Consider the following 72089-nt stretch of genomic DNA (forward strand, 5'->3'; position numbering starts at 1 on the left):
TCTAGGGTTAAGAAGGATCCGATGCATCCGATGAAGTGAGCTGTAGCTCACGAAAGCTTATGCTCTAATAAATTTGTTAGTTTCTAAGGTGCCACAAGTCCTCCTTTTCTTTTCACCATTCTCAAGCACTTTTTTGCAGTGTGACTTTGAGAAGTGGCACTACTGGAAACATCATATCCTCGATTTTCCCGGCCTGTTCAAAATTGTATGATCAATCATAGGCACCAACTTCATCTGTTCCCGGGGGTGCTTGACCTCTGCTCTGCCCCAGGTTCTGCCCCTACTCCACCCCTTCCTCCAAGCCTCCTGCCCCACACACCTCTTTCCAACCCTTCCCCCTGCCTCTTCCTGCTCCTCTTCTCCGCCCCCCAGCGCCTCCTGCATGCTGCGGAGCAGCTGATCACAGTGGGTGGGAGGCGCTGTGGAGCTGCCAGTGAGTTGGCACCCTATGTGATCAATATTGGCAGAATTTAGGATTGCTGGCCATAAAGCAGGATCTGATGTATCGATTTGTAGTGTGCAATTTTTCTCATTGCTGTTTCTGTCATCATGCAAGGCTGATTTTTCTTTATCATTTCTCTCCTTTGTATGTAAACCAGATTTTTCTTTGTCATTACTCTCCTTTCCATGTTAGCCACGTTCTTCTTTATCATCCCTCTCCTTTATGCCACCAGGAAAACTGGACGATTCTCCATTACTTTCCTCACATTATCTTCAGGTAAATCTGCTAATTCCTTAGTAATAGGACTTCCATCATTTCCACTTCACTCCTCAAATTCTTCTGCACTGGGACGATTGCTATTGCCTAAAGCCCAGTCTATGCTGTTCTGTTTCAGATATTTTCCTATCAAATTTGCCCCCTGCTGCAAACTAGATTGTAACTGAGCTTTTCGCTTCCTATACTGAGCTCCTGAAGGCTTCTTTAGGGGCATCTTTTATTGTCAACGGAGGAAAACAGACAGTATTAGGGAGAACAAAAGTCTATGTTCCGCAACCTTGGAACCTTCTGCCAGTTGGAGTTGGCAGCAACAAGAGCAGGGTTCAATACCTAGGGGTTCCTTTTCAACTAGACCATGCAGAATGAGCTCGAGCCCCCACCCAGTAACCTGGGAGAATTACACGCAAACCACTGGGTGCATCTAAGAGGCAATACTTCCCCTCTCGCAAGCACAGAGTCTGAGTGTAGAAAAGAAACTTTTAATAAAAAGGGGAGCAGGGTCGGGGCACAGGGGCACCCGTTTTTCTGGGGGCCCCCAGTTGCCCGGGGCCCCTGGCACAGGCCCCATTGGCCCAGTGGCTAATCTGCCACCACTGGCACAGGTAGTGTGGGCAGCGCAAAAGTGGTATACGGCCACCTTTACCTCATTTCCATAGTGCTGTGCCTTCGGTGCTGTCTCTCACGGGCCACACAGCACAGAAACTATCCCAGCAATTGCTTGAGAGCACCAATTCTCATGATGTGTGAAAGAATTGTTTAGCTCGTCTTCAGCGCTTTTAACAAAAGTCTCCTAGATTTCTTTATCCAATTGTATCCACCGCAGTGAACGATGGACGTGAGAGTGTATTGACAAGGGGGGCAACAGAGGAGTGCATAGCTTTCAAAATGCTAACTCACCTATGAGAGGAAGTGCCATCTGCTAGGGAAATGCGGGAAAAACCCCTCTCTTGCAAAATAGCCCGAACTGCGGGTAAAGACTTTCTTACAAGGGTTTGCAAGGCTCCTCCTTAGAAGAGGATATAAGGATGTTGAGACCTCCATAATCCTTGTGTGAGGTCTCGGTGTAAATTCTCACCCCTAAGCAAAGGAGATGTTTAACAGTAAAGGGGAAATATTTTGATTATGATACTGACATCATTCTAGCAGAACAAGAAAAGTAAAATATAGGTGCCAGTGTTATGTAAAGGAAGTTTTGATGGGACATTTGGTTTAAGAGTGGTGAATTCTGCTGACTATTTCTAAAGGCAGCCCTAGTGACCTAGGTAACTTGGGGTATGGCTACACAGCAATTGCAAGGTGTGAGTCCCACTCCCAGCCTGGGTAAACAGGCTCATGCTAGCTCAGCTCAAGCTAGGATGCTAAAAATGGTGGTGTGGGCACTGGATCACTTCAATGTTTAACAATGCACTACTGCCCTGCTGCAGTATAGACAAACCTTCAGGGGACTAGCATCAGCTCAAGCCTCTCTAAAAATGCCTACCTTCTCACTTCAGTGCAGTGACTCATTGCTACCAAAGGCCAGTTCATGTCCATATCATTAAAAAAACGAAACAAAAAAACCCACCACTACAATTGGAACCAGTGGCAGATTAGCCAATGGGGCCTGTGCCCAGGGGCCCCCCAATTGGGGCCCTCCACAAAAATAGGCACCCTGGCATCCTGACCAATCCACCCACTCAGCGCTCCTGACAGGGAGCAGGGTAGAGGTGTGGGGGCTTGCCCCACTCTGCCCACCCAGGACTCCTGCCAGGGAGCAAGGTCAGGGCGTGGAGGTTTGCCCCACTCCGCCTGCCCTGTGCACCTGGTGGGGAGTGGGGCAAGCCCCAACCCCGCTCCCCAGCAAGAGTGCTGGGTTGGGTGCTGGGCAAAGCAAGCCCCCATACCCCAACCTCATTTCCCCAGCAGGCGGACCGGGAAGGATGTGGGGGCCTGCAGGTGGAAGGGATGGGGCAGGGCCTCCACTTGCTCTGGCCCAGGACCCCACAGAATGGTAATCTGCCTCTGTATGGCACCATGCACCTTTATGGGCAGCCTCAGCATATAATTCAAAGAGTGATGCTCGGCTGTTGTACTGCTGAGACCCACCAGTGCGCTCATAGTGTTTTGTGGATACTGTTCTCTGTCCTATGATTAGCAGACAGAAAACAGATTCAGTCCCTAGCGCTGTCAGTTTGGCAACTTTCACCAAGGCTAAGCTCATGGAAAACTTAAAACATTTTTTTAAATTCTGTTCTTGTCAAATTACTTTATTTTTAATGTTCTGGGATCTTGCACGGTTGGACCTTTAGTGTACTCTGCAGTACTGCACTGGGGTTCAAGGGCACCGGAATGGGGAGACCGGGGGAGGGCGGGGGGGCCATTCCCCCCTCCTACTTTTTACCAGCTGTAAGCCTGGTTGCTGGAACAATTTGTATAGTGGGGGTGCTGAGAGCCATTGAACCAAACTAAACCCTGTAACTGATGGAACCCACTTCAGCCAGAGGGTGCAGCAGCACCCCTAGTTACAGCACCTATGGCTGTAAGCATGAGCAATGCGGGGGGAAAGGGTGGAGAGGAGTGAGCGGGGCGGAGGTTTCTGGGGGAAGGGGCAGTGTGCGGGCAGGCTCTTAGAGGGAAGGGAAGGTGTGTGAGTGGGATCTTGAGGGAAGGGGTAGTGTGGGCATGAGGACTTGGGTGGGGGGGCATGGCCCATGGTGCAGGCATCTCTGGCCTGCCCCACTTTTAGGGCACTGCTGCTGCTCCTGCTGAGGTTGGTCAGGGGACGGGGGCTGCAGCTTGAGAGTGACACCAGGTGTTTGGCATCAGGGCCAGCAGCAGAGCCAGCCTGGAAGGAAGGCCTGCATTGGAGTCAGTCGCCACATGAATGCAGCAGCTGGCCTGTGCTAAGCTCCCTGATTGGCTACACCTCCTGATTGATTGGAAAGGTCAGCAGACAGGTTCTTAAGCCCACCAGCAGGTAAGTGGCTGTGCAAAGCATTTACTCATGGCTGTGACAGTGCCTGCCTACTTCTGGTTTTGGTTCCAGTCTTGCCTCCCTCCAGTCTCCAGCTATCCCTATTTGGAGTAGGGTTGCTAACCCTCCCGGTTTTGCCAGGAGGCTACTGGACTCGAGTTCTAGCTCCCGGAGCTACTGAAGCCAAACTGGGAGATTTTAGACAGCTAAAAGTCTGGTCAGTGGTGCAGCGGGGGAAAGGCAGGCTCCCTGCCTGCCCTGGCCCTCCACCGCTGCCAGAAATGGCTAGCACATTCCTGTGGGCCCCCGGGGGAGGCAAGGGTCTCCGAGTGCTGCCCGTGCACTGAGCGCCGACTCTGGAGCTCCCATTGGCTGGGAACTGAAGCCAGTGGGAGCTGCGGGGGCCGTGCCTGCAGGCGCGAGCAGTGTGCAGAGCCCCCTTCCCTCCCCCCGGGCAGCAGGGATGTGGTGACTGCTTCCGGGAGCAGCACGTGGAGGGGGACAGCATGCGAAGACCTCTGGTCCTGCTTACATCCGGTGGCTCCTGGTCGGCAGCACAGCAGAGCTAAGGCAGGCTCCGTCCCTGCAGCTCCCATTGGCCGCAGTTCCTGGCCAATGGGAGCTGCGGAGTTGGTGCTCAGGGTGTGGGCAGCATATGGAGACTCCTGCCCCCACCAGGGGCTGTAGGGACATGCCAACCGCTTCTGGGAGCGGAGCAGAGCCAGGGCAGGCAAGGAGCCTGCCTTACCCCTGCTGAGCCACTGCCCAGGAGGTGCCAGAGGTAACCGTTGTCCAGCCAGAGCCCACACTCCAGCTCCCTGCCCCGAGCCCCCTCCTGGAGCCTCCATAACCCAAAATCCCTCCCAGAGCTTGCACCCTCTCCTGTCCCAGATCTCACACCCTGCCCCAACCCCCTCCCCCAGCCCAGAGCCTGCACCCCAACTCATACCAAGAGCTTGCACCCTCTCCTGTCCCAGATCTCATACCAAGCACCTCCTCCTGCACCCCAACCCCCTGGCCCAGGCTCAGCCCGGTGCCCCCTACCACACTCTAAACCCCTTGGCCCCAGCCCAGAGCCTGCACCCCAATCCTCTGCCGGAGCTGGGTGAAAGTGGGAGAAGGAGGGAAGATGGAATAAGTGGGGTGAGGCCTTGGAGAAGAGGCAGGGGCGGTGCAGGGGTGTTTGGGTTTGTGTGATTAGACAGTTGGCAACCCTAATTTGGCCCCTGGGTGCCGATTTCTACTCTGACCCTTGGCTCTGCCTGCTGGGGATGAGAGGTTTGGGGTGCAGGAGGGGGGCTCCAGGCTGGGGTAGAGAGTTGGAGTGCAGGAGGGGGTGCAGGGTGTGGGCTCCAGGAGGGAGTTTGGGTGCGGGAGGGGCTCAGGGCTGGGGTAGCAGTGTAGGAGGGGTTTCGGGGTTAGGGTTCCTGGAGGGGGTTCCAAACTGGGGCAGGGGGGGTCAGTGGCGCAATGGGGCTAATGCAGGCTCCCTGCCTGCCCTGGCACCGGGCAGCTCCCAGAAGCAGCCAGCATTTCCCTCTGGCTCCTAGGCAGAGGGGCCAGGGGGATCTGCATGCAACCCCACGCCCTCAAGGTACCACTCCCGCAGCTCCCATTGGCCACAGTTCCCAGCCAATGGGAGCTGCGGAGCCAATGGTCGGGGTGCGGACAGCGCCCTGAGCTTCCCTGTGCCTAGGGGCCGGACATGCTGGCCGCTTCCGGGGAGCTGCGTAGAGCCAGGGCAGGCAGGGAGCATGCCGTAGCCGTGCTGCACCACTGACCAGACTTTTAATGGCCTGGTGAGCGTTGCTGACGGGAACTGCCAGGGTCCTTTTTCGGCCAGGCATTCCGGTTGAAAACCGGACACCTGGCAACCCTATCCACAGTGTAGTTAGTGAGGGGCAGACAGTGTGCATGACTCCCCAGGGGTGATTGTTTTACATCCTGTAACATGGATTTTGATTGTTCGTAGACCTTTTTTAGCATAGCTAGAAATAGAGTTAGGACTGTAAATGGATGTAGTTACTTTTTAAAATGCTGCCAAATGTCTCTGCCTCAAGGCCCTCCTGGGACAGATAATTCCACAGGTGGTTTATAAATTGCATAAAGAAATAATTGCTTTTATTCTAAATGGTTAAAGGCCCATAGTTGTGAATGTTCTTATATTATGCAACAGGGTGAAAGAGGAGCATGGATGGATCTTATCGATTGAGTGGTTTTACTTTGCACTCATCTGTTAGAAGGCGGCACTGGCAATGACTCCCTCTTTTACTTTGGTTTTGTTTTTTAAAACCTTTGACCACTAGCTAGAAATTACTGCTCCTAGCCACCATGACATTGACATCAGACAGTGTGATGTTATAGATCAGAAGTTGGGTGTAGTTAACAGATATTGTAAGCGCCCATTCAAGCTGAAGTGGCCAGTTAACACCTCTGCAGTCATAGGACCCAAAAAAGGCCAGTGTGGGGGGTGTTGAGGGGTTTCAGATTATTGTAATAAGCCCCAGTGTCTTTATTGAGTGAATGATTTTTAGTGTCTAGCAAAGTTATGAATTTAATGCTTCCTGGCTTGTCTCTTGTAGGTGTTGTGCAGAATGAGGACTAAGAGGTCAGATATGGAATGATCACTTTGTGAAGTGCTCATGCACGGATGTTGTGGTGTTTTTGTCTTTTATCATTTTTCTGTGTGAGTTCACTCAAAGCGCAGTAAGTGTCTCATTTCACCCACATAATAGTTATTGGGGCATTTAGTGCACAGGATCATGTGACCGGCATGTGTAGGCCCTTTGGATCGTGAAAGCTTTGTTTACAGGAGCGGGTATTGATCCTCATCGCAGCGGAGATATGCCTACAGGTTTTGCATTTGTTGTGCTGGCAGGGTTGAGCCCAGCTTTGAGTTGGTGTGTTCTGGTCTGTGGGGAGCTTGCTTCTGATGATGACTTGGGTGGTTGTTTGAAGGCCAGAAGAAGGTGGCTGGGAAAGATTTCTATTATACTCAATGGAGACCACATTCTGGGTTGTAATTGGTCAATGATCCCCCCACTGGAACCTGTGCAGTAGGTGACAACATGGGATTTGCAGCCAGAAGGTTTTGGTTGGTTGTTTTTTGTTTAGTTTGTTTGCCTCTGCCGCCTCCCGCCTCCAAATATTGAAGCAGATTCTCTTGGCATGGAATGGGGCACCCAACTATCCCATCGAGTGGAGTGTCCTTGTTTGGTGAAGGCAATTAGGCTGCATAGCATGGACTTTCTTCTTGGAGTATATTCTGTGGTGTGTGAGTGACTGGCTGCAGCTAGCAGATTTCTTGGTGTGTTTGGGGTGAAGGTAAGTGTGGTGATCTGTGGGTTTCTAATTAACTGATACATTTCAAAGACCTAGTGTAGACAAGGTGAGTTGTATTTTAGCATATTAGCTAGTTGAGGGGAACCCTATGGGACAGCTTATGGCTCAGTGACCTGAGTCAGTTAGCACATGTAATATACAGCTTGCCTTGCATACACTAGCTCTTGAAAATGTTTGTTAGAATATGTTAAGTGTTATATTTTCAAATGAGTTAGCTTTTATCCTAGTGTAGACATACCATAAGTCATGTACATAGTCACAGTACATACAGAAGCACTTAGGGCTCCGGTTCTGCTAATGACAGGTTTCAGAGTAACAGCCGTGTTAGTCTGTATTCGCAAAAAAAGAACCGGAGTACTTGTGGCACCTTAGAGACTAACCAATTTATTTGAGCATAAGCTTTCGTGAGCTACAGCTCACTTCATCGGATGCTCACTGTGGAAAGTGTAGAAGATCTTTTTATACACACAAAGCATGAAAAAATACCTCCCCACACCCCACTCTCCTGCTGATAATAGCTTATCTAAAGTGGGGGGAGGTATTTTTTCATGCTTTGTGTGTATAAAAAGATCTTCTACACTTTCCACAGTGAGCATCCGATGAAGTGAGCTGTAGCTCACGAAAGCTTATGCTCAAATAAATTGGTTAGTCTCTAAGGTGCCACAAGTACTCCGGTTCTGCTAATGTTTATGTATGTGAGTAACTTTACTCATGGGAATGGTTTCAGTGATAGCCATGGGATTAATCACAGTGACTGTATTTGCAGGACTAGGGCCATGGAGTGGTCATCATTAAAAGTCAGCATTTGCCAATAGCTGCCACACAGGATGCATACACGTAGGAATTTTTAATCATGAGTTAACATTTGTTAATTAATATGATTGTACATTCTAGTGTAGATGTTACCTATGCCTTTTTCCAGGACACACATTTGTTGCTAGCTGTTTTTAACCTTAGGTTTCAGTTAAACATGACTTGTACCAAACCCTGGTGTCCTGACTTTGTAAACTGTAGCAATCAAATTAGTTAAAACAACTAATAGTTCAAGTGAAGATGTGCTCTGAAATTGCCACAGCTTTTTCCACGGCTTGGCACTGAAGAAGCTTCCTATGCAAACTGTGATAACCGTTGGCAAATGCTGACTTTTTAATAGTGTGTATGTTACATGCACCTCTTTAATCAAGATAGATGAAGACTGTGGCTTTCCACAGCCAACCCCTAGAGGCTATCAAAGAATAAATTCTGATAAAACCCTGTACATTTCTTCCCTGGAGTGCTTTCAAAGGGACTAGAGTAATCAGCAGTCCTGCTTTTTCCTGGTATTATTTCCATTTATGATGAATGCGCAACATCCCTAAAACCCAACATTTCCTAGAAAACTGATTAGCCAGCTGTTCCGCTGGCCTGAGTGGTAGTGAAAGCAGGTTATACTATCAGCTCTAAGAATAAGAAACTTTCCCTGCCTGAGGCTGAGGTATGAATATATCAGAGCCAGCTTTTTCTCCAAGGTGTTCTGCACTGACACGGTTCTGTCTAGCAGAACTAGAATGTGGCCTGAATGTTAAACAACCATTTCTCACAGAGTTGAGGAAAGATTCTCCCACCTTACTGACCATCATCTGCAGTTAAATCAAAGGGGAAAAAGAGAAATCAAAATAACCATTTTGTATTGACATTTCTTTTTAAACTGAAGTTATAATTATCCTGTTGCAAGCCTGGGCTACAGAGATGCCATCTTGGGGAGAACCAATTAAAGAATTATTCAGTGTTTAGCTTCTCACAGATAAAGAAATACACGCCTTGAAACAGAAATGTTTGCAGTAAGCTTTGACAACTCTCTACATACAGATAAACTCAAGTCCTTTAAGCCTTTTTCTTCACCTATGTTTTTTTTTAAAGCATAATAGAAACTACCAGTACCTCTTAAAAGTGAATATTTTACTTCTCACGTTGTATACCGTACATGCAGTGAACAATTAGAATGCACCTTATAGTTATAGTAACACTTGTCTTTAAGGTTCCACGAGCATCTCCATTCTAAAAGGGTCTTAAGACGGTCCATAATGAATTGGCCATGAGGGGCATTGTGTTCCATATCCTTTCACTGATACGAAGGTCAGCTCTATGTGCTTCAGAGGAAGTAACCCAATCCCTTTTTGGAATCTCGCTAAGATTTTTTGCCTCAGCGATGTCCTGTAGCAGTGAGGTAGGAGCCAGGACAGAACTTACAATGCTGAGCGTTGTGGCACAGAGAAAAAAAACGCTATGATCCACAAAGCCAAGTTAGGTGCATCAGGAAACATAAGCACCTTAGCCTGGGAGCCACAAAGCCAGCACACTAGATGGCCCCCAGCTGAAGCTAGCCCATGGGAACATTGGCAAGAGGAGTGTTCGCTAAGCCTCACTCCTCTCTTGATGAGCTTCTAAGTTCAGGCTGCTGGAAGACGCTAGTGAACCAAGATCCAGGCATTCAGCTGCTTAAATGATGGGCAGGGCCAGAAATAAAACAGTTGTGGGAGGGTTCTCCTCTCTGATCATTAGCCTAACTTACTCATGCAGGCTATGGGAACCCCCTGTTCAAAGCCTACTGCGGAGAAGAGATTAGACCAGGGATCTACTAGTTCTCAGATAACTGCTCTAACCGCTGAGCTAGAGTCATTCCAATGCTGCCTTTAGCCCACTTGATACTGAATGAGTCAATAGTTTAATAAAAGTGGAACTTCGAGAGGAGAGATTGAGGGAAACCTAAATCACACTATTCCACAGTCGTAGGGGGTGCAGGCACTCACCTGAGAGGTGCCAAATCCATGTTCAAAGCCCCTCTCCCCCACCCTCTCAGGAAGAGGTGGGAGGGACTTGAATTGGGGAAAGGGATGGTCCTCCACACCCTTAGTTTATCAGGGAGGGCCCCCTTCTTCCCCTGGCTCTTTTAGGTGAGCTCACCTGGAGGAGTCTTATCTTGTATGTGCTCAGAGGCCACGTACTGGATTGGGCAGTCGCATACCTACCTTTTCTGGTTTGTGACATCCTCAGGGAGGGGAGTGAGTTAGGTGAGCGATAGGTGGCTGGCCACCTAGCCTGGGGCAGCAGTGTTCATGTGCAGGCAGGACAGTGGGGGCATAAAATGAGGCTGTAGGGCACGTGCCCAGAGGACAAACTTAGGTGCTGAGTGAGTTTAGGCACCTACAAACAAGGTTAAGCAATAGCCATGGGGGAGTTTCATGGATTGCAGTGATGCCTGAAACGTAGGTCCCTAGGTGCATCAGTACCTTTGTGGATACCACCCTGAGATCTGCAGTTTAATTAGCTACTTCTTCATTTTATTGACTATCCCTTGTTATGAGCTAGCAAGACTAGAAGTTCCCAGCCCTTCCTGTCTTTTATTGTGCCCCCTCCTCTTCATTCCAGAATCAAGAGAGCACGGGGAACCATTAGCAAGCTTTGCAACTTTTTAATAGCTCCAGTGGCTGGTGGAAAAAATATTAAATTTGGTAGCATGGCAATGATTTTATACAAACTACAGCAGCTTCTATAGGAGATGGGGTGTGGTGCACTCTCAAATACACAGTAGCCTGATGGTTAAAGAGTGCTGCTGGGAGGAGAGACCTAGATTCAAGTCCTTGCTCCACATCAGGCAGAGAGGAGAGGTGAACCCTGCTCTCCCCCACCCCCTCTGAGTGCTCTAATCACTGGTGTAAAGGGAAGGGGGTGGGGGGGTGTGCCTTTTCTTCCAGCTGTGTTAGACCCAGTATGGTAGCCCTGTTCTTAGCCACCCTCTGAGCACGTGTACCAGCTCAGGCCCCACACGCAGGATAGGGGTGGCAATGCCTAGTTGGTCATTGCATATGGGACACAAGCAAGGAGCTGCTCATGGGTGTCAGGACTGAGGTGTGGACTTTACCAGCACAAACTTAGGCAAGTAAGGAATTTAGGCACCTACCAGGTTTAGGCAGCAGGGGAGGCTGTGAGGATCTAAATTTTGGACTTAGGCATCTAATGTGGCAGCTGAGAACCCCTTAAGAATCTAGCCCTAGAGGATTTTTGCACTCACTTTAGAAAAAGGAGCTCTTTGATATTATCAGCATTGCTTGCTGGAAACAGAAGATTGCAGCTTCCCAAAATTAATTCCCATTAGAAATCACCCTCTCTGGTACACAGTGAAACACACAGAAACCCTATGAGGCTGTCATATCCTCACACACCTTTAATCTTCTTGGTGCCTGGCACCTGTTCAAAGCAGCAGTGTCTCTATTACCGCATGGTAGAGATGTAGCAGATCTCTTGTAGAGGTATTAGAGGGAGTGAGAGAGAAATGTCCTCTTTCACACATTTTAATAGCTCACAGCTTAGAGATTGAGAGAGACAAATTGGGAGAACTGGAGGACTCTCAACAGCCTCCACACTGGCAAAAGTATACATATTTAACACTATGAAGTCTCTTCCTCTTCTTGGAAAGGCAGGCTCAGGGCCAGCACGTATTTGTTCTCACAAGACAGCTAGAGTTTTAGCTTGGAACTAGGCCTTAATTTACCCAGGAAGGCAAAAGATCCTATAAGGACACAGGAGGTTTGAGAAAGAGATATTAAGCTTTGCAGCGAAAAGATAATACCTAGCTCTTATATAGAAATTTTCTACCATATAGAGCTTAGGGAGGAGGAGGGGCAGAAATAAATTGCCATTGTCCTCATTTCACAACTGGGAAGGTATTCTACTTCCAAGCTCTGCCTCCACCTGTCATGTAACCCTGAGCAAATCACATCACCTTTCTGTGCCTTAACTCCACTGTTTAGGCAGCTACTACACAGTAAAAATAACTGTCTCAGAGAGTTTTTGCTTAAATACATTTTCAGAGCATTGACTCTGTTAGAAAGGTGGCAACCCTACTCTAAATGCTGGTAACTGAGGCTCCACCCTCTGCCCCACCTCTTCCCCCCCCCAAAAGGCCCTTTCCCCATTGCTCATGCCTCTTCCCCCCCCCCCCCCCCAAGATCCTTTCAAGAATCCTGCCTGCAGGTATGAGTCAGCCCTGGCTGAGTAGGGTTAGTGACCCAATGCCTCCCGCAAACCTGCAGTAATCAGACTTTTGGTTCAGGTGCTATTTAGGGTTGCCAGGTCCCAAAAACCAGACACCTGGCAGCCCTGAACAGCACCAAGACACAGATGCCACCCTTACCCTATCCCCTTCTCTTCCCCATGCCCCATCTCCCTGGCAACTTCCTTTCCCTGCCCCATCCCCTTTCCTCTTCCCAAGTCCCCTGTTCCTATCCCAATCCCTTTCTCTTCCCCTACCTTATCCCATCCCCATTCCTTTTCCCACTGCCTCTTCCCCCACTCCACCTTCCTTACCCTGCCCCCCCATGGGGGGCTCATCATTGTACAGAAACAGGACCCAGCAGACATGGAACAGGATGATGACAGGCACTAGGACCCAGGAGGCAGCATCCCAGAGCTGCCACCTCAGTCCCAAAAGGCGGAGGAGAGCAAGCCTTACTTGGCACTCACAGAAATTGGGGGTGGGGAGGCAATTCTCCCCTCAACTATGCCCGTGGCTGGCATGAGTTGATAATCGGGCACCTCCCCCAACCACTGGTGACTGCACATTGCCAGGTTCCTTTTTTGACCGGACTGTCTGGTTGAATATCACACACCTGGCAACCCAATGTTTGAGGGATTCCAAAATACACTCAAATGTAAAGATTAAGTCTGATTCTGCTCTTTCTAGATGTCTTACCATGAGACACTCAGTAGTGAGGAACTAAAGAAGTTTCAGAGCTAAGGAAACCAAGAACAGCAATATGCAGCTACAGTGATAGTCAACTGCTCCTTAGCTTGGAGTAATCTACTCCACAGGTTACTTCTCTCCATGCTTAATCATAATCTACACATATATTATACTCTCAGATCCATCCAGATGCTACACATTACCGAAGTGCTTCTCTCTTCTCACTCCCCTCTAGAGAAAGACTCCAGGGTGTAAAGAAGCCTAGGCTAGGATCAGGGACCAAAAATCTATAATCTCTTTCTTGCTCCAGGAAGATTTACCTCTGTGGGTGTCCAGCTAAGGAACAGAACAACATTTTGGCATTAACTAGGGTTATCAGCATGTGAGACTTACTAACAAGAGCTTTAGTTCAGCTGCTAGTTTTAGTCGCTATTGCTGTTTTTTTAGATCTCATTCCACCTTTCCAGTGGATAGATAAGAATGTGTGCTTTTAACCATGATTGGTGAAGGGTGTTATCTAAATGGGAATGTTCCCATATGAAACTGTGGGAAAAGGGGCTCATTTTTACTAACCCCTCTGCTTTTTAATTTGGACTTCAACCTCTCATATTTGTAACAGTTTTAGTAGTCATGGGAATTCTCAGTGCAATATATTTAGCCCTAATCCTTTGGGGCGGGTGGGGGTGGGGAAGAGACCACTAAATAACCACAAGATAAATTTACTGTGAATGTGTTTGTTTGGGAAACTTTGGCCAGAGAAAAAAACTGAAGGAGAACTCTGTGTAAGCTCAAAAGCTTGTCTCTTTCACCAACAGAAATTGGTCCAATAGAAGATATTACCTCACCTATCTTGTCCCTCTGATATGGTGGGAAGAGCATAACTACAACACTGCAAACAACTAAATGTTAGGCATTTAGATGGACAATGGCCAATTTCACTTGAGCCGTAATTCTACACCGCTTGTTCACAGTAAAGAGCATACATTCACAGGAATGGCCTCACTGACTTCAATGGATCCTCTCCCATCTGTACAGTGAGGAATCCTCAATGTCACAGAATCAGACCATTAACCTGGGCTATGCAGAACACTTCAAGTGAGAGGGGGGAATTCTGTAGCGTTCCCCCTTAAAAAAGTACGCCAAGCCCTCCAGCACAGGCAGGTTTTGCTTAGGAACAAAATTCCCACAATAAAAATACTGCCAAAAAAAGAAGAAAAAAAAAAAAGAAAAAAGTCAAGTGGAGTTCACAGCACTGCATAGCGAACATGTCCTGGTTGTTCAATTTACAAAATGATAGTGCAAGCTTAGAGCAGTCTCCCATACTTGTGGAAGAGAAAACTGCGACTCAGTTGGAAAAAGAAGCAGAGAAAGGATGTGAACTTTGTTAAAAAATAAAACATATCAGCTGACAATGTTATCTGGCCCAACAGGAGTGTGAAAACAAATAGGCACTTCAAGAAGAGTGTAGTTAGCTAGGTGACTAACCTCAAAATAGCAGGAAGTGACCAAGGAAACAGGCCAAGCTGCTGGAAACAAAACTGATTTCTTCACTGACAGCTTTCCAGAAATGTGCAGTACCCCAAAGGACTACTGCCACCATCTATGAAAAAGTGCTGATTATTGATTATATGTTCGATGCCATCACGTTTCTCAACTCTATAGATTCAGCTATGTAACATCTCATACCTCCTGAATAAGAAACAAGACTGAAGAGACTTGCTCAGCACAGAATTTAACATGACCCAGTGTTTATTGACTCCTGCAACACTTTATTTGTTTCATTCCACATTTTTTTAATTAACATGAACACAAAATGTGCTGGATTGTAAAATACCACCACATGAATCAGTATCTATTGACTCCAAAGTGCCAGGATTGTTGACCAGCATACAACCTGACAAGAGAAGGTTTACCCATAACTCACTCTCAAAGAGCTGGTAGTACATCACAGTTGAAGTAAAAATAATTAATTTGCCTGCAGATAGATACATTTTCCTTTAGATGCGAGTGGTGTTCGAGCCAGCTATTTGCAAAAAACATTCAAACATTTTAAATTCAACAGAAATGGAGTAAAATACTTTACAGAAAAAAGGGTTTTAAAAAAAAATGAAAAGATCACGATCTTTTCAAACTCTACTTCTGCAGAAGTCATTTACTCACAGGAGCAAGGGTAAACTAGAGGGGGAAAAAAGATTAATGAGAGGCCACTTTGCTCAAGAGGCCAACAAGTCAGGTACAGGCTTAAGAATACAAATAGCCTCTCTCTATTTATCAATGCCTTCTGTTTTTGTTTTTAAGGTTGTTTGTCCTCTCCCAGCTTTCTTTCACAACCAGTAGGCCCTGTTGGGAATGATAGCTTAGTGGAGCTTGCAGATCTTCCAACATCACCTAATGTGAAATGAAGTCACATTGGGAAGGGCAACTAATTATTTTTTTTTAAAAAGCCATGGATTCTCCATCACTGACAATTTTTAAATCCAGATTGAATTTTATTTTAATTTTTTCTAAAAGCTCTGCTCTAGGAAATATTTTGGGGAAGTTCTATGGCCTGTGTTCTACAGGAGGTCAGACTAGATGATCAGAACGGTCCCTTCTGTCCTTGGAATCTATGGAAGAAAAACAAAACAAACAACAAACCTCCACCTTTCACATTGCTTGCATTTGGTGTACAGCAGTTCTGCAGATGTGAATGATGAAGGCACACATTTACCTAAATGTGTAAACAAGCTGTTGGTGGCTTTGGGAAGACTGAAAATTAAATACACTGGAGAAATAAGTCCATTTTCATAGCCAGATGGCACACGCTGCTTAGCTATATACTGTATATTTTAAACACTTTGCCATGAAACCCAAAGCTGGAAAGAAACTCCTTAAGTCCATATCTAGAGAAGCAATTCATGCATTTTATTATTGGTACAGCTGCTAAAAGAAAACTTTGTTCTTGTGTAGCAGTTTGCAAGCATTCCCCTCAAGAAAAAGTGGGAAGAATGTGGGAGAGACTTCAAGAATAAGGCTTCATTAATGACTTGTTAAAATTAATGTGTGAAACATCCACAGAGATCCTTCAACTGATCTCAGATCTGTGGTGAGGGAAAGGGGGAATATTTTATAATCCTGTATACTCAGTTTCTTGATGTTTAAATTTTACATATTGAGAGATGAAAGGTCTGTCTCTTCCAGGTAAAAAAATCAATCAAACACTCTTACCTAGACCAAGAGAATATAGGCTGAAACTGAAAACATTTAGCAAACATTTTCTTTACAATAAACGCACCGATTTCTCCATACACCCCAAGCACACTGCTGGTGCCTTATGCTGGCAACAGAGATAACAAAAGTACCTTTAATATCCAGACCCTTTAAAAAAAAAAAAAATTGTACACACTACTTTGTTGTAGGCAGTTGATGTGATTTTCACTAACATTATTATCTAATAGGCAACACTGATTAAGTTTAGTGTTTCTGAAATCTATCAGAAGCAATGAGTTTTTATTAGGTTTGGCCCCTCAAATAATTAAAAAACTCCTTTAAAGAACTTTTTAAAATGTAGAAAATGTCAACTTTGCATAGAGACACTCAAACTATTACAACATATTCCCCTGCAGCCAGTCTTTTAGAGAGTTCAACATTTAACTATTTACATAAATTCGTCTTTCAAGGAGTCACCTATTGCTTTCAGTTAAGACTTTTGACTCCTTTGGAATTAGAATTTTAAGTTGATTAAGTTTCCTTCAAGCCCATTCTGTGCTATGTAGATGCATCTGTAGTGGAAGAATTTTACTTTACAGAAGAAATGTATCAAATTACATGCCTTATTTGAGAGAACCTAGTAGGATTTACAGGGATCAGGGATGGTTGTGTCATCTCCCCTCCTCAAATGCATCTCTCTCATTCAGCAGGATGTGTGCCCTGAAGACACAGACACGCAGACCAAGTGGAGTTAAAACCACATGATCACACCTGGATCCCCAGCGGAAGTCTGAGAGGAAGAGCGGTTCGCCAATACTAGTTCACTTAAATTCAGACTTCAAAAAATGGGCACAAGGATGACCCTCTTTTTTCTTAAAAAACACAATTGGCTCAAAATACTCAATTTATTTTGCCATTTCTCATGCCAGAAAAGCTGCTGCTTTTACATCTTGTGTTGCTGTTGTACTTTTTCCCCTATCTAGGAAGCCTGAATAATGTCAAAAGGTCCTAATTTGGCAGTGCCTAGCACTCACATCATCACTCATTCTCTGGGTCAAGTTCTGTGGAAGCCATGTGCTTGCCCATGAAGGCTGTCCTGCCAATTGCTCCCCTTCTGGTCAGGCATGCGACAAGCTGAGTCAAGGGTGGGTTGGTTAAAATGGGGAAGAAAAATCATAATTGGCAGGGCCCCTCAAAACCATTCGGGTCCCCTGACACATGGGAGTATGGGCCAGAGGGGAAAGCATATACTTGGAAGATGTTAGTAGATACTGACATACATTGACAAGCCTGGTATAACTATATGAATGATGAGGGAAAGTTTACACACTAGGTGTACAATTGTTAAAACAAGAACGATTTATTTATGTGCTCAATGTGACCATGACAATTTTCTCAACATCAGTGAGATCTACACTGAGCAGCTAAGTCCTGGTTTTGGAAGTTTAAGCTGCTTGGGGACACCTTGGAAGTTATTCATCTAGCTTTTAAATTAAAAAACAAAAACAAAAAAAAACCCCACACACTTGAAGAAAATGTGTCCCTGCTCATCTGAGCCTAATCCTCTTTTTGTATATCTTGTGGCTCAAATGCAGGAGGGAAAATAATTTGAAATAATTGGGACAGCATCACTTTTTCATTCAAAGTGCACATACATACAAATTAACCAAATGTCTGAGCTCAGGATGGACAGCAGAGAGAGAAAGCAAAGCTCTAAATTAGACATAGTTATTCATCGTACATTTGTCAGGCTGCCAAACTATCTTTACCTTCCAAATTCACACTTCTATCGTACACAAGTTGGTATACGGAGACTCAATTAAAAATTCCTGGCTCTAAGGGCTAAAGCATTTTGTGTGCCATCAACTTCCCCAGCTTACCAATCTTTCGGAGAAACCAGCTGCTTTAAAAAACAAACTGAAAATGGGAAGTGAACATTGATCCAGCTCAAATCAAAAAGAAAAAAAAAAATAGTTCACAAAATTGTGAACAGATGCATAACTGCCTCCCCACCCTCTGTCCGGGGGCTGTAAAAGGGCAAAGCAACTGAATTGCTACTGCGTGACTGTTGAAACGTGAACAAAATCCAGGCAGTTTGATGGCAACATGGAAGATTATCCTTTTAGAAAGTAAAAATACAGGAGAGTAAAGCCAATGCTCTGTGCAGCAAAAAAGTGATTAGCAGCCCATCAATAGCCCCACGTTAAGCATAACAGAAGATGACCCTCTACAAATACCTAGTTTAATTTCACATTTCCAATATCTTGCATTGCCCATCGGCATCTGCAACAGATTTTAATTTGTAAATCGCCTTTCCATTGAGCTAAGAAATTTACATAAAGTGCAAATAAGACTCAGGTTTTTTCCCCACTGGTTCCAATACTTGTTATCTTTATTACCACTATTACTAAAAGCCAGCTGGCTTAGCCACTTGCATTAGGCTTTGGTGACATTCTTCTTTTACTAAAATCCTGGTTACTTTCTTCAGTTAAAGGTAAATAGAAAACAAGGGTTCCTTCTGCCAAATGCAGGCATGATGGGAGGCTACTGTGAGTACCATCAATGTAATATGCAGGTGTTAGACAAATAAGTACATTCCTGTGGGTAGGAAGAATGTCCAATGTTTCACTGGAAATGGACAAGTCGTCTTTGGATCTCATCATTTGCAAAGAGTTCAGAAACGGTTGTGATAAAAGCACTATGCCAGCAGATAACTTTCAGTCTTCATGGAGAGCTGCTTCTGTCTTCCCTGCATCTACAATGAACAATTGAAAATGCAATTAAGTTATAGTAAGTAAGTGTTTTGAACATCTAATGTAATAGCAGTAATCAGAAGACTCAGTTGGCGAAAGGAATATATCTGTATAAGAACTGCCATACTGGGTCAGACCAATGGCCCATCTAGAGTAGTATCTTGTCTCCAGTATCTGAGGTTCAGGGAGAGTGTATGGAACAGGACAGTTGGAATGATCTATCCTTGACTTTTCATTTTGGCAGTCAGAGATTTAGACCTGTCTACACGATAGAGTTAGGTTGATGGAAGAGTTAGGCCAGCTGTGTGGTCCCATGTAGTTCTGTAGTGACTGTGACATCACAGCATGGTGCATGCTGGGTAGCCATAGTGAAACAGAAATGCCTTGAATTATTATTTTCAATAGATTTATGAAAAAAATCATACCAGTTAAATTCCTAAACTTTTTCTTGGCTTCTGCTCTTTCTTCAGCATCAAAATACCACACAGTCATGGCATACCTGTGAACAAAAGGAAAGGATTTATTTCTTAGACTCCCAAGAAGACACTAAAACACCTAAGGACACTGGGTTTTTTATTCTCATACAGAGAGCTCAAAACTCTCGTTTGTCTATTATAAAATTGGAAGCAGACGAATAAAGAACTAATTTGACTTCTGGGTGATAAAACAAACCAGGGAATCTCTGTAGACAAACTCTGTGTGTGTGAGCGTAAGTAAAATCCAGGGAAGAATTTGTGCTGTACCTCTGGGAGGCATAGCACAGATCTGACAGAGGGAGGGCAGAAATCACTTTAAGATCTTCCCATTCTAGGTGCTCCAGATGTTAAAACAATCCCTGGGGTGACTTAGCCAGCTTGGGGGTTGCTCTAACTTATGGTAGCCTGGCTTGCCTATAGTTGGCTGTAGCACCCCCAATCCCTGTAATGTTATATGATACAGGCCTGCTCCAAGGACCCCCACACTCATATTCACTATGGCTGGTTTGTGGAGAGCCTGCCACTGAGGAATTCTCTCCTCACCAGCTGAAGGACTTACAGCTCCAGTACGCTGCCACAGCAGCATACATGGGCCGCAGCAAATGGGGTAGAGGGGGTGGGGAACTTCACCATATATGTTATGCACGTATATGGCTTGATCCTGCTGCTCATTTTTGTGGGGAAATTTACATTGGCTTCAATGGTCCCAGATAAACTCCATTCACATTAGTATTTGTACTGTACATATGCATGTGTGCATATATACAGATACACCCCCCCACATAAAGGTTATATATTTTTAATATACTATGTGTGTGTTGGAAAAGAGCCAAGCTCTTTAATCTTTGGCCACATGTCAGTACTGAACATCGTATTTACCTGGTTGCATAGGAAGGTTGCACTTCATGTGGGTTCCTTCGGTCTGACCAGAAAAAAAGTAACCTGTCAAAAATGGGCTCAACATCTGCTACATAGGACTTTCCTTCCGGGAATATTCGAAGAATTCCACCATGCAGCTGAAAGTAGAGTGAAGGGTTATTTTCCCCCACATACATACACCCACATTTAAAATGACAATTGTTTCCTCTTTAACACACAACAAATGTGGAGTAAACGTTGAGGGCAACGCAACAGCAGCACATGGCAGTGCTGGAAAGCTGTGTGTTGCCTCACGTTAGTCACTTTGATTTTAGCAAACCATTCGGATTGACTGAGCATAATAAACGTCTGTTTAAAAAAACAGTCAGCCAAGATGAAACACCAACTGCTTTTTTGAGACAGGACTTCCCCCTTCACAGAGGCTCTGTCACAAACACATGGAAACCACTTGAGCTCACAGCCTCATTTCTAAAATTAGTTAAGACTCATAAGAAGATTGATTGTTCATTCTTTCTGGTTTGAGATCAGACTTCACTGCATGACTGTCAAATGGCATTTCAAAACCCTGGTATTGAGCCCACATAGGAGTTCTCTTTTGGGTCTGACAGTGGAATGTTGCACTGGACATGAATATGCGGGTGTATCCAGCCATCTAAAGTTGCATTTTATACATAAAATTGTGTCTACATCCTCCACTCTTCTCACTCCTTCTGGTCTGGCTTCTGTCACATCTCTCACTCTGGTTTCTGACAATCTTATGGGACAAAGTTTGCACCAATTTACGTGCATCAGCGGAAGCGCACAGGGTACAAGTCTGTGCTACCATCCTCCTAGAGGACTACGGGAAGTGCAACAGGTCAAGCAGATGGTTACATTTTTTTCCGTTTCAATATGTGGGGGTATTATTCAGAACATGGTGTAGGTCCAGGATTGTGTTTTTCTATAATATAGGATTTTTCAGTGGCAGCATCTCTCCAATATTAAATCACTTGTTGGGATTTAGTGGAGGAAGCGTGTTGGCACTTATAGGGATGGCGGATTTACATGACCAATGCATGTTAAGAAGAAGGTGACCTTAGTATTATCTGACCAGGAAATAACCTGGGAACAGGTTTGAAAGCATTCTAACAACAGAAATCTGAAGAAACAGTCTTTGATTTTACAAGCCCTTGTCTTGTTTATTATTTAAGGTCTGATAAATCCCCTGCTCAGGGCTGAATTAATTGCCCTGTAATGATACAACGCGCACAGAAACAGAAATGAGAGCCAGCTCACCCCATTTGGCAAAGAAACTCATGGGATGTGGCCAGAGAGTTAGGGAAACTCTACCCGATTCCCCTTATGAAGTGTGCTGCGACCCCTTGAATGGAAGGGATTTAAAGACATGGGGAGTATACAGGGGGCAAGGCCTCCCAATCCCATGAATCTAGGAAATCTGTGGGGAAATGATCTGCCTTGACAGCCCCTGCCTCAGTGTTGCCCCATTAGTCCTCACCCAGCCCTGCTGCCATTGGCTTAACAGTGGCTGTAGAGGGAAATGCATACTCAGATGTCCATGAGGTTAAGCAGGAGACAGTGTCAGAAAATACAGCCAAGCTCCCTGCCTTCTGGCTGCTAGCCCCACTGCAGACCACAGGAGCTCCTTCTGCAGAGGGGTTTTACACAGAACAGGAGTACAGAGAAGGTGGGACAGTGCTGCAGAGGAGCCTCAGTTTTGGCTCTGACCCTGGAGGTAGTGTCATAAAGAAACGAAGCTACTTCTCACACTCAGGAAGTGCTTCCTTTGCTGGGTCTGATCTTACTTTAAGCTGAAGTCAATGAAAGTTTTTCCATAAGATTCAGTGGGAGCAGGGTCAGACCACTTGAGCAAAAACTTGCAACTTTAATGTATTAAGGGGTCTAATGAGACAGTTGGAGCCAGAAAACATGACAAATGGCCCCAATCCACTGAGGAAACTCCTAGAGGCCACACAGAATGGAGTCTGAAGCTGCAGGCCCATAAGCCTGAACAGATCACCCCTAAAATACCAAACCATCATGGAAAGTTCATCTTTGACAGATTCTAATAGTGCCAAAGGCAGTCAGGAAAATAAAACAGACCAGGGATCTAGAGTAGAAGGAAGATGGGCTACCATGAGAATTCTAGTCTCCAAACGTTCTGTATGCCTGACTGATGGGAAGGAAGGCAGGTAGTCTTTCTGGACTCAAGGGACCCAATCTGTAGTTAATCCGTTCTTGTGCTTGGGGCCAAAAGATAGCTTTAAACCACCTTTGTGTTCTCAGTATTCTAGGACCATGCAAGGCGCTGACTGATTCCCAGCATAAGGCATAGCAGCATTGGGGCTTGGTGCTCAACATGCATTCATTGTGCCCCCTAAGCTAGACAAGGGCTCATGTAGAGAATTTACATCAGTTCTACTTTAGCTGGGGGGGGGGGGGAGGAATTCCTGAACAAGGATATTCCCATGGGGCTTTTACACCCACTTTGTAGCACTTTTTTGTTTCCATAGAGACATAAAACAGCCTTTATTTAACCAGGAAGCAGTCACAATACCCAAGTCTTTAAATTAAGGTGAGAGAGATCATAAACATTTCTAGCAAGAAATTTTCTAGCAAAGTCAGGAAAGATCAGACTTCACATTCCTAATATCCCTAATGTGAAAAAACAAGCATAAAATAAATAAATGTCTTTCATGCCCTCTTCATGAATCATAAGAAGCAAAAAAGGGCACAAACCCAATTTTTATAGATCCTTTGCAGGTCAACTTAAAGGGACAGACCCCAAAAGTGACCTACCATTTTTTTTGTTAAAACTGCTCCCAGATTCCACTTAGTCCTGAGTGGATGTGGTTTCTTTCTAGATGCTTCATTACTCTTTTCTCTAAACAAAACTAAAATGCCATCAGCCCAGCACATGAGCTGTTCTACGACAACAAACTGGAAGGGGCGGGGGGGGGGGGGGAGGAGAAGGGGAAATGGAAGAAAAAAAAAAAACTGGTAAGGAAACAATTTCAGTTTCAAGCTTCCAAAGGGGTTGCTAAAAACAGCAAAAAACCCCAAAATGTAACTGAAAAGTGCAGTTTTTAAACCAGCTGTTCAAGAGTTCATGAAAATATGAAATGCAAGTAAACAACTGATAGCAACAACAAGCTGTTTCTGGGCCAGCCTTCCCTTGCCTAGAAATATGGGGTTGGTTTTGGAACCCATGGCTCACATACCTTTGAGTCCCAATCCTTATTCAGGTAATAAATACAGGTGATACAGCGCCCATCGCCATTTGGATTGTCTACGTGACGAACATACCCAGTTCCGTTCCCAGGGTAGCAAGCTACCATTGCCTAAATGAAAGAAAAATATCCATCAACTAAATTCCCCAAGACTCTCGCTTTGTTTTTAAAACCTTCCTGAACAGTTGATTTGACTCTAAATTATTCAGAGCATCAATCCAAAGATTCCAGTGGATACTAACAAGAGGACCAGTCACAAATTTCTTCCCCCATATGATCCTGCCTACGGGCAATTCCATACATGTAACGTCTTTGGTGTATAAGAGCAAGTACACTGGAGGGGGGAAATAGTTTATTTTGAGTAATATGCTAAAACATAAAGGGACCAAGTTACTATTATTTAAAAGCAACATAACTTTCAACAGCAGCTTGTTGTTCAAGAGAGTATCTCAAAGGTTTACTAGGGTTTCTAAGGCTGCATGGTCACTATTAATCTGAAGTTCTTGGTCATAGTGAAAGCAGACAGCAATCTTACTATGCTGAAGTTTTGCTGTGTCCCCATCCTCCACTCCAAGTTTCCTGCACACATAGCTCATATCCAAAAACACCACAATGCAATTGCAAATTCAGGTTCCTCAGGAGTGAAGTGTGCAGAGATATGCAAATCTTTAGGCTGTGCTTGAACCAGGCTGTACATGTTTGCTGTCACGGGCTGAGCCACAGAAGTAACCAAAAGTTTTCATAATCACAATTCTTTCTTTGATCATCCTCAAACCTGCTGATGTGGCCATTTAAGTCAAGGTTTGGTTAATTTCACATTTAATGGTGAGAAGAATCAACAGAAACACAAACATGAATCATTTTGAACCACAGGAGAGAACTACAGATGACTAGGAGGAGTATGTACTGAGCACTTTAAAAAAAAAAAAAAAAAAGTGGTCTTTTGCAGCACGTACGCATTTAACATGAGTTCAACCCAGTAGAATGATATTAGCAGACAGGGCACTGGATGCTCAAGGGATTATCAATTGGTTACCATGCCTCACTTGTCTAAATTATTAGTCTGAATTGGTAGTGACAACCTAAGTGCACTAAACTCTAGTCCTAAAGATATGGCCATACTAGCTTTTTCCCCGCAAAACTTTTCTTCTATTATTAACACTGGAGGCATGGAATAGGTAGTAGCAATGGTGGCAGACAATCAGTCAGCCAGCACAATGGATCCCTCTGAACCTCTGTTAATTAAGCTTAGACTCTGTTCCCTCAAGGGTGTGCCAATTGCAGAAATGATTGTACACACAGTTGCACACATACAGTTCTCTATTTTTAATACTACAGTAATTTACTTTCCTTCGCGTTGCCTGTCCTTTCCTGTAAAGGTTGCCAGAATGACACTAACAAGTTGTTATAGGATGCAATTTATAATCTGCTCTGCTGTTCAAGCCCCTATGGACATAGTATTTTGAGGCCCAATCCTACACGGTAAGGTGAGAATCTCAAGGAGATGATGCATGCTCTTAATTCCGATCAATAGGCACTCTTAGGATGTGCTGGCACCTTGCAGGATAGGTCTCTAAGGCCCTATTCACTATAGTCATTTCAGGGAACCTGGCTGCAAGTTGGGTGTCAATTTGTAATGTAGACTGAACCTCAATGATATTTCATTACCAGACTGAGGAACCGTGCTAAGGTCCATTCTCCATGGCAGTACTGGAAATATAGCTAAATATAGCTCAGTAAAAAGGCTAAGGGACAAACCTGGTTGGAACCAGGTTCCCTGACAGTTGTATTTGCAATGTAGAGGGAGCCCATGACTGTGAGCTCTGGCAGTAGAGGAAGGACAATACTAATTCTTTGTATCACAGGAACAATACTCGTTGGCTGATTGAGATGCCCTGGCTTGAAAACAAGGTGTTTACACAATATTATGGTGATGCTGGACGGCTGAGGAAGGCTTTCTTCAATGGGCAAACATCATTTGAATAGCAATGAATTGTTCAAATAAAAATTCAGAGTGATTGCGGTTTGAAAAAAGTGAGCTCTTGTGGTGTAATAAGTCAGAGGTTGTCACTAAGGGTACATCTACACAGCAGCTGAGAGATGTAATCCCCAGCACTGGTAGACATATGTGCTAGCTCTGCTCAAACTAGTGCCCCAAAAGAGCAGTGTCCCCATCATGGCATGAACATACCAGGATCTCAGACAGAGTTGTATTTGGGTGGATAGCCAGAGCTGCCACCAAGGCTGACGGCAGCCACACCGCTATGTTTAGTGCGCTGACTCAATCAGAGCTAGCACGTGTGTACATCTTCCTCAACTGTGAGCTACACCTCCCAGCTGCTGTGTAGACACAGCCTAAGGCCCAGAGTCTTAAAGATACTTAGGGGCTGATTAGCTCAGTATTTCAATGCCAGCCCCGTAGGTGCCCTGCCACCTAGTGGAATCCTCAGCCCACAGCTAGGTACCCAGACTCCCTATACACGGGGTCTCAAACTCAATTTGCCTTAGGGCCAGTGCCAGTCCTCAAATCCTCCCAGCGGGCCAATAATGTCACTGAAGATGGTGTTCAGAAAAGAAAACGTTTATATTGTATTTTTTATTTTGAATTTCTTAGAAGTGATAAAACTGTCAAACAACTTTATACAATTCTTTGCCTGCCAGAGAGTTTTTAGTGTTGGCCAGACACCCAGCAACGCTTCAGTGCTGTCGGTTTGTTGATGTTTGGCCTCAGTGACTGAGCAGTTGAAACCTTCAGGATTGCAGCAAGGGGTGCATCAGGTAGTTGTGTTCAGTATTTTGACTTGTTTATATTCATCGTGGAAAAAAGTGATGCTGCCTCCATGGCTGACTGTGCCCGGCGACTAGCAACGGTATCTCTCCCCCAGCCAATGGAAAGCTGCGGCGGGCGGCACCTGCAGCAGACAGAGGCCACAGTGGGGAGGTTCTCGGGCTGCAGATGGCCCATGGGCCAGGACGTTGAGACCCCTGCCCTATACAGTGCATGGGGAGAGTTAGGTGCTTAAGACAGGGATCCTCAGAAGCCGGCAGGCTTAGTGAGGAGCTGCCTAAGCTAACCAGGAGTGAAATGCCTAGGAGCAGGGCTGGGAAAGAAGAAGGGCTTAGGCCCTTAACTGGCTGACATGGGGTATCTGGCTGAAGGGCTAGAGATAAGTTCCTTGTTCTGTTCAGGATCCTCAGCCGCAAACCCTCCCCTGAAGTTACACACCGAAGCCAGGTCAGCTGCTTAGGTAGCCCATGCTTTAGCAGCTGGAACCCTCTCTCTGGTCTTGTCAAATGCAGCGAGCGAGGGTTTAAATCTACAGCCCACTAGGACGCCATGCACTTGGGGCCAGTCACAAAAACTGCCTCACTGCCACGGTAGACACCTAAATTCCAGAATCAGGCCCTACGGGGATTCACAAAACCCTCGCTCAGCGGCCACTGAACCGTGTAGGTGCCTCAACGCTCTTGGTGCCTATGTTTCTACAGTAAAAGTTCCCCCAGCACCTATTTTCTGCCTCAGCGTGTGCGCTTTGCTGCCTCACTCTACATGTCCAGATGCCTAAGCCACACAGCGATGCAGGATTTGGGGGTTGGAGGGAGGGCGGGCAGACAGGCATTTCTCCACTTTGGGCCCCACAGGCGAGTTATTGGGAGGCATCTTCAGAGCTCTCCAACTGGAGAGCCTACACAAAAACAGGTGGGAGGAGGAGGCCTTCCCTCATAAGTTTCAGCTCAGTGGTTAGGGCAGTCATCTGGGATGTGGGAGACCCTGGTTGAAGCCCCTGATGTGAAATAAAGGATTTGCACAATGATCTGCCACCTTACAGGCTAGAAGCTCATTAGCTGTGGGGCAATGTCAGAACATAGGTGGCTTTCCAAGTGCCATCCGGTGGCAAGTTAGCGGAAGGAGTAGGGGTTAGGCAGCAACTGAGTGGTGGTTATGAAAGGGTCAGTGGTGCCTAAATATCTTTGAGGCTCTGGATCTAATGCCTTAACACTGAGGCCAGAATCTTCCCAGGCCTCCCCACACACTACATTCTAATAAGAAACATGTGCTTTTACTCAAAAGATGCCTTGAGGTATTTATTATTATTATTTTGTATTGTCTGCATCTGCAACTTATAGGAGTCCCTGGGGATGAATGAGTAGAACAATTACCGTAGCATCCAAAGCACTGAACGTGTTTATATAAAAGGTTAAATATGAGCTTTCCAGCAGCAGCAGACTCAGGGGCAGAAGAGCAGAAGTGAAATATCCTTTTTCCTGGCACTAGTAATATTTGAATGAAGCCTTAAACAATGAAGGGAAATCATTGTGGTCCTCCTAGAGCCTGTTGAAATGATATCAAGTTTTATCAGAGCACTGACTGGAGCAGCTCCAGTATAGATCAAGCTGGCCTCAGCAGGGCCTCCAGCTGTTACTACTGCTTTTGGATTCATTGGAAAGCGAACAAGAAACAGGAGATGAGCCGAGTGACCTAGACCTAATTTAGGTAATCGGTGAACATTGGTCTTTGCCAGTTTAGCACTTGGGCTTGATGCAAAAAATGGAGACTGGATCAGATCAACAAAATCACTATCCCCTATATAGGGGAGCACCTAGTGCAACAACAACAATTATTCCCTATGGATTTGTGTTGGTGTGTTAAGGAGAACACTTTCCTTTGGGGGAAAGTCTATCCCCAACAGCCAATTCTGATTTAATAGAAATCAATCAGGCAGTAGGAAGTATGAATGTGCCCTGTGCTGTTATTTTATAGCAGTGAAATCAGCTGCAAGGAGTGTGAATAGGCTTAACCTCCCACTGCAAATACTCAGGAGTAAATCTCAGAATCAGCAGGTGAATTTGCTTTCATTAGTCTGCAATTTGTTGATGCCAAAAAATACACTATGGTCTAATACTCCAGATTAAAAACCTCACACATCAGTGTACATACAAACTACTTAGCTGTTAAAGGCTGTCTAGCTGACAATCACAAATTAAAACCCTAAAATCCTGGAGTGTTATTTACTACCTGTCTGTAATTAGATCATAGAGGGGGCTTGTGACTGGTTTTCTGTCTGTCTCAAGTCTTCTTGTATGTAGCAAACCTAGGGAACTTGGATACCATGAAGGAATCAAGAATCCTACTGTTTCTGCACTGTCATTATCTGAGATGTTTGTTTACCCACTTGGGAAACCTAACCACCAGTTAAATGAGAAGTAATTATTATCTGTAGCAAGGAGCCAGGGATCGTCAGTGAATTACATGTTGCACAAAAAGGTTTACAAAAGGAAATAATGATAAAGTCAAATACCATATATTACAAATTGAATTACCAGGGGAAGAATTCTGCAAGTCATAGAAGATGGCACGGAAATACAAATGAAGACTGGAAGTATACAAAAAGCTACAGATGTATAAATGGTCCCCCTATCCCCCGCCCTTCACTTCATTCTCTCTCCCCTCCATGTTTCCACTAGGGAAAAGCCCTGGTTAATTTCTCTTACTACTGGCCTGCAGCCACCTCACAATACACTGTGGAATTGTCAGATGATTTCACAAGCTAAGTAGAGTTGGGTTAGTCACTATTTGAAAAAAAAGAGTTCTTCAGGGAATTCCTGGGTGGTGATGGTGGGTCAGAAGGTGGCATCTTCCCTTTATGTTAGCATTGAGCCAGTGTCATGCTAGTAGGGACTATAAAGGTGACATTTTAGGATAAGATGTAAATATAAGGTACTGACATTTGTGACCACTATAGGTCCCAAACCTTTCTCCAATCCCGGGGCTGTTATTTCCAGTGACCCAATAAAATTCTGCCTTGGATAATTACCATCTGCCTGCATAAATTACTTCTATAGGCATCAGCTGGTTCCGGTATTTTTTCCATTTCCTGCACCAAATTGTTGTGTAGTGTTGCTGTTTGTCATTAAACAGCTGCTATATTTGATCCCAGGAAAGGGCACAGTGATCCCTCTCAGCAGTTCTCAAACTGTGGGTTGGGACCCCAAAATGGGTTGCAACCCCATTTTAATGGGGTTGCCAGGGTTGGTATTAGACTTGCTGGGGCCCGGGGCTGAAGCTACAGCCCAAGCCACACCACCCGGGGCCGAAGCCACAGCCTGAGGGCTTCAGCCCTGGGTGGTGGGGCTCAGGTTACAGGCCCCCTGTCCAGGGCTGAAGCCTTTGGGCTCTGGCCCCCCTGCCTGGGGTGGTGGGGCTCAGGAGAGCTTAGGCTTCAGTACCCCCTCTTGGCATCGTGTAGTAATTTTTGTTGTCAAAAGGAGGTCGCGGTGCAATGAAATTTGAGACAGTTGAGCTCGTTAAGTTTAGAAAGAACTTTGAGGTTCTGTGAAATGAAAGGTGCTACGTAAACACAAAGGAATAATGGTTTATGTAATTGCATCCTCTCATTTATAAGTCATGAGATGGAAAGCCAAAATACTAATAATTAATTGCATTACTTCTGACACACAAGCTTTAGGATATATTTTTAAATGACTCCAAGTTGCCTAAAAGTGGAGTGTAATATGTGGTTTGCAATCCTGAACTAAAAAGATTAAACACACACATTTGAAGAAGGAGCACCAGGATTCACATCAGAGGCCCAGGTCTGAATGCACGTTAAAAAACAGGTTGAGTAGTTTGTAGACTGCAAATATTCTGTGCATCTTGGAGAAAAAAAAAGAAGGTACACAGCATGCACTACATTAAAACAGCATGAAGAGTCTGATATCTAATGCTCAAAGCAAAGAGATTCTCAATCAAGTCTCGTATGATACACGGGCACAATGGAACATTTCTCAAGTACTTTTTTTTTTGCACCCAATTGTGCCCAAATGTTTTCCATTGTGTAAATTATAGTGGTCAGGTATAAGGTTTACATGGCTAGTATTAAATATTAGTTTGTTTGAATTTATGAAAATCTAAACACCCAACCACCACACCAAGGAATAGACTAGCCATACTGGCCTAATGTAATGGTCTCTACAGGAGAATAAATGGGAGGGAACAGAAGGGAGAGAAGAATGATGTTAAAAACCTAAACAAACTGTCTCATGTCCATTCGAAAGGTAACCGCCAGTTCCAATAGGTTACATTCTGCTCACCTTACTCTCCCAAAAATTTCCATTCTCTTCAATGGCAGTGCTGAATGAGAAAGAGAAAACTACAAGGGTACCTACTGGGCTCAAAGGGAGACTTGCGACTACTTGCAAAATTAAGCGTAGGCTTGAGGAAGAAGGGAAGGCATATTCTAGACCAGGGGTTCTCAAACTGAGGGTCGGGACCCCACAGGGGTCACGAGGCTATTACATGAGGGGTCACGAGCTGTCAGCTTCCACCCTAAACCGTGCTTTGCCTCCAGCATTTATAATGGTGTTAAATATATAAAAACATATTGCATTCAGAGGCTTGCTGTATGAAAGGGGTCACCAGTAAAAAACTTTGAGAACCACTGTGCTAGACCATCCAGAGCAATGACCATGAATCTGTTCTCCAAGCTTAGGATTGCCAGTGTCAGTAGCAATATTTTACTACTTTCCTGTCAGGCAGGAACTATATCTCAATTAACTGTGGAAAAAAATCCATTGATTTAGCTCCCTTTCCTGTGTTCCCAGGACACATCAGCTTAGCCAGTTGGCCTGGTAGTTGGATACTTGTGGGACAGATCTGGATGTTCCAGGAACAGAAAAAAAATTCTTGCTTTGCCTGCCTCTACTTTTTGTTCTGCCTTGATGATTCAGCTGTACCTTTGTAGCTGCTTCCACATGTACAGAGATGCATTTATGAGAAATTTTCAGGATCTCCCCAACCCAATATACTACCATCTGTCATTATTCTGATTGCCACAGGGTTGGTTAAGGGTCTTTCCTTGAATAGAAGAAGAAGAGAAAGTCTCCAAAGAAGGATCAGCCGATGATCCAAAAACTATTCCAACTGCAAAGGATAGGTATCATTTGTCAACTCTGCATTTTCAGGAGAATGCTGAAAGCTAAAGAAATAAAACCAAAGTTATATGGAATATTATGACAATAGGATTGTAATTCTGCTTAGAGCAACATCCTTGTCTCTTCTAATCTTCAAAAGAATTAATCTTCACTTGTGTAAGAAGGGTGTTGTCATGCTCCTTAACCCACATATGTTTGTATTTGCTAGGATTAACATTTCTCTGATTTCCCACTGCTCATGGACTCCCCTGCTCATTATGTTCTACAATACTGAAAAAAGTGCTTTGTTTTTGTTTTTTTTTAAATTATGTTCTAATTTAAACTTCTCTTTATGCTGAAATTTTATTCAGCTGGTGTTCTTTTTATGTGCCCACAGGCAGTACAGTTTGAGAATGGATTCACTTACTGCATGTTGAGAGCAGCCATGCTATCACCATAAAACCTGAAATTTATGAGGCTATAAGCCAATTAATTACTTTCTGTCAGGATATTCAGATTTAGTCTCCAATTAGCAGATGTAAACAGGCTTGGTGCATCATTGTATCAATAAAAGCTGTTTCGGTTTAGGAAGCCCGCCCCTTAACTACTGAGTTCTGGCTCCTGGCCAGCTAGATGATGGCTTAATGACAGTGCTACGTGCAGAGCGTGAGGGTATCGGCAATCAAACACAAACTTTACTCCAGAGTACACCTCACAGAGAGACTGCCGAAGAAAGGAAACACACACTTACAGTACATACAGTCAATGTACTTCTCATTTCTGGTTCTTACTGAACGCCCTCCTTCCTTCCCGCACTTTCATTTCCTATATATATTCTTTTAATGCTAGATACCAAAGAGACACTACGGTCTAAATAGATTTTTAGAACATTTTTACTTGTGCTTTAAACCACTGTCTTCCTCCCTCCCCGCCTCATAATCCAAAAAAGACTCCACACTATTACATTTTTTATTGTCCAGAAACAAAGCGGGGATCAACTATTCTAACTAGAAAGCATCAGACATTCAATACAGAGAACTCTGTAATGAGCCACAAGAGAGAGACCGTGACCAAGAGCTCAACCTTGTAGAAAAACAAGTTCATAAACACAAGCTCATTAAGGAAATCTGTAAAGAGTCTCGCCTTAAGTTCAGTTGTCAATGGGGAATAAAGGCATGGTAAGCAGAAAATAAATATCCTTAAAGTTTTTAATCAAGTGGTTTTATATATCGTGGGGGATAATGTCATAGTTCCTTTAATACTTGATCCTTGTATTCCCTGTCACCACTTAGATCTTTACCATTCCGTTTTTAATCACCCAGAGAAATATTGACAGAGACTTTGATAGACTAAGTAATTCCTTCCCCAGAAACAATTAAAGTAATTGCATATATTTTAGTCTCTGTCCCAGAACATTAATATAGGGTGTCATCCTAGATTTAATGGAAGCAAAACTTAAATGGGAATTTTGCCTATGTTAGGGCTGCAAGATCAGGCCTATATCCCTTTTTGACTTATGGACGCTGTGGGAGATGGTAATACTGCCTGCAGGACTTTCAATGTGGTGTACTGTATGCATAAATAAGCCATCTTTGCACTACCCTGATTCAGTGCTGCTGAGGGGACACTGGGCTACTCCAACTCACAACAGCTGCCCCAGCGTCACATTGCAGACTAGAATCCCTCACAATACTGAGTCTATAGCTACTGACCTTTCTGCCCAGACACCCTGCCGTCTTGCCCACAGCATGCCTCCTACGAAAGGGGCTTCTGAGGGAAGGCAGCCTAGGGCTACTTGCACTGATCCTATGCTGCTTCCGCACCCGAGGAATTTTCCCTCTCTCTGGCAGCACAGTTACAATCCCTGTATACGGGGCCAGATCAGTTGTAGCAATTTAAAATCATATAATTGAATTTGGAGGGAACCCCAAATCTCATCTGTGTGTCATCCCAAAGTTCTCAAGGCCAGCTTGGCTTCTGAAGCTATGCAAACACTACTGAGCGGCATGAACACCGAGATGAATGGCACACAAATGTTGATCACAGCAGAACCACTAAATTAAGGCTAATTGATGAGACCAGTTATCCCTGCTGTAAATTTGGAATAAAGCTAATTCTACATTTTTGAAAGTCGACTAGCTAACAGTACATTCATGCCTGCACTGATCTGTGCATAAATGGATATTTATGGGTAAAACCCATTAAAGTTACCAGTGATAAATTACCCTCAGAAATAATTTATGTTGTTCTCTAAGGAATGGATGAATTTTAGTCTTTCAGCTCTAAGACCTTTTCTGAAGATACCACTAGAATTAAGCCAGTACAATCCCTCCTAGTGTAAACACAGTTATACCAGTATAAACGTTCTTGTACCAGTACAGCTTGTCCCCATATGGTATGGGGAATAAGCTATTTCAGTATAAGGGTATGTCTACACTGGAAACTTCCAACTGCTGCCATGGGAACGCTCCCGCGGCAGCGCTTTGAAGTGTGAGTGTGGTCGCGTTCTAGCACTGGGAGAGAGCTCTCCCAGCGGTCCTGGTAATCTACCTCCACGAGGGGATTAGCTCTGAGCGCTGGGGAGCCCAGCTCCCATTGCTTGGAGCCTGTCTACACTAGTGCTTTAGAGCGCTCAGACTTGCTGCGCTCAGGGGGGTGATTTTTCACCCCCCTGAGCCAGAAAGTTAGAGCGCTATAAAATGTAAGTGTAGACATACCTTAAAGCACTGTTATACAGTAGAATTCTGAGTTACCAACACCTCAGGAATGGAGTTTGTTCGTAACTCTGAACAAAACATTATGGTTGATCTTACAACTGAATATTGACTTAATATAGCTTTGAAACTTTACTATGCAGAAGAAAAATGCTGCTTTCCCTTAATGTGTTAGTACTTTACATTTAACTGCGTTAAGTACTGTACTGTATTTGCATTTTTTTGGTCTCTGCTGCTGCCTGATTGTATACTTCCGGTTCCAAATAAGGTGTGTGGTTGACTGGTCAGTTCGTAACTCTGAGGTTCTACTGTACTGGCATAACTGCATCCACACTAGGATTAGACTAGACAACAACAACAAAAAAACCCCACAGAATAAACCTCCACCACCCCGCAATGAACACTTCTCTACACATTTTTTATACCAGTACCAGGACTTAAAAAATAATCCAGTGCAAAACAAATAAACCCTCAGCATGCAGCACTATATTCATTATACTTTTGCATTTTGTATCTGGAGATCAACATGATTCATAAAGGCAGTTAACCCATTATCATTTTCATTTTACAGGTGCGGAAACCAGGGCCCAGAGAAGTTAAACAGCTGCCCAAATTCACACTGCAAGCCAGTTTCAGAGTCCAGAATTGAACATAAGTTGCCCAATTCCCATATGACAGCAAGGACTGCTACTCCATGAATTCTGGCTGCATATCTACACTAGAAAACAAAAGCCTTGATAAATTTACTAGGTGGGACAGCAGCAGGGTAAGTACCAATATGGCACGACACTCATGCTAGCCAACTGTTTCTGCTCCATCATACTACCTTCTGGATGCGTACACAGTGGTTCCAAATACACCTTGCTGTAACTATGGTTGTCGGAGATTTTCAGAGAGCAAATTTCAGTGGGGCTCTGTACAGGTTCAGGAATCTGCCAGGCAGAGTAACCTGCAGGATCAGGGCTTCAATGGGACTTAATTTTAAGTACACAAGCATGTTTGCAGGTTCAAAGCCTAAGGGTATGTCTAGCATTTTGGAGGCTGCGGGAGCAAGCCTCCCAGCCCAGGGCAAGAAATTCAAGCTAGTGGGGCTCATGCTAGCATTCTAAAAATAGCTGTAGTCAGCCCACCTCCCTCCCCGGGCTTCAGAGCCCAGGCTCTGTCTCAAGATACAACTTCAAAGCACAATCTACACTGCTCTTTTTAAGAGGGCTAGCATGAGCCCCACTAGCCCAAGTATTAGAATATAAATAATCATCATTTTTATATAGGGAAAGCAATGAAACAGATGAACAATCATAGGTCAGCAAATGCACAAAATAAACTGAGAAAGAGCAGAACAAATGTTTCTTTAATCCAGGGGTTCTCAAACTGGGGGTCGTGACCCCTCAGGGGATCACAAGGTGGTTACATGGGGGTTGAGAGCTGACAGCCCCATGAGGCTGACAGCCCCGAGCCCCCATTAAATTAATACCACCACCACCCCCGCTTCTTAAATTAAAAGGGAGGGGGAAGTCACACTCAGAGGCCTGCTGTGTGACAGGGATCACCAATACAAAAAGTTTGAAAACCACTGCTCTAATCATTTACAGTCATCCTAGTTATTGTGTTAAATTAGTAGATTTTTAAAAATCAGTAGTGTGACCTAAGTTGACACTGCCTGTTTAAATCAGGAGCCTAAATATGAATTTAGATTTTTAATGTTGAAATGTGCAACCTTGACATTCATATTCATGTTCATATTCATATACCTGGCCAGCACGACTGGCATTGCTAATTCTCTTCTTCCTCCTCCTGTGAAAATGCAGTCTGTAAAATATTTAACAATTCAGTGACCTTTCCTGTTGGCCTGGTTCAGCAGCCATGTACATGCTTCACAGGCAGGGGAAGACAGATGAAAAGCTAATCCATTAAGGAAAGGGAAATATTGGTGAATACTGGAAAGAACAGAGTTCAGTATAGCCTAGGGGAGCCTGTTCTATTTATATCCACCAGCTGGCAGAAAGTGAATTACATGCCTTAGCGCGAGGACACACTATAGCACTCCAACTGCAGCCACTGCCCCCTCTTCAAATCCCTTCTCAAAACTCACTTCTATTAGGATGCCTACAATAAATTAGACACCACCAGCCAGGTTGAGCAGCCCTTGAAATTTGTTTTATTAATGTAAATCAAAATGTGTGTGTACGTGTATATATATTTTCTGATTGTTCCCTCCCTCACCTGCCAGCCCCTCACCTCTATGAGCTGCTTGTTTTCTTGGCTCCAGTCCTGCAATGTGCTCTGCTTGGGCAGACCCCTGCTCCCACACGGAGCCCACGTGAAGTCAACGGGGCTGTATGTCGGTGCAAGGGTCCACCCGCATGGAGCTCCTTGGATGATCAGGGCCTTAGATTGTAAACTATTCAGATGAGGGACTGTCTTCCTCTATGTTTGGACAGCACCTAGCACACTGTGGGCACTACTGGAATAAATGCTATTACTAATTTTAAAGTGAGACGTGCTTGCTACAAGACACTGTCAAGTACACTTCCTGATGCAAAGACAGTGAGAATATTTTTTGGATTGCAGTAGCACCCAAAAGAAATTAGGGCCCACTGTACATACCAAAATCTATCCACGCACCCTCTCAAATGGTCCCTACTTAAAACTTAAGTAGGACAAGTGGTGGATACAAACACATTGGGGGGAGCGCAGGGGAAACAGTGCAAGATTTTCCTCATAACTTATTTAAGGCCCCCAATCCAGCAAACCATCCCTATTCAGCAAGGTACTTAAGCACATAGAATATTAGAGTTGGAAGAGACCTGAGGAGGTCATCTAGTCCAATCCCCTGCTCAAAGCAGGGCCAACACCAACTAAATCATCCCAGCCAGGGCTTTGTCAAGCCGAGCCTTAAAAACCTCTAAGGATGGAGATTCCACCATCTCCCTAGGTAACCCGTTCCAGTGCTTCACCACCCTCCAAGTGAAATAGTGTTTCCCAATATCCAACCTAGACCTCCCCCACTGCAACTTGAGACCATTGCTCCTTGTTCTGTCATCTACCATAACTGAGAACAGCTGAGTTCCATCCTTTTGGAACCCCCCTTCAGGTAGTTGAAAGCAGCTATCAAATCCCCCCTCACTCTTCTCTTCTGCAGACTAAATAACCCCACTTCCCTCAGCCTCTCCTCGTAAATCATGCGTCCCAGCCCTGTAATCATTTTCATTACCCTCCACTGGACACTCTCCAATTTGTCCACATCCCTTCAGTAGTGGAGGGACCAAAAATGGACGTAATACTCCAGGTGTGGCCTCACCAGTGCTGAATAGAGAGGAATAATCACTTCCCTCAATCTGCTGGCGGTGCTCCTACTACATAGCCCAATATGCTGTTGGCCTTCGTGGCAAGAAGGGCACACTGCTGACTCATATCCAGCTTCTCATCCGCTGTAATCCCCAGGTCCTTTTCTGCAGAACTGCTGCTTAGCCAGTCGGTCCCCAACCTGTAGTGGTGCATGGGATTCTTCCTTCCTAAGTCCACATGCTTCAGTCCCATTGATTTTAAAAAGAGAGAGTGACTCTTTGAGCATATGCTTAAGTGCTTTGCTGAATTAGGGCTGAACCTTTTAAAAATATTTCTTTTATTGATTTTTTTTTTCAGAAACATTCAAATCCAAACAAAACCAATCCAGTGCAATAAGCAAGATTTTTAAATTGATACAATAATCATTATTGACTCCAGGACAGAGGAATGAAAACACACACTGTTTTTAGACCAAAATACAGAAAAGGGCTAATACGTGACCCTCAAATCAGTATAAGTTACAAATGTAATTTAGGTATTAATCATTTTGGTACTAAGAAGCATGCAATACCTATTTCTTTGTGTTCACTGTAAGATTTAATTAAACTCCTAATTCAAGCATGCAGAGTTTTGTGTCAGAGCAGATCTTTATTTTCAGAACTGTGGCAAGGTCTTTGCATATATTACGTCAGTAATTTGTGCCAAGTAAAAGTTACGAAGGACAGCGTAGTTAGTTGCCGATTTGGTGACATCTCTAGCATTCACAATGCTTAACATTTACCTGCTTTATGGGGACATTTTGGTGTCCAGTATAATTTATTTCAGATTCTGGTTTTGAATCATCATAGTGACAAAACTGCTTGCATTAATTAGCTTCTAATAATTGTTTTGCCTGGTATCATTAAATTTCTTTGTTTAATAAACTTTAAGAATACAGTGAAAACTATTACAAAAAAAGCCCCTCTCTCACACACACAGAGTGCGGGGACGGAGGCAGGGAGGGAGGAGAAATGGGGCTTAGGGCTCTGCCAAATTGCTTGAGGGAACAGAGTCAGAGATGGTTTGGCGACAAAATGCCATGGCCGTGAATCATTTAGACAGAAGGATGTAGTCTGCTTTGCATGAGCTGCCTTCATCTTTTCCCTTCCTTCATTGTTTCTCTGTCTAACAGAAAGGATGAGCTACTTCTGGCCTACTCCCTTCCACATTTATCTAAAAGTCACATAGCAATGTTATGTGTAAACCAAAACCATTTCCAAGGTATCATACAACAACATATCCTGTAGTAACAGAGCAATTATTCACCCTCAGACCTGCTAAGGCATGCGTTTGCAATGAGCCATCCACCACCTAGAGCGCACGTACTGAAAGCAGTTTCAATACTTTTCTAAAAACAAGGCTCCTCTTTTAATCCATTAAAACCTTTTCACTGAAGCTTAGAGAGAGTCTTGTCTTGTTAATGACTTGCTAACATTGCTGTTTTAGTCTTACACTTGATCACAGAAGGATTATGGCCATGCTAAATACAAGCCAGGTCTGTGACACTCACTCTTGTTGGTATACATACCCCTCTCTCCAGGGATCTAAAGCTGGTAACTGTTACTTGCAGAGGTTCCCTTACTGAGTTCCCTTGCTACTTGGAAACCTTACTGAATTGCTTATTCTCACAGGTTGCCTATTGTAATGTTAAAAGGAAAGGAGGACTTGTGGCACCTTAGAGACTAACAAATTTATTTGAGCATAAGCTTTCGGGAGCTACAGCTCACTTCATCGAATGCATGAACTGTTAACACAACTGGAAAAGGGGGGGGGGGGAAGGGGGGAGGAAGGTGATCATTTTTGCCCATCAGGACTTCTCCATTGCTCTGCCAGAGCCCTGACCTGCAACACCCCTGCTCTGGCTGCTCAGCAGAGGGATGTCTACACTACAGACCCTATACTTGCATAGTCATGTTTGCCAGCATAGCCCCCCTCGAGCGCAGACGCAGCCTACATTGACAGGAGTTTTTTCTGTCAGTGTAGGAACACCAGCTTCCTGAAAAGGACATTAGCTGTGTTGACAGATTTCAGAGTAACAGCCGTGTTAGTCTGTATTCGTAAAAAGAAAAAAGAAAAGGAGTACTTGTGGCACCTTAGAGACTAACCAGTTATTGACAGAAGCACTCTTTCAGCAGTATAGTTGCGCCTACTCTGGGGGCTTTGTCAGAATAGCTGTCGGTCAGGGGGATTATTTTTCATACCCCTGACTGACACAGTTATACCAAGATATGTTTTAAGCGTAGACCAAGCCAGAAACTGGTAATCATGTCTGACTATACCAGGATAAGGGCTCAATCCTGCAACTGGATTCACGAGAGCGACCCTTAGCATCAATGGGGTTCTGAACAGGCACACAGGTCCACCCAGGAGGAACGGACTGCAAGATCAGGGCCTTAACCTCTGCCAGAATTTAGGACCAAATCCCCATCATTATTTTCACTTGTGGATGATGTAAAATTTGAACCCTTACGACCAGCTGTGATAACGTCATGGATAAACCCTCTACACCAGCAAACCACCACGTATATGAATTTGGAAGGGGTTGGGGAGGGGAAAAGGACATTTACTAAAGGAGTTGATTCCATAAGGTAATAAAGACACCGAAGTAAATTGTTAACTTAATTAGGTACAAGGAATTCCGTATGCCAGCAAACAGGTTTACCTTGCAGTATATGTGCTCTCCTACCTCAGTGTAATGAGCATCCAGGCATTTTCATTTCATTGCCGCTGAATGCTAAGGAGATTCATATGAGAGAGTTATTAAACATACTGCATACAAATGTTAACAGCTAAGGGAAAATTATCTCATTGCATGGAGAAGTGCATAGGTGTGGAATGGTGTGGGATCAGGAAAGTCCACAAGGTGAATCTTGCAGAGTTTCCAGAAAATTGTGGATGTATCTGGGGATGCAGAAGGGGTGGGACATTCTGCCATGCAATCCCACAGACCCTGTAAATCCACAGGAAAGATTACTCTCACTCCCGTAACAGTTCAGGCCCACAGCTCTGGTTCCACAGGAGCTATGCTGCCAGTTAGCAAGCTATATGCACCTTCACAAAAAGCAACTCTTTCATGGAGTTTCAGGCATGAATACTTTGGGCTTGTTTATGGTGGGGATTTTTCCCTGGTGTAGTTACATCTCAGCATAGCAATATCAGTGCAGGCCTCCACTGCACCACTATATAGGGTGGCTTGTACTGATGGGACTAATCCTAGTTTGAAACATGGCAATGGAAAAAATCAGAAAGTGGCCCAGTGGCCCATGACTGGATTTCAGAAGTCTCACCATCTGCTATCAATGAAGAGTGAGTAATAATACGGCTTTTCAAAAACTGTTGAATCCCAGGCTACAATGGGATAAAATAAACTAATCCTTAAATTGTATTTCCTCTGGCCCTGATTCTGCAAACTCGAATGCATGTGCAGTCCCACTGAGTTCCCTTCAGGATATATTGACAACTCTGTTCTTTACAGTATTCAAATGTTCCCCAATATTTCCCATTCCTGAATGGATTAGCTGGTCATCAGTCTTCCTGTCTGTACTAGGACAGTAAAGCATGTGGATGGGGTCTGACAAAGGCCACAGGAAAGGTCACTGAGTGGTGAAGTGTTTCACAAACTTCCTTTTCACAGGAAAAGATGAACTGGCAATAGCAATCCTGCTGACGAAGAGTCTGACTCAAAGCCATCTGAACACAACAGTGGAAAGACTCCTGACTTAGATCAGGCTGCAGGTACATTACATTTAGCATCTGATAGTGGTGATACGTATGCCAAATTTTCAGTCTGGGGCTTTTAGACACTGAGGGTATGTCTACACAGCAGATGCTAATGTCAGCTGTGTATAGGGTGACCAGACAGCAAGTGTGACAAAATAGGGTCGGGGGTAGGGAGGTAATAGGAGCCTATATAAGAAAAAGACCCCAAAATCAGGACTGTCCCTATAAAAATCGGGACATCTAGTCACCCTAGTTGTGTAGTCGCGGCTCCAGCACTGGGAGAGAGCTCTCCCAGCACTGTAAAAAACACCCCACCTCCGCAAGAGGAATAGCTATCAGTGCTGGAAGCATGGCTCCTAGTGCTCTAGCACTGTCTACACCCCCATTTTACAGCACTGAAACTTGCATTGCTCAGGGGGGTGTAGACAAGCCCAAAGATCCACTGTTTAGATGCCTAAATGCAGATTTAAAGGACATTCAAAGGGACTAGAAGTTGTAAAGTTACTCAAATGCATAACTGTCTGTAGGATCAGACCCTCTCTCTGTAACATCAAAGTCCTGCTAGGTGGAGCAGGAATTTGAGGGCTTGGCTACACTTACATTTTATAGCGCTCTAACTTGCTGGCTCAGGGGTGTGAAAAATCACCCCTCTCCCCACCCCGAGCACAGCAAGTCAGAGCACTTTAAAGAGGCAGTGTAAACAAGCTCCCAGCGCTCGGAGCTAATCCCCTCGTGGAGGTAGATTGCCAGGAGCGCTGGGGGAGCTCTCTCCCAGCGCTCACGCACGACCACACTCGCACTTCAAAGCGCTGCTGCGGGAGCGCTCCCACGACGGCGCTTTGAAGTTTCCAGTGTAACCATGCCCTGAGATTCTGTTTGCGTTCTCATTTCAATAAAGAAGTGTTTAAAAAAAAAAAGTCACTGAGCAGAATGAGTCAGAACAAAATTAAGAGTAGATATAAACTTTGGTATATTGTTTTAATGCTTGATTGTCAAGAAAAATATCCCTATTCCTGTGTATAATTAACCTGGCTAACTAATCTTGCTTGACAAACATAGATATAGAAATCAGTTCTGACAGTGATCCAAGGCAACTGCTCTAGGATCTCTGCCAAAGCTGAATTCCTCAGTCTGATATCATAAAATGACTTGTCTGTTGTATTTACAGTTCCAATGGCTCTGGACTCTGTTGAGCACTGGACATTCTGGCACTCATCCACAAGAACAGATTTGAACCTGACCATTATGCCAAAACATGTGCATTTGATTAGAAGAAAAATTATGCATAGTTCTTCTGGATGGCAGTATTCATCAGACTTTCCATTGTAAGCTAATTGCAAGGCATGCTGCTGTGCAAGTATCATAAAAATCCTTTGTAACATAACAAACGATTATATTTCTACATCCTGTGTTCCTCTGCAATTTGATCATCAACCTGTTACACTGCTCCTTAGGTTTGTACCCAGAACCAGAATCTAAGGGGTTTCACTTTGGATTTTAATGTTAAACAAGAAAATCGCTGGGAGGTTTGTTTTTTTTATATTAAAACACACACAAAAAATTACATTTCCTCCCCCCAGAATTACAAGACTATTGATGAAAATCCTCAACCTGAGCTTCTGAAGATTCATGCATTCCTTAAATCCCTGTGATGAGCAAGGGGCAGGGCGGGGGAGGGGAGTTGAGCAGGCATCTCAGCAAGGAATCATTACATTGGAAGCCATGTTTCAGAAGCCACCTAAGGACTCTCGGGCCTCTGCCAGGCGGGGAGCTCTGAATGTGATCCTCCCAGATTTGGGGCCAGCACCTGCTAGTTGTGGCCACACCACCCAATCTTGGAGAGTAAATAAATACTTTCCCATCTATAGGGCAAAGGCAGCATGGGCTCACGTAGGGTGGTGCTGGAGAGGATGAAGGTGCCTACTTGGACTGACTGAAGTTTTTTTAGTCATTACCTTGAATGATGACATGGATGGAGAGGGTTGGAAAGGGTGGGAGGAGAGACTACTCAGACACACAGACAAAAATGCTAGTGATTGTCTCCTCTCTGCTATACAGTTTCCAGTGACTGTCACCCTTTATAAAGAATATGACCCGATTCTTAGAAGAGCTCAGCCCTCATTAAGACACCTAAATGAACCATCCAGATTTTCAAAAGAGGTTTCCATGCACTTTCATTTATCCAGGGTCCTGTCTGGAGGTGGTTGGGTTCTGAGCTCTCTGTATAAAACAATGTCATTGCGTTTCTTAAATACAATTGAGTTCTTGTGATTATTACTGGTTGCAAAATTTCCTATACTCAGTGGAACTCACTTGCCTCTGTGAGTTCAGGCCTCCAGAGACAGTCACAGCCTCCAACGTTCACACCAAGTAGTGGCGGAGTCTCTGATAAAATGCTTCCCAGTGGGCTATGAAAACTTCCACCATAATTGCATGGGTGCTAGGTGCCCGCAACCCCTGCTCTGTTGGGGTGTATGCTATCTTCTGACAGAGTGCCAGAAACTGACCGAGGAGGGGTCCTGGCCAGATCAGCCAGGTGATGGTCTGATTCAGTGCCTTCCTTGGAGAGTCATGGATGGTGGGACTCTTATGGAGCCACAGCTGTACTTTAAAGCTGCCATTTCCTGGCAAAACCAGAGGGCAAGGGTGGAATCACCACATGCTCTTCACCAACAGATGAACCACCCCTCTCAAAGAGCATAGCTGCCTTTACAGCTCAGGGAATGCAGGTTGCATCTCTCTACACTAGCACTGGTTGGCGAATGGAGCTCGGGAGTACACACAAAGGAATGTTCGAACAGCACACCTGCTCATTGTGAAAGGATACGCCAAACAGATCTATTGATTTACAGTTTTAAAATGCTCCCTGTACAAAACAGAAACAAAAAAAGCAACGGCAGTAATACATCTTTCCATCCATAGATCTCAATGGCCTTTGCAAAGTAAAGTAAATCTCTCTATCCCCATTTTAAAGATGAGGAAATGGAGGCACAAGTGACACATCTAACGCTATGAAGACTACACTGGCATAGCAATGTCATTCTAGCTATGCTGGTGTAACCTCAGAAAAAAGATACAGTCTAGTCTACACCAATGGAAGAGGTTTTTCCCATCAGCGTAGGAGAACACACCTTCCTGAACTATGGTTGCTACGCTGACCAATACATTCTTCCATCAACAACCCCCAGTGTAGACGCAGTTATAAGTCAGTATAGCTATGTCGGTCAGGGTTGTAGATATTTCACACCCCTGCCTCACAGAGGTCTGTCGACCTAACTTTTAGGCATAGACCAGGCTTAAGGTAAGTGAATTTAGAGCCTGTAAAATGTGCAAGACTGACAGATTTATCCAGTGAACAAACAGCAAAGGGAGGAGCAATATACCTGGCTGAAATATTTTCCAGTGGAAAAAAGTTCTCTCTTGGAAATTGCCAATTCAATGGAATAGGAAGGGGTCACAGGAACGCGTTGAATCCATGAAAGCTTTTGATGGAAAGCAGGCAGGGATCAGCCTGGCCAGCCTACCTGCCTTCCCAGGCTCCCCAGCACTTGGTCGGTTGCCAGGGTGGTTGGGTTCCCAAGCTCCACCGCTCCCAGCTCCTCAGCAGCTCAGCTGGCAGGATGCTTGGCCTCTCAGGGCTTCTCAGGAGCCTGATGAGCTCAGGCTGGTAAATTTTCAGAAGTGTACATTTTGGTTCTTCCAAAAATGGGATTTTCTGAAAACATCCCTCTTGCAGAAAATTTTGCATCTCCAACTTCTCATTCCAATGGATTTTTTTTTTTCAGAAATGAGAATTTTTCCATGGGACAAAAATTCCAGTTCCTGCACAGTACTACATAGCAATATAATTTCCCCCAGGGCTTGAACTGTGGGGTGCATGGCAGGATAGTGCACCAACACCTCTTCTCACCAGCAATCTTGTGCTCCAGATTCTCAGCTTTATTTAGTTAGTTAAAACTACGGCCATGTCTGGACTACAGTGGGATAGCTTTGGGGCCATCGCTATACTGGCATAACCCCAAAGCGTAGATGCAGACTACAGCAATTGAATGGGTTTTTCCATTGCTGTAGGAACTCCACCTCCCTGAACAGCAGCTAGATCAATGGAAGTATCTTCCATTGAAATTGATGCGTCGACACCCAAGTGTCACAGCTATGTTGACCTAAGTTTTAGGTGTAGACCAGGCCCTACAGGTATGTCTACACTATGCAGACTACACCAGAACAGCTATATCGGCATAGCCCTCTAGTGTAGACACAGCCTACACTGAGGGCATGTATTCACTGGCAACGTTAAAGCACTGCCGCGGCTCTCCCAGCGCTCTAAAAAAACCCCACCTCCACGAGGGGCGTAGCTACCAGTGCTGGGGCACTGTCTACACTGGCACTTTACAGCGCTAAAACTTGCTGCGCTCAGGGGGGGTGTTTTTTCACCCCTGTAAATGGCTGTAAAGTGTCAGTGCAGACAAGCCTCAAAGAACGGGTTGTTCCAAGTGTAAACCAAGAGGGCTTCCACTGGCATAGCTAATTTCATTCAAAGAGGTGGCTGGCGTTCCTGCACTGATGGAAATTATATCAGCATAGCTGGTGTGAAAAATCTGCACCCCGAGAGACATAACTAAGCCAACCCAATGCCTGATGTAGACAATGCTAGGTGACCCACCTCTTGGGGAAATGGCCTACCTATGCTGATGGGAGGACCTACACTGAAGCACTACAGCATCTGTGCCGTTGAAGCAGTTTAAGTGTACACATACCCATAGCCTACGCAATTCCTTTCCATCAGTACTCAAGGTTCATGTTTAATTGAATATGCTATAACTTTATCAGATGTAAAGTTTGAGTAGATTTCTAAATAATTATCTGTCATTTCCACAATCAGAATACTTATCACATAGCTAAAGTTTTACATTGGGGGGGGGGGGGGAAAACACACACACAACACAAATTGTTCTGGATTGTTAAACACCTTCTGTGACCCTCCCTTCCTCCCCTCCCCTCCCCACCCCCATGATCTACCCCACTCCCACAAAATGCCAATTTTCCTAAAAGAGTAATTATAACAACGTGTCAAACTGAAAAATGCTGAGACTGTTGATTTAAAAAAAAAAAAAGAAAAGAAAAAGAAAACAAAAAAACCCCACCCATACACTCATGCCGAGGCTACTGAAGGTTTTTGAGTATCCAAAAACTCAAAGCATCTTTTAATAAAGGATGCAATATAGTATATAGCCAAAACATATCTAGATTTAAAATAATTGCAACTCTTGTCCAAGTTCACCAATCTCACAAGACAAAGCCAGACGGGCCTGATTTTGGATGGGAGGCTTCAAAGAAACAGGTATGTAGTGCAGGAAGCTGTGATAATTATTATGGTAATTCAAAAGAGGAAAAATCTTTCCCTCTGAATCAACAACTTTGTATAGTGCAAGCAGGCACTGTCTTACTGAAGCTGCCATCTTTCAGTGGAGATGTAGAACAATGGCTACCTGTGATCCTCAAAAATTCCACAGCACTTTTTTTGAGAATAGGGATGTTAGCCTGCGTGTTCTTGTTAATTTCCTATTGAAATTCTCCCTGCATTTAAAATCAGATACCACATTCCTCCCTTTCAGTCCTGAACTGTTATGTAGTTTTTCTATGCACAGTTTAAAGTCTGCCACCTTCTACCCAAAAAATGTTCACGGTTGAAGAGATCTATGTATACAAATATTTTGGCATCTGTTTGTAAAGTGGTTGAGTTCTCTGGAGGATACTATATGAAAGTCAGTTATTACTCCTTATCCATAAAGAGTAATAACTACTATGATTCACAAACATTGAGGGCTGGCGGAACACCACAGATTGGTTATAAAAAAAAATTCCACTACTCAAGGTGAGTCCCAGAAGAACTTGCCCCGACCCTACAAGTTACATCTAGTGAGGGTCTCTGCGTGCAATTCGGTAAAAATTATGGTGATCCCCCTTCGTGTTTGGCTCTAGCTTTAGCACAAACTCCCCTTTCTTCCCCCTAGTGGCCAAATAATGCAGTGCCTCACTTTCAGCATTAGTGAGGCGAGCAGCGTCCTAAATTGCAGGCAATAGGCACGGAAGTTTTCAACAATTAATAACTTTGTCCATTGTAATTCCATACAGGATCACTCTGCCATAGTGAAACAGACTGAAGAGAAACCAAGTTAGCCCACTCTAAATGAACTAATGTTCAAACTCTACTGGGAATGGGGACTTGAAATGGCAGTTGATGCCTTCCTTTTCACAGAACTATACCTCCTTGCTCTTAACACTAAAGCACTAGATCTCTCTTTTCAGGCTTCACACCTATAATGGCGATACTAATGGTTCAATCAATCACAATATCCCCTCTTTGGTTATGAAACAGTTGATACGTGACCACTGAATTGAAACTAGTTGGAGTGAAACATTTCATCCATCAGATAGTATTAAACAGCCAAATAAAATCAAACATATATTTGAACAGCCGACGTGCACAAGTAAATGTAGATCACCCTACCCGCCTTCAGATAGGGAAAGCTATCTACCTCAAAACCCCTCTGAAAGTTAGAGACAAAAAGGGATGGGATAAAAAGAGCCCATATTAGAGTACTCTAGTCTGTTGTGATCAATTAGTCGGTGCTTAGGTGCACTTCTGCCATCCCTTCCAGGTGTGTTTAGCACTATAAGAAAGGCAATGGTGGACAGGGTTGTAAGCAAACAAAGCTTCTCCTTTGGGTCAAATACCAGAAAACATTTTATGCTGAGACCCAGGCTCTGGTCTTCCCTCACTAGAAAATTAAATGATTGCTATGTAAGTTTGTTTATTTACTCAGCTGTGGCCTCTACTGGTACACATGTACATAAATTAAGGATTAAATGTATTACGTTTTATAATAAGGAGCCGCCAAGCGCCTGCCTAGCCATGAACATTAATACTACAGTGACCAAGCAGACTCTCTTAGGAGAAGTAAGAGGAGAGTAATCTGACAAGATAGTCAATGTATGTCGTGTACTTACAAACTTTCTTATTTAACATACATATTCATTCCTCCCCTTTACAATTGACAGGAACTGTTTATAAACAGTTTCCTGTACTTTCAGATCTGGCAGCTAATGCACACACTGTCCTCCACAGGAAAAATCTACAGTGTGGCTTAAATTGGGGAGGAGGATGAAAAATCTGGGAGCAGTAATATCTACAGTTCAGGAGTTTAGAAGTGTAAGGTGCTATTGCAGGGGGTTTATAACTCAGGGGTAAAACTAGAACACGGAAATACATTTAGGAACAACCACAAAGCCAGAGTCTGTTACAAATCCAAATAGCGATTGAACCACTCTCTTACCTTGGACCTTTCCTTGACATAGTACTTGCCCAGTCTACTTCCACAATACATCACCAGCCTGTCTATCAACGACAAGAGAAAGTTGATGGCCTCACAGCCTTCCTCAGTGCCTCCGATCCACTTTATCTGGTCTCCTCTCAAATGCCTTTTGGAGATGCCATTGTTGTGGCCGGCTAGTTGACCATCCTGCAGCTCCCCGTTATAGTGCATCTGTTTCACTCGCTCCAACAGACAGTCCCCTACCACCTCGCCCAGGAAATTGTCCAAATAGCAGAAGCCGATATCATGCAAACAGGGCACAATATAGTCGAGGGCTATTTTCTCTAGATCTAATCTCATTATAGGTCCCAGAGGCATCTTGATTAGGTCTTCCCCCCCCCGCCCCCCCAGAGTTAAGTCAAATATGCACCAAAACGGTGCTTAGTAGAGCTGGAGATGAACAATCGCTCTAGTAACTTGAGTCAACCAGCAGGTACAACTTTTTAATTTACGAAGCAAACGAGTGCAAGGTTAAGTAACGAAGACAGCGTGGGAAAGTTTAGCTGCAGCAATGTCTCTTCTCAGTGGAGATTTCCAGTTCCACCCAGCCTTTGGGTTACCAGACTAGATAATTAAATGCACGGTGAGTGCACTTACTACCCCGAACTGACTCCCCCATCTCCCGCCTACCAGCTGCACCCTTGCCGACAGATAAGTGCTTAATCAGAAGGCTGCTGATTCTGGAGTTCTTTTTTATCTGGTTGTATGTGATCCACGTGTGTGAACTCCCCCTTAGCGGCTGTAATCACTCCCCCTTTTTTGGAGCTGATGAGTCCTGCAAAGTGCAAACTCCTTTCGATTTATTTACCAAAGCAGCAGATGGCCCCTTTCTGATTAATACGTCTGCTACGTGCAGAATGTGTTCTTACTCAGCAGCGATCAGTACGTGGGTGGAGCCCCGTCCCCACTCCAACCCGATTCAGCACTTACCTAGCCAATCAGTGGGTCGAGTGGGCGTGGCCTCCGTCAGAACCCCCAACGAGTTACACCGAGTTCAGCCCTTCAAAGGCTTCACCGTTGGAATCGAATGAGGGGGGCGGGGGGATTGCCATGAGTCTAAAGGAGGTGTGTCTTGTGGTTTAGCAGGCTCCACCCACCCATCCCGGGGGCGTGGTCTCCGCCATTGAGGAATTCTCCCTCAACATGTACACAGCTACTACAGTCACATACTACAAGGCAATGTAAACAAATGGTGCTGACAGATTAAGTGCTAATCGAACTGCTCGTGGCAATTATCTTAACTCAATAATACGGGCTGGGGCAAGAGTTTGCCAGGGTCTATAATCTTTTTCCAGGAGCGGGGAGACGCCCCTCAACCCATACACCTTTACACACAAACTACCAGGAGGTGATTTAAAGTTAGTTTAAAAACAAACTTGCCCCAAGTCTTATTCATCTGGAGACAGAATCCCCCATTCCCGAATCAGTTTTTAAAAGTATCTCCTTCTTGTGATAAACGCTCTTATATGGTTCAATGAGACGTTTAAAACTAAAGATCTCATTCATTTTTTTGCTTTAAACTGTCCGTCATTTAAATTGTCCCCTGAAATAATAGCAATGCCAGTTTCAACATCAGGACAGCCTGGTACAATTTTGGGGTGGAAGTTTTAAAAAAGTTTGTTTAAGAGCCTCGTCTGTACTTTCCCCAATTATTTACTGAAAAGGCTTTAATGGTTTGTTTTGTGTTGTGGCATGAAGTGCATGGGATTCTGTCAGTTTCTGGAAGTAACATTGCATGTGATAAATTCAATCTGATACGTAGAGCTTCAATTTTCACTTCTAAGAAGCAACCCAGCAATCTTGCAGCTACTGTAACCACTGCATTGTAAGATTTTCACATTCCCCTCCAGTTATCAAATATGATACCATGTTACTTGTAAAGTATTTAATCTCTACTCGTTTATAAAATGTATTATAATGAAAAGTAATTAGTTTATGAGACGGTACAAATAAAGCCTCGTTTAACAAAGTCCACTAACAGCGTGCCTAGGATTTGCTAAAAATCTTAATGTAAGATGTTGTGTGCATTTAACGCAGACTAGAAACTAGGGTGGGGGGCGTAGGGGTACCTTAAAACAAGTAATTGTCACTGCAGTTACTAACCTTATGTCTTCCTCTAATTTTGTAATTCCCAAGTTTCCCATCAGCGTACATGATGAGTTTATCCATTCTGGATAGAAGGTAGCCTATATTTTCACATCCTTGCTCATTGCCCTCCACCCACAATATCTTGTCCCCGCGAATAGCCTTAGTGCTGCCTGATTTCTGACTTGCCAGCTCTCCATCCTGGAATTTGTCACTCAGGTGCAGAGCTTTGACTTCTTGCAAGACTTTGTCTCCAGTTTTGTGTCCCAGGAAATTGTCTACTATGCACAAGCCGTAGGAGTTCATGCAGGGCACGAGGTACTGTACCACCAGTCTCTGGCCACTTCTGGGTTCTTTAGCAGGAGCCCTCTTGCGAGGGGTCAGATTCAGAGCGCGCGCTCTGGCGCTGGACTCCCCTGCTTTCACTGGGCACGTGCCTCCTCCTGTGCATCTCGACGGGTCAGCTCGCTGCGCCTCACTCCTGCCCTGGGCTTTCTCGCTGCTCTCGGGGTTATCCGCATGGCTCAAACCCCTTTTCATGCTGCCTACCGATTCGCAACTGCTCTTGCCTGTTGGCGGCTCGGCTCCCCAGCTCGTTGCCATTTGCAGTGCGGTCCCCCGTCCCCATGCATTGCTCACATGCTGCTGCCAGCCCTTGAGCCGTGCGAGGGAATGGGAAGTGCCATGTTCCACCAACAGGATGCTACAGAGGACAAGCCGCCGGGCGGGAGCGTGCACACGTACCGGCGGGAGCGCGCAGGCTCACCCGCCTCCTCCTCCTCCTCTCTGCCGTACCGCCGCCTCCATCCCTGGGGGACAGCGGCTGGGAGCATGCCAGTTCCAGCGAAGCGCACGAAGGCTGAACGTGCAGAACGCGGCAGCCCCCTCCTGCAAGGTGCGTTTCCTCCCAGCTGAAAGACACCAGTGATTGCCCAGGGGACAAGCTGGGTGCGGTTCATTTTTGGCCCTAAGCTCCCAAATTAGACCATCAAAAACACTGGGGGGCGGGGAACAATCCAGAGACCTCAGTGCAGCTGTAAGTGGGAGGGCTGCACAAACCGGGATCCAGTTACGGGAGCTTGCTGGGTCCCAGCAAAATATTGGCCATAAAGCCCCAAAGTTGAGTACCTGAGAAAAGTCTAGCCTCTCCTGCACCAAAAAATGCTAGAGTCTGGTACAGGACTGCTGCAAACCCCCCAAATCCACACCTAGCTCCAGAGGGATCCTGCCAATTGTTGGCACCACTGCCCAAATAGATAATAACTGTAGCTGCCTCAGGCGCCACCGAGAATATCCTGCTCTCATGCATGCTGGAACATGGCAGGTGCAAAACCCCAGATTCAACACCTAGATCCAGTCAGATCCTGGTAATTTTTGCCTCCGAATCCCTAAATTCCTCTTTCACTTAAAAGAATCTGATGGGGGCTGGTCCAACAGGAGTGGAAGAACCTAGATCATCCCAGTTTATAATCTACATAGAGAAAAAAATGCAGCAGCTCCTATACATCAAAAATCCTAGACCTTGTTGCAAAATGGTGCAGCTGCACAACAAAAATCTGTCTCCAACATCTGGATTCTGCTAGGTCCAATTAGTTTTTATCTGAAACCCAAAGAATTCTATCAGCTGTACAGAAGAGTGACCTGCTAAAATTCCACTGCAAAAATCCAGACCCCAAAGCATGCTGCATTCTGTCTTATTTATTTTACAGGTAGCATTTGCAACAACAAATGCCATAGTTTAGGTTGTACACACATTTCCATTACAGCTAAGCTATAGGACCAAATGGTCCCTGATAGTAGCACATGTGTGCAGGGAGGATGTAAATTTTCACCTGCCATTCAGGCCCTGTGCAAGGAATAATCCTAGCACCCCAAGGGATGCAAATTGCCCCAAAAGGGAATGGAGAGAAACTGGGACCATGGCCCTGTTACCCATCTGCACCAGCCCACACAACAAGCCCAGCCCATTGAGGAGCAAGTTGTACCAACCCAAGGAATAATGTAGCATGTGTTTATTGCCCTGCAGAATGGGGAGCACCCAATGAAATTTTGCTTCCTGAAGCACCTTGCCTCACCAAGCACCTGCTGGAGATGCTTCACACAATCCCCTACCATGGCAAAATGCCACAGTATAGGCAATAATTATGTTACAAATTTAACAAAGTAAAGGTGTGTGAAGCTAGGCTTATTTATAAATGTCATCTCAACATCTGGATGTACAAAAAGCCTTATTCATAATTGTTGTGTTTCCTATGTTTGACAGATGACACCTTGTAAATAGAAAACTTGTTTTTCAATGATATATGAACTGCCCCTCTGCCATCCTACATCTTCATTTTTGAAAGATTCTATTTAATTCTCAGTTAGAAGCCCTGAGGATATTATAAGCTTATTGCTTACATTTACATTTGCAGTAGTTTCTCTGTAATACATGCACTAAAGTGTGTGTTGATAGCATGGTATTAATGGCTCTTGTTTGGCATGACTTGCATAACTCATTAGTACCGGTAAAGCCTTTATACTACATTATACATACCATCGTGTAGTTTTTAATGCCACATGTTTTACAGATGCACTATCTTAAAATAGGTTTCAGAGTAACAGCCGTGTTAGTCTGTATTCGCAAAAAGAAAAGGAGTACTTGTGGCACCTTAGAGACTAACCAATTTATTTGAGCATAAGCTTTCGTGAGCTACAGCTCACTTCATCGGATGCATACTGTGGAAAGTGTAGAAGATCTTTTTATACACACAAAGCATGAAAAAATACCTCCCCCCACCCCACTCTCCTGCTGGTAATAGCTTATCTAAAGTGATCACTCTCCTTACAAAGTGTATGATAATCAAGTTGGGCCATTTCCAGCACAAATCCAGGTTTTCTCACCTCCCCCCCCCCCCCCCCCACCAGCAGGAGAGTGGGTTTGTTGGCAATGGGCTTTGTTGCAAGGCTAGGTTCCTGGGTTACCGTTTTTGTTGTGTGGTTGCTGGTGAGTATTTGCTTCAGTTTGTCGCCTAGAGAATACATTGAAATACTGACCTTTTTTTTTTTTCTGGTCCTAACAGGATCAACTGTTTTTCCCTCCTATCTTGCAAGTTTTCAGATCTTGCTTAGTAACCTGTGAATCATAAATCACTTTTTGATTAAGAAATGGGACTCTTTTTAAACAGGCATCAACCCCCTCTCCCAAAATCATATTCCAGTGTTTCTAGAATTAAACACTAAATCCCAGTGATATAAGTACAGGTCTGCACAGAACACTGCTCTCTACTGAACCACAGATTCATAGGTCACCAATGAAGAAGACAGAAACTGTAGCTAGTTTATATGCAACTGTCAGGGGTAGGTAGGGGAAGCTATCAGGGTATGAACAGAGTTTAGTAGAAGTAGTATTTTATTGTATCTTGTTTACACTTCAACAGTCTGCAGAGGATTTTTTTTTTTTTGAAATTGGATATGCCCTTTTTTTGGCCTTTTTAGGAGATATAAAGAAACCCTGAAAGCTTCATAGCATATTTGCCTGCTTTTTAGCTTAGAAATAACAGTAGCGTCAGATCTCTTTTTCATTTTCTATTCTAGCGGGATCTCATGGGGCCCTCAGAGTCATATATCCGCAAACTTTGAAAAGTTTACACAGCCAAATAGCAAACCCACATGTTATCTAAAAGGTGACCTTTATTGATGGGATGAGGGTGTGGAATCTCTACCAAAGGCTTCTATCAGGGTGTGCTCTACTCACCACTGGGTGGAGTCTCCTTCTGGCAATTCTGGAAATTAGCTTCACCTAGTTCAGCACCCCCTTTCTGGTCTTTCAACACACAGCTCTCCTCCCACTCACAAAGTCACAGTACAGCTGCTTCATGACTCAGCCCTCCAGCCAGATCAGTCATGTCCCCTGCCAGGGGAGTCTTTTCAAGTCTTTCTGCACAGCAACATCAGTCCTCTTGCCTGATGCCCTAGGTCCCTCCCTCAGGGCTTGTCTACACTACCGCACAGGGTCGAGCTAAGTCTTCACTGCGGTAAGTCGATAGCTGACGCTCTCCCGTCGACTCCGCTTGTGCTTCTCATTCTGGTGGAGTACCAGAGTCGATGGGAGAGTGCTCAATGTATCGCATCTATACTAGATGCGATAATTCGACCCCTGATGGATCGATCGCTGCCTACCGATCCAGCAGGTAGTGTAGACAAGCCCTCAGTCTTCCTATTCACTGCCCCTAGCAATACCACTCTACAGTGGATGGTAGGGGAATCCAAGATGGCCCTCTACTCTGGGTTCTGGTCCAGGGCCCTACAGCAAGCAGTTAAAGTGTATGGCTAGACCTATCTTACCGCTCTCTTCCCTGGAATACTTCCTGCCAACCTTTTCACTTTCTAGCCTTCCTACTGAGATCCTTCTCTCTTAGGCCTGCTAGGTAAACGCTTTCTCAGAGGTTCCTCAGAGAGACAGACTGCACTGCAGGCTTCCTCCATGTAGCCTTACACTGTTGCTAGCCTCCTGGTTTTATGGAATCACTGCTTGTTCCCTCACAGGTAAGCAACCTTCTAGTTAGTGCCCTCCACACAGCCTAAATCTCCCCTATTTGCTGCTTAATTGGCCGATTGCGCCTTCCTGGCCTAAGTCTACTCTCTCAGGGCCGTTTGGAGAGCACACCCCATCACAGCTTTCTTTCTCTAAAATTCAAGTTAGACACTGAAGTTGTATAAACTGTTCACACACAACACTCCCCCCCCCCCAAAAAAAAATTGACTATTCTTCTACTCTCAATTGCTCATCTTTTACTCTTTTGGCTCTTATGATGTCATCATTTCACTAGTTCTCCAGTCATGACCGATGTTTCAAGACAGTTTAGACCTGAATTTCTAATATTAAAACACAAACAAAACAACAACCAGGGAAAAAAAAAGAGAGAGAGAGAGAGAGAGAGAGACACCCTCTTAGGCCTTCTTTATAAATCATAAAGAAGCAAAAGAAAAGTAAAGAGCACAAATCCAATAATTTTTTCCCCTTTGCAGATCACCTTTAAAGTTAAGCAACTGACTTGCACTTTTTCAGTTCTATTAGCTTGTCAAAGTAAGCAGCTTATTAGCTGCATTTTAATCATTCAGGGCTCCACTGTGAGGTTCTGAGTACATACTATTTTAGTACACTTTTAACTTGACTCTGGGAGTTCTCCTTCTATCCACTAAAACTGAAATTCCATTAGACTCCCAACTATGACTGTCCAGCTGAAACTCCAATCACAGTACAAGCTTTAAAAAGCTGTTCTACAGGTGATCCGCAAAGGATTTTATTAAAACCGGAGCTTATGCCCTTTCTTGCTTATTTATGATGTACATAAAGGCCTGAAAAGTTTTTATCGAAAGAGAGAACTTTTTTGTGTGCACATCTGTTGGTCTTTTAATCTTAGAAATGTCAGAAATATGAACTCTGTCCTTACCTGGTTTTGCTGGAGAATGGCTTGACAGACTCCAAGTATGGGAATTTAGCTCTTAGGGTATGCCTACGCGTAACGCTACAGTGGCACAGCTGGGCTGCTGCAGCTGTGTCACTGTAGCACTTCAGTGTAGACACAACCTGTGCAGACGGGAGGGATTCTCCCATCTGCGTAGGTAATCCACCTCCCCAAGAGGCATTAGCTAGGTCAGTGTTTTTCAAACTGTGGGTTGTGACCCACTACTGGGTTGCCGTGCTCTGGTCAGCACCGCTAGTAGGCTAGTGCCTACCTTTTCCAACACTGCGCTGCGCCCCGGAAGCGGCAAGCAGCGGATCTGGCTTCTAGGCGGCGGGGGCCACAGGGCTCCGCACGCTGCCCCCGCTCCGAGCACCGGCTCCAGTTCCCAGCCAATGGGAACTGAGGGGGGTTTCGGAGTAGCAGCCATGTTAGTCTGTATCCGCAAAAAGAAAAGGAGTACTTGTAGCACATTAGAAAATAACAGAACGCCACTAGCCATCACCTTCAGCCCCCAACTAAAACCTCTCCAACGCATCATCAAGAATCTACAACCTATCCTGAAGGACAACCCATCACTCTCACAGATCTTGGGAGACAGGCCAGTCCTTGCTTACAGACAGCCCCCCAACCTGAAGCAAATACTCACCAGCAACCACACACCACACAACAGAACCACTAACCCAGGATCCTAGCCTTGCAACAAAGCCCGTTGCCAACTGTGTCCACATATCTATTCAGGGGACACCATCATAGGGCCTAATCACATCAGCCACACTATCAGAGGCTCCTTCACCTGCACATCTACCAAGGTGATATATGCCATCATGTGCCAACAATGCCCCTCTGCCATGTACATTGGCCAAACTGGACAGTCTCTACGTAAAAGAATAAATGGACACAAATCAGATGTCAAGAATTATAACATTCAAAAACCAGTCGGAGAACACTTCAATCTCTTTGATCACTCAATTACAGACCTAAAAGTGGCAATTCTTCAACAAAAAAACTTCAAAAACAGACTCCAACGAGAGACTGCTGAATTGGAATTAATTTGCAAACTGGATACAATTAACTTAGGCTTGAATAGAGACTGAGAGTGGATGTGTCATTACACAAAGTAAAACTATTTCCCCATGTTTATTCTGCCCCCACAACTGTTCCTCACACATTCTTGTCAACTGCTGGAAATGGCCCACCTTGATTATCACTACAAAAGGTCTCCCCCCCCCCCCCATGCCCCGCTGGTAATAGCTCACTCTTACCTGATCACTCCCCTTACAGTGTGCATGGTACCACCCATTGTTTCATGTTTTCTGTGTATATAAAATCTCCCCACTCTATTTTCCACTACATGCATCCGATGAAGTGAGCTGTAGCTCACGAAAGCTTATGCTCAAATAAATTGGTTAGTCTCTAAGGTGCCACAAGTACTCCTTTTCTTTTTGCGAATACAGACTAACACGGCTGTTACTCTGAAACCTGTCAAATAAATGTGTTAGTCTCTAAGGTGCCACAAGTACTCCATTTCTTTTTGAGGGGGGTTGATGTTTGCGTGCCTTCGCCTAGGAGCCAGACTTGCTGCTGGCTGCTTCCAGGGCGCAGTGCGGTCCGCGGTGCCAGGACAGGCGGGAAGCCTGCCTTAGCACCCCCGCTGCGCTGCTGACCGGGAGCCGCCGGAGGTAAGTCTGCGCCTCAACCCCAAGCCCCAATTCCCTGCCCCAGCCCTGAGCCCCACCCTAAAACCTGGAATGCCTTCCTGCACCCCAAAGCCCTCATTCCCAGCCCCAGCCCAGAGCCCGCACCCCCAGCCCAGAGCCCCGACCCCCTCCTGCATCCCAACCCCAGCTCTGAGCCCCACCCCAAACCTGGGGCCCCTCCTGCACTCCAAACCCCTTATCCCTGGCCCTATCCCAGAGCCTGCACCCCCAGCCCAGAGCCCTGACTCCCTCCAGCACCCCAACCCCCTGCCCCAGCCCAGAGCCCCCTCCCACACCTTGAACCCCCATTCCCAGCCCCACCCTGCAGCCCTCACCCCTGCACCCCTTCCACACCCCAAACCCCTCATCCCCAGCTCTGTTGGGTCATGGGCATCAAGAATTTTCTTCAGCTGGGTCCCGGGAGAAAAAGTTTGAAGACCACTGAGCTAGGTCAGCGGAAGAATTCTTTTCACACCCCAGTGCAGGGGCAATGCGTGGGGGGTGGGAGGCATGCAGGGTGACACCCATGACCGACAAAAGTTTTGCTGACAAAGTGCTTGTGTACACATAGCTTTTGTTTTCAGTCTCTTCATTCTTGTCATATAATTTGATATGGTCCTGCCTGCAATAGTTTTGTTGCCTAGAGTTAATTGATTGCTAATTAACTTAAGGTAGCTAACACCTTTGTAAAGGCTAGTGTGGACACTCCCAGGTTGCAGACCTTTATTCTTTACCTTGGCTAAGCCTGTGGCTTCACTAGGAAAAAAGGTATATTTTTACCACAGTTAAATAAACCCATGTTAACATCCTAGTGAAGGTAGGCACTTGTGGTTTTAACTTCTATTAGCTTGTTGAGCTTGGAAAGGACGAGTATAGCAGTAAATAGGTTTGTAACAATTGGGGAGTGTATTGGTTAGTATTTACAAATGTGTTATCTACAAGATAAAAAGGGGAAGAGGATAACTTTTTTTTTTTAGGCCGTACAATGTTGGGGGTTTTACTTTTTGTCCATTATAAAAATTATACACGTGTAATTTTTTTTTAATGTACTGATTAGTTACAGAACTCCAATTGCTTTCCTATGTCATAGCAAGCACAATTAATCAGTTATCGTATCTAAGCACAGCAACTGCATAGGCAGTTCAGGCTCACAGAGTTATGAAAGTGTCTGCTCCCTAACATTCTCTTTTGCAGTGTAAAGTTTAGCTCAAGTACAAACCATGAAAGTTGATATGATAAATCAAAGAACAAATTTTGCTCTGTTACACTGGAACATCTTAACTGGAGTTCTCTGAGCACAAATGGAAGCAAAATATGGCTGCTAGTTCTTAAAACGGTTGGAGTATATTGAGCACCTGTTGTTCATGTATTGAGATTATAAATAGCCAAAAATAACAGACAATTTAAAAACATCAATTGTTCAATTTATATAGCCTCATATGTAGGTGTATCTGAACAACCACAATGTCAGCCTTAATATTAAGCTGCAGCCATTTTGTTCAGTGCAGAATTCTGAATCCAATATGGTGGAGAACACTCTTTGCTAGGTCTAAAATCTTAATTCCCTCTCTGAAAATAAGGCTTAATTAAGAACATGGCACTTCTTCCCTTCTGAGAATCCTGCTGGTGGCAACCCCATTAGTCATAAATTTGATCTTCCGATAGGCAATTTTTTCTTCTTTTAATCTCTTCCTGTCTCCAGAGCTGTTCACATGCCATCCAGCAATTTATTAGCAACAAAAATCAATACGTTATTAGGTGATTATCATACGTTAAAACTTAACAGTATGAATTCAGTAGCTATCACGCTTACACAGCTTTCAACTCATGCTGGGCAAACATTACCCTATTTCTTAAGAGTTCTTATCCTAATGTTTAAACAGGATGGAAACAGCTTTACAATCTGTGACATTGGCCTCCCACACTGTTGTCTTCCCAAATTATATCCCCTTTCACCAGCATGTAGGCCATGCTAGGCTCAGGAAAAACACCAATTGTAATTAAAAACTGTCTTTTCAAACACATTGCCCAGTTTATAGGCAGTATGAAATGTCTCTCCTCAGAGAATCTTCCAAAAGAAAATCCAATTCCTACAATGTACAGTAAAATGAGGGTTATTAAAAGGATTTTAATTTAAAAAAAATCTTATTTAAAAGACACAGTCAAGTTCTTTTTTCATAAGAGTCGAAATTATTTATTTATTGTGGTTTCTACAACCCATGGGACGTGTGAAGCAGAATCTGCATGTTGCGAGCACAGGATTATGACTTAACTGCAGGATAAGGGGGAAAGGGAAAAGTGGGCTTTGAGGGAGAAAGACCTTTTAGAACAACTATCTTACATAATTAGCAATAATAGCAAAGGAAATGCAAAGTATCACAATGAAAGGAAATAGCTGTTTACATAGATGCTGTCTTTATTCAACTGTACTCTAATATAAAAGTCCCTTTTAAAGAGAGAACCTTGTCATGTCACTATTCCTTCAACCCACTTAATACCCACTATAACCCAACAAGATGCTGAGATGGTGGGGAACTGGTACCCCTGCTATATCAATAACCTGCTTTTGAAGAAGCATATATTTTTAGACCCACAAAGTAGACTATTTTTCACAAGTGATATTTTTGTACTGGCCTTCCTGTTGAGGTCTTGCACATCTATATTTGGTTAACACTGTTATGCTAGGATACATAATACATATAAGCACATCATTTCCATTTCTAATTGCTCCACAGGCATACTGATAAGCCACATAATGACTGTACAACAACTGTCAAGACTTATACAATTTGTTTCCAATTTACAGTGTGAGTAGATATTTACTGACAAAAGCTCAATGGAAATTCTTCAACACATTCAAGCACATTCAATAACTGACAACACATAACTACACCACAGAATTGCCATGGAATGAAGGTTGTGAAAGCTGGGTAAGGAGAGTTAGAGCTTTTGACACTATAAAGGTATGGGAAATGGTTTGGAATTATGTGATAAACACATTAGCTGGATGTTTCTGCAAAAGTATTCAGCAGCAAAATAGTTAACTGTCTGGCCATGTAACATGTTTGGGTTAACACCCTCTTGAGATGAATGGAAGCGGCTCACATTTCCCAAAGAACTATTGTATCAGGCTGTCTACAGATTCAGAGAGTATATCTACACCAGGAAACCAACTTCTTTTTTTTTTTCAGTGCTGCTACAGCTGCACAGGTCTTAATGATGGTGTTAACTCAGTCTTTGAGTTGGCACAGGTATTTTTACTACTGGGTCATAGTATAAACTATAGTGGAGACTGGGTGCAAACGTTTTACTATCTTGTGAAGAGGAAAGCTGTAGAATAGACTGGTACAGGCATTTTACTTCCATACCACCTAATTCTGCCTATGTAAATCATTTTTGTCCAGTCAGTGTTAGAGCTTACACAGTGAGTAGCACCATGCAGACACACTCATGCTGAAATATGGCTACAGAACTTCCTAGTGTAGATAAGGTCAGGGAAGTGGGAAATGTGGTCTAGATGAAATTACTGTAACGTGGGTACACAACTGGTTGAAAAAAAACCATACTCAAAGATCAATTATCAATGGTTTGCCGTCGGACTGGGAGGCTATATCTAGTGGGGTCCCACAGAGGTCTGTCTTAGGTCTGGTACTAGTCAATATTTGAATTAATAAGTTGGATAATGGAATGGAGAATATGCTTATAAAATTTGCGGCTACCAAGCTGGGAATGGCTGCAAGCACTTTGGAGGGCAGGATTAGAATTCAAAATGACCATGACACCTTGGCTCCAAAATCAACAAGATGAAATTCAGTAAAGAAAAGTGCCAAGTATTACTCTTAAGAAGGAAAAATTAAATTCACAAATACAAAGTGGGGAATAGGCAGGAGTACTGCAGAAAAGGATCTGGGGGTTATAGTGAATCACAAATTGAATATGAGCCAACAATGTGATGCAGTTGCAAAATCATTCTAGAGTATATTAACACGAGTGTTGTATGAAGTGTCCACTTCTGGGTCACACACATAAAGAAAGATGTGGACAAATTGGAGAGAGTCAAGAGGAGCTCAGCAAAAATGATAAAAGGTATTGAAAACCTGTGAGGAAAGGTTAGAAAAACTGGGCATGTTTAGTCTTGAGAAAAGAAGACTAAGTGAGGACCTGATAACAGTCTTTAGGTATATTAAGGGATGTTCTAAAAAGGATGGTGATCAATTGTTTTCCATGTCCACTAAAGGTCTGACAAGAAGTAATGGTCTTAATCTGTAGCAAGGGAAGTTTAGGTGAGATATTAGGAAAAACTTTCTAATTATAAGGATAGTTAAGTACTGGAATAGCTTCCAAGGGAGTTTGTGGAATTCCTGATGTTGGAAGTATTTAAGAACAGATTACGCACACATCTGTCTGGATGATCTAGGTCAGGGGTCGGCAACCTTTCAGAAGTGGTGTGCCGAGTCTTCATTTATTCACTTGAATTTAAGGTTTCGCATGCCAATAATCCATTTTAACGTTTTTTAGAAGGTCTCTCTCTATAAGTCTATATATTATATAACTAAACTATTGTCGTATGTAAACAAGGTTTCCAAAATGTTTAAGAAGCTTCATTTAAAATTAAATTAAAATGCTGATCTTATGCCGCCGGCCCGCTCAGCCCGCTGCCAGCCTAGGGTTCCATTCACCTAGGCCGGCAGCAGGCTGAGTGGGGCCTGCGGCCAGGACCCCGGCTGGCAAGGGGCTGGCAGCCAGAACCCCAGACCGGCAGTGGGCTGGGCGGGGCCAGCGGCTGGGACCCCAGACTGGCAGTGGGCTGAGCAGCTCAGCCCGCTGCCACTCAGCCCACTGCCAATCTGGGGTTCCATCCGCCGGCTCCTGCCAGCCAGGGTCCCGGCTGCCGGCCCCGCTCAGCCCGCTGCCGGTCTGGGATCCTGGCCCTGCCCACATAGAGTGGATACTTAGCTTCTCCCTGGTTCCAACCCATTCTCTTCCTCTCTCTCTCTGCACTGAGCTGAGGGTGAGAGTTCACTGAGCACAGGGCTGGGGGTGAAGGAGTAGGCTGGGGGTTGGGGTGCAGGGTCTGGTCAGGAGCTAGAATGAGGGAGGGGGCTCAGGGTTGGGGCAAGAGGTTTGGGTGTGGAGTGCTTACCTGGGGAGCTCCCATTTGGTGTGAGGGGTGCAGGTGGGAATGTGGGGCGGGGGGTGCAGGAGCTCCTGTTTGGTGCTCAGGGTGAGGGTGGGAATGTGTGGGGTGCAAGAATCAGGACATGGGGTGTGAGGGGGCTGGGTATGTGTGGGCGGTGCAGGAGTCAGGGCATGGGGTGTGGGAGGGCTGGGTATGTATGGGGGTACTGGAATCAGGGCTGGGGTGTGTGTGGGGTGCAGTGGTCAGGGCAGAGGGCCGGGAGTGTGTGAGGGGGATGCAGGGCTCAGGGCACGGGGCTGGGAGTGTGTGTGGGGGGGGTGCAGGGGTCAGGACAGAGGGCTGGGGGTGTGGGCTGGGGTTGTGGGGGTGCTCCCAGCCCCCTGCCCAGAGCGGCTCATGGCAGGGGGCTGGAGGGGATATGCCCTGACTCCACCCCCTTCCCCAAGGCACCATCCCCACCTCTTCTCTGCCTCCTCCCCAGAGCAGCAAGTGTGCTGCGGCTCTGCGGCTCATGGCAGGGGGCTGGAGGGGATATGCCCTGACTCCACCCCCCTTCCCCAAGGCACCATCCCCACCTCTTCTCTGCCTCCTCCCCAGAGCAGCAAGTGTGCTGCGGCTCTGCTTCTCCCCCTCCCGTGCGAGGGCCATCAGCTGATCGGCGGCAGGGAGAGGAGGAGGGGCAGGAATGCAGCACGCTGGGGGAAGAGGCCGGGGAGGGGGGAGCTTGCCTGCCCTGCAGCAGCAGCTGGCAGGACCAAGCTTCTTCACCCTGCTTGGGGGGGGCGGGGGAGGGGGGCGCAGAAGAGCAGGCCGGGGTGGGCAGGATTTTTAATGGCATGCTGCTGCCTGCCGGGGCCCTGGCCTGTGTTCGGCAGCTGGCTGAGCGAGGCTGGCAGCTGGGATCCGGCAGGCAACACCGTGCCATTAAAAATCGGCTCGCGCACTGTCTTTGGCACATGTGCCATAGGTTGCCGACCCCTGATCTAGGTCTACTAGGTCCTGCCTCAGTGTAGGGGACTGAACTAAATGACCTCTTGAGGTCTTTTCCAGCCCTACATTTCTTTGAGTCTATTAAATCAATGCAGCCTTGGTTTGCATTGGGTCACATTTGAAAGGTTAACTTTGCAACGATAAGAACAAGAAACATTTTTATCGAAGCTAACGCCTTGTTTTCAGTGGGGCTAGCCCACTGAAACACATGATTCACACTATGTGAAGTATCCTGTTGTCAGGCAGATAGATTCTGAGATACTATTCTGCAGCATGGGATAAACTCCACGGCAAATTCCATGACTCCACCCATAAGGGCCATCAGCGCCCTCAACTCTCATAGATTTTAATTGAATCATTAAATAACAACATCTTTAATTAACAGGGATTCTCTAATCATACTTTCTGGCTTGGAAGTGAGATATCACAGAGACCTCTGCCAGATTAGGACATGATCTAATAAATAGATTACATCAATTCTATGGGCTAGTTCTAGATGGGTATCTACCAGGAAGCCAGGATGTAATCAAGATGTGATTTGAAGGGGGAAGGGACAGATCTATCCTTTAATCAGAAAGTTTCATACTAAAGCCACCCCTCCCAAAACTAATTGGAAATTAGTTAAGGTAAAGAAGTTAGTTTAAAAATTAAGTTGTGATTATTGGAGCATAAATATTTGTTATGGTGCAATACATTAGTGTCAATTTGGTTAATGGCTGCAACTTTGGCTTCAAGTTGTCCCATTTCTCTCTCCCATAAGGAAGAAAAACTCAAACTATTGTTTTAAAAACATAATTAAACAAGAGATCTCTGCCACACTATGGTGAGATCTGAGAAGTCAATTACCTCGATACATCACGTGTGTGCTGTATTGGATTCTATTCTTGAGGCTAAGGAGTTTATCACTGAGGCCAAGATATATTTACTCCTTGATTGTATGTGCTTCCTATATGTAGGACTAAAGGGCCTGATTCAAAGCCCATTTGAGTCAATGGGAGTCTTTCCATTGATGTCAGAGTGTTTTGGATCAGGCCCAATATACATATTCTTTTTATATGAGTTTTTAAGCACTCCAGATGTCAACGACATCAGGGGCTCATATCTAGATAATGGAATGGATCACTTTTTGTTCACTTTTTTCATCACTCATCAATTTGTGTGCCTATTAAAACTCCCATACTCTTTCCAAAGAAAGCCCCACAAACTAAATCAAGCTATATTATCATCATCTCAAAAAGTAAATTACTGTTTCAACAATAAATCATTTTAATGTAGTATTAATAATAATTTTATAATTAATAGTAAGGACAGGTAAGTTATACAGAGCAATGTGGATCAGTTAGTAAACTGGGCTCATTTGAACGCCACATTTTTTAATACAGCCAAAAGCAAGGTCAGACATCTAGGAATAAAGACTGTAGCTCACAATGAAGGACTATCTATATTATGCTTTGGGGGACAGCATCCTGGAGAGCAGGAACTTCGAAATAGATGTAAGGTTCGTGGGGGATAAGCAGCTGAACATGAGCTCTTAGTGCAGTGCTATGGCTAAGGAAGTTAACATGAGCCTTGTGACTGGTTGTTGCACCAGAGTTTGCACTGGTAGAATGCACCTTGTTTTGGTGGAGGCATGTTTGTGTCCACTTTTACCTCTGTCTCACACTGAAATCTCTCTCAGGTTATTTGGTATAATTATTTCTCATTTGGGAATAACGAAGTCCCTCTTGGTAAAGTTATATTGATGCTGGGGCAAACAGTACAAGAAGGCCTCTGACTGCATTCCCATCCTGCATCATTCCCTTCAGTAGAGACTTGTCTGGTAATCTGTTTGACCTCTATTGTTCAGGGGTCAGAGTGACCAGAAGTCCCCTAGGTTTTTAAAGGCTTACAAAGCATTAAAACTACTAAGCCCTCAAGAGAATATTCCTTCGTGCAAACAGTGTCTTCTGTTCATGGCCAGGCTCAGGTTTCAGGATGGTGCAGAAAGGAAGTCATTGATTTTCTTGGCCCACAAGGTGAGAAGTAGAGTAAACAAAACTGATTTTTAAATATGGGGGCTGCAACAACAAAAAATATAAAAATAAAAGATTCATTTCAGGTCAAACAAAACATTTTCTTCAACTCAAAACAATTTCTCCTCTCTTTTTTGTTTCATTTCATGCTTAGGGTTGTTTTTTTAACCCTTTGTTTAAAAAAAAAATCTAGCTACGTTTTAAAACAAAACATTTCAAGATGAAAAGTCTCAAAATATTTTGCTTCAAAATGTCAAAACAAACTGCTTTGACTTTTTTTGAAAAAAAGTCGTTGGGTTTTTTTGGTTGAAACTATTCACTGAATTCGACTTGAATTCACAAATAGTTTCAGTCAACCCAAAACCACATTTTTGGGTGAATAAACTATTTGTCTGAAAATCTTTTGCCCAATGTTAATGAGGAGTGAGTACAGCTAGGCACTGGAAAGTCCAGGTGTGGTCCAGATCCAACTTAACACAGACCCAGCCTGAACCCTGGCACAGATGCCAGAACCTGCATATCCCACACAGTGCGGAACTCAAGTAAGTATATGAATAATCATGACAATTACTAGCCAGTTCCTACACAAACACTGAGGTCAAATTATTATGTTTTAGCTTTTAACTATTGGCAAAGCCTCTCTAGCCATCACCATGCGTGTTGGAACTGTGTGTGGAAATACTAGGAAGGAGGGCAGCAGTGTCCTTCCCTTCATCCTACTCCACTGGCACTGGTACAAGCTCCATCTGCCATTTCACCTCCCCACTCTGGTAAGAATGTTCCAGTTCTCCACCATCTCTAAAAACACTCACCATTCCCCCGATTTGGGTTGGGACCTGCCCCAAATCCCATTTTTAAAACTTTGCAGTTGGCTTTCCAAACTGCACCTCCTCCCCAATATTTTGCCTAAAATAGTGGAGTGGCAAAAATCGGCATTTTGCAAACAAAAGTACTTTCATCTCAACAGTACACCACAGCACACTGATATTTTTTTTAAAGCATGCAACTAAATCCATTACTGACACATGGCAGACATGGTGTGAGGTGCATCAGTAGCAACATTATGCAATATTTGTGGTGCAATGGCTATAACAAAATTGATTCACGGTGAATATCATCTACACTCTATGATGATGCATGTAAAGTATTTTCATCGACTCAGTTCCTGAATTAATGTGATGGCATGCACTTCGATAAACGCATTTAGCAGCCAAGGTAGAATACACCTGAGGTAGCAAAAAATTGATAGCACTTTCCAGCCAATATATGCTACTCGGTAAAAGAGCATGATTTTCTGTGGTGCAACAACATCATGCACAAATACATACACATACATTACGCAGACCCACCATCTCTCATTCAGAAATCAGTGGGAAGATAAAATACACAGCAGGCACTGACCACATGAACCTCAAAATACTGAATGGTTCATCATGCCATGTGACAGAGCAAGACAAATATAATAAGAGCACCTTGCTTAGGGCTGGGGTTCAAGGAGACTAGATGTTCTCAGTGCATTGGCTTACAGCTTGAGAAGCTTGTTAATCTTCACATGAACTGTTCTTGAATCTAAAGGTTCTATTTAAGAGAACATTTTGAACGAGTAATACCTTATTTTTGCCCACCCATTATGGGGGAGAGGTGATTTGTCTGGGTGAACCACAGTAGACTATATTCCCATGAAGTGCTGGTGGAGTGGCAAGGGGTGGGGTCATTAGGGAAAAGAGCATATTTCCCCAGATGGCCTCTAGACCTGTTAAAAAGCTCCCTTCTCTGCCACTTTGGGATCCTTCTCAGGGATATATCCTCCAGGATCCCAACAGCTACAGGAAGTTAAATTTATTTACTAAATATTCCCTTTACTTGTAATACAAGACCCTATTCACCCCTCTAGTATTTCCAGGAGAAGTTCTGCAAGATGCTGAACTTGCAAAGCAAGGAGAATAACATTCACCATCCTGAGGGCTTGAATGCAGTATTTGCCTAAGAGATCTTTGTTGAAGTCTACATATGTGTTTCTAAGTGGGAAAAATAAAGACTTTGGAACATTTCTCTATCACGGAATGCCTGCATCCCTAGCACTAACCAGTGTTTGTTTTTTGATTAATCAGTTTGCTCAAAGAGCAGGATCCTATAATGTGACCCCCCCCCCCCCCACACACACCTGTAGAACTTCTGGTAAATATCTGAGCCAAAAGAAACAGAATCATGTTTTCTGATCTTATGTCCACATGCCAGCAGAACTTGTGAATGGCAAGAAAAGTGTTTGAAGAGAGGAGGAAGGACAGATAAATACATGGACATGGTTCAGTTGACGAAATGGCAGACAAAACGACTGGAAAAAACAGTGGGGCAGAGGAAGAGAATCAGGCAACCCAAGGAAATGTGCCTGGCACTGCAAAGCAGAGAGAATGTAGGCTATTGACAGGAAACATACATCCCCAGCAGAGGCAATTCCCAATTCACTCCTACCCACTGGACAGTAACTCCTGCAATGATACGTTGTTAATAAACTACAAGTGTTTTATCAACAAGGGTCTTTTTATTGTAAGCAACAACCACAGCAATAGACAGGAGACCAGTAATACAGACAGTAGAGACAAGCACTATGGCCCATCCTTATCATTACTTGGATATTATAGCACCTTGAGATCAACACCGGCAACTGGTCTAGTATCCAGCTGCTCCAAATTAGCAGTCGCTATACTTCACTTTCCCAGCCAGGTGAAAGAATTTCTCGCTTGATTTCATAAATGTTACGCAGTGCACAGAAGGCAGATATAAAAGATGGGACATTTTCCTTGCTGAGATCAAGCTGTGTTATGAGACATGTCACCTGCCCTTAGGCTTCTGAAGGCACACTCATTCTGCAGCTAATGGTTAAAGAGTTCCTTGTTAATTTCCAGCCTACCAGTATAGTCATCAACCAGTATAGTCAATCAATTGGAACAGCGGGGCAGGGGGGAGAATCACTGATTTCAGTTTGTCAAATACTCCCTGAACATTCTGGCATCATGCACTTTTCTGGACAAGCCAATGTTAATATCACTGAGGCATCCCCAGTGATCCACCATGGCCTGCAGAAGCATTAAGTGCCCCTCCCGGTTTATATACTTAGAAGCTAGGTGAGGGGGATACAACATGTGCATATGAATCCTGTCTAAAGCTCCACTACAATTAGAGAAGCCCAGATGCTCTAATCCATCTATTATTTCCGACACACTGACCAGACTGACCCCCCTAAGCAGCTGCATTGCCGTGCACACCACAGTGATGACTGCCCAACTGTAGTTTTCCCATACCAAATTGGGTCCCCACTGATCAGCAGCAATATGAGGTTACAAGCTTTCACACTACGATTACCTCTTGCTTCTCCATGCGAAGGGCAGCTCTTATCCTGATGTTCTGACGCTGCAGGGCCTGGGTTCATCACACAACTCCAGGAACGTGTCCTGCCACATGAAGTTCTGGAGCCACTGCTGGCCATCCCAGATCTACAAAATGATCAAGTCCCACCAAATAATGCTCGTTGGACTAGCTCAAAAAGTCACTGCACCAAGTGTAACTGGTGGACAGAACAAGGAGGAGTTGCATCCACTTCCTTTATGTGCAAGTTCTTCTCTGATGAGTCAGTCTACCTCCAGTGACCATCCCTGTGCAACAGGGTCATATTTTCTGGCCTAACAAAGGACAAAACACTACATTACTCCATCCTCAGCCATGTAAGTGGTGAGCAGTTCAGAACTGGCACAGGTGAGTGGCAAATTATGGGATATATGAGAGAAAAAGCTGGATGCTTGACTTCAGCTCCCACAATTCTTTGTGACACCAGGTGGTATCCCACAGTACACAGCAGAAAATCCCTACTCAGGTGGCAGGCAGTGTGGAGGACATTAGGTATCTACCTGTAGCATACTGTACTTTTAGTGACCCAGCATCTTGCTGTGTGGACACAAATGTTGTGACAAGCACCGTTGCAAGGGCACAATGTAGTTTTTTCAATTGTCATCACGTTCCCATTATGCCTCTGGCGTTTAGGGCAGCGATGAAACTCCTCCACTCCTGTCTGTTTCTTTTCAATTGTACTATGCCAATAATTCTGTGCTGGTGCAGTTTGTTGTGTTTAAACAAACCCTTAGAAGTATAAGAAGGGGACTATCAAGTAGGATTAGGGAGGTGGTATTACCACTGTATACAGCATTAGAAAACTGGAAAGGGTTCAGAAAAAAGTTACAAGAATGATTTGAGGTCTGGAAAACCTGCCTTTCAGCAGGAGACTTAAAAAGCTTAAGTATCTACACAGAAGATTCCTGATAGCAGTGGGCTCTTTTATCTAGCAGACAAAGGCATAAGGAGATCCAATGACTTGAAGATCAAGATAGACAAGTGCAGACTAGAAATCAAGGATAAAGCTTTAACAGTGAGAGTAATTAAGTTGGAACAATTTACCAAAGTCTGTAGCAAATTTTCCATCATTTGAAGTCTTTTAATCAGGACTAGAGACCTTTCTACAAGTTATGCCCTAGATCAACCAGAAATTAGGGACCTGATGGGGAAATAACAGAGTGAAATTCTATCACCTGGGTTATGCATGAGGGCAGACTAGATCACAATGGTTCCTCCTGGCCTGAAAATCTATGAATTTAAAGACAAGAAATACCTTTGTAGGAATCTGACTCTAACAGCATTTGCTCTCTCTTTCCTGTTCTAAGCATTAATATATTAAGCTGAATTTAAGGAAAAGATCTTGAAAAGATTGATTTTTTTCCCCCCTCAAACATAGACTGCTTTCAGTTTGGCTGGGAAATTGGAGAAAGGACAAGACCCACTGAATCTTGAAGTGGAGTGAAATCACAGTGATCGTAGATGGTGGCTGCACTCATGTTTGGGAAGATTATTATATTATTGTTTATTTATATTACAGTAACAGCTAGATTATTTTTCCTTATGCTTTTGTTGCTAAAGATGCTCTGCTGTAGAGTCTGACCTTCTGAAATTTCTCCATAGAAAACTGCAATTTGGAACGTCTTGTCTTTTATTTAATCAAAGATTCAGACTGATATGCTAAACCTCATGTAAATTTGTTATTTGTGGGTATCAGAAGAGCTGATTAAAGTTAGCAATTGGAAGTTGGGAGGAATGGGACAAAGCCTATCTAGAATGTGTTCATCTGCTGTCTCTAGTGCCTTTTTTAGAAGATTCTCCCAGAAAAAAAATTCCATCTCATGTGAAACATCAATTTAGTGCTAACATTAAAAGGGTTAAGTGCCCTGATCTGTTAACAGAAGTGCTGTCGCTATTTCCTCATCCTCAGGATGCTTTACAATGTGGTTTCCTTCACGGTAATGTCTGTGATACCACAACATTTTCGGTGACCTAGTTAGTGACTTTAGAAGTGAAAGCTAGTTCAGCAAGCAGTCTGGGGCACAAGCAATTCCAATGTCTGTAAAGCAGCTTGATCCAGCTAATGTCCCCTGAAATTCTGTGTGGCAGTTGCCCTGAAATGTAGATATCATATAAGAAATGCCTCTAGGCTAAATTTAGTGACTAAATAGTTAATGACATTACTATGGCAGTGCCAGCCCATTGGGGGCCCTAAGCAGGAATAATTTTGGGGGGGGCCACACAACACATACTAAAAAAGCGAATAGGGAGCCCCCTTGAGCTGCTTGGGGCCCTAAGCAATTGCTTAGTCTGCTTATGCCTAGTGCCAGCTCTGGAATATTGTTTGAACAAGTGGTAACTTTTTAGATCAGGCCCACTCTCCATCCCAGAAACACAGACTTAGCACAGTTAAGACCTGACACTTCCATTTCACACCAATTGCACAGAGGTGTAAGTAAAACCCTGAAAATTACAGCACAACTTGTTTAACAGAGCTGTATTCTAAGGCCTGGTCTACACAACAGGGTTGGGTTGAATTTAGCCGCGTTAGGTCGATTTTAAAATGGATGCGTCCACACGACCAACCCGGTTCTGTCGACTTAAAGGGCTCTTAAAATCGACTTCTGTACTCCTCCCCGGAGAGGGGAGTAGCGCAAAAATTGACCTTGCAGGGTCAAATTTGGGGTAGTGCAGACGCAAATCGACAGTACTGGCCTCCGGGAGCTATCCCAGAGCGCTCCAATGTGACCACTCTGGACAGCACTTTGAATCCGATGCACTAGCCAGGTACACAGGAAAAGCCCCGGGAACTTTTGAATTTCATTTCCTGTTTGGCCAGCGTGGTGAGCTCAGCAGCACAGGTGACCAAACAGTCCCCCCAGAATCACTAACGAGCTCGAGCATGGACCAAAAGGGAGACACTGGAGCTGATTGCGGTATGGGGAGAAGTATCTGTGCAGGCAGAACTCTGAGCAAAAAGTTGAAATGCGAATATATATGCCAAAATCGCACAGGGCATGATGG

The 72089-nt window shown here is 44.5% G+C and overlaps 1 protein-coding gene across 3 annotated transcripts; it reads right to left on the reverse strand.

The window, feature by feature from the left end:
* Positions 1–14480: 14480 nt before the first annotated feature.
* On the reverse strand, positions 14481–51141 carry EGLN3 (egl-9 family hypoxia inducible factor 3). Of its 3 annotated transcripts, none has more exons than XM_074955840.1 (5): positions 50411–51141; positions 23251–23370; positions 20033–20169; positions 19103–19176; positions 14481–18679 (listed from the first exon to the last, which is right to left on the reverse strand). In XM_074955840.1, exons 1-5 carry the CDS (start codon positions 50993–50995, stop codon positions 18642–18644), a joined length of 954 nt encoding a protein of 317 aa, XP_074811941.1. In that variant the 5' UTR covers positions 50996–51141; the 3' UTR covers positions 14481–18641. The 3 variants fall into 3 exon arrangements, with proteins under 3 accessions (XP_074811941.1, XP_074811942.1, XP_074811943.1); XM_074955841.1 differs by lacking the exon at positions 50411–51141 and adding an exon at positions 48269–49163; XM_074955842.1 differs by lacking the exons at positions 23251–23370; positions 50411–51141 and adding an exon at positions 48269–49172.
* Between the last annotated feature and the right edge of the window lie 20948 nt (positions 51142–72089).

The sequence above is a fragment of the Natator depressus genome, chromosome 6 (assembly GCF_965152275.1).
Source record: "Natator depressus isolate rNatDep1 chromosome 6, rNatDep2.hap1, whole genome shotgun sequence".
In the NCBI taxonomy this organism is placed as follows: domain Eukaryota; kingdom Metazoa; phylum Chordata; order Testudines; family Cheloniidae; genus Natator; species Natator depressus.

Bases quoted from the DNA above. Each gene is read 5' to 3' on its own strand.
- EGLN3 (XM_074955840.1), bottom strand. From the start codon at position 50,995: ATGGCAACGAGCTGGGGAGCCGAGCCGCCAACAGGCAAGAGCAGTTGC. The intron at 23,371-50,410 runs GTTAGTAACTGC...TCTTTCATTTAG, and splicing joins AAATTAGAGGAAGACATAAG to GCAATGGTAGCTTGCTACCC. The intron at 19,177-20,032 runs GTAAATACGATG...TTTTGTTCACAG, and splicing joins CAACCTTCCTATGCAACCAG to GTATGCCATGACTGTGTGGT.